Source organism: Zingiber officinale, chromosome 6A (genome assembly GCF_018446385.1).
Source record: "Zingiber officinale cultivar Zhangliang chromosome 6A, Zo_v1.1, whole genome shotgun sequence".
Classification (NCBI taxonomy): Eukaryota; Viridiplantae; Streptophyta; class Magnoliopsida; order Zingiberales; family Zingiberaceae; genus Zingiber; species Zingiber officinale.
In genome coordinates, this window is record NC_055997.1 from 120,906,506 (window position 1) to 120,978,594 (window position 72,089).

General features: G+C 41.1%; 3 long non-coding RNA genes across 5 annotated transcripts; 2 read left to right on the forward strand and 1 right to left on the reverse strand.

Moving 5' to 3' along the window:
• The first annotated feature begins 16,481 nt into the window (after window positions 1–16,481).
• On the forward strand, window positions 16,482–45,327 carry LOC121997799. 3 transcript variants are annotated; one of them, XR_006116373.1, is made up of 7 exons: window positions 16,482–16,755; window positions 17,160–17,254; window positions 19,069–19,221; window positions 19,767–19,919; window positions 20,460–20,612; window positions 25,638–25,732; window positions 45,186–45,327. It is a non-coding gene; the product is annotated as an uncharacterized LOC121997799 (long non-coding RNA). The 3 variants fall into 3 exon arrangements; XR_006116372.1 differs by lacking the exon at window positions 45,186–45,327 and adding an exon at window positions 31,093–31,147; XR_006116371.1 differs by lacking the exon at window positions 45,186–45,327 and adding an exon at window positions 29,973–30,032.
• Window positions 37,856–38,375, forward strand: LOC121997800. Its single transcript, XR_006116374.1, has 3 exons — window positions 37,856–37,957; window positions 38,034–38,109; window positions 38,329–38,375. It is a non-coding gene; the product is annotated as an uncharacterized LOC121997800 (long non-coding RNA).
• Window positions 45,328–50,006: 4,679 nt separating the features above from the next.
• Window positions 50,007–50,825, reverse strand: LOC121994360. Its single transcript, XR_006115694.1, has 3 exons — window positions 50,406–50,825; window positions 50,235–50,321; window positions 50,007–50,145 (listed from the first exon to the last, which is right to left on the reverse strand). It is a non-coding gene; the product is annotated as an uncharacterized LOC121994360 (long non-coding RNA).
• Window positions 50,826–72,089: the final 21,264 nt, after the last annotated feature.

The window sequence follows — 72,089 nt, forward strand, 5'->3', positions numbered from 1 at the left end:
ATTCAGAATCTGAATGAGGCTCTTACTGGCTCCCAGACGGCGTTCAAAGAATATCAAGATGCCGAGCCGAGTCGAGTCGCGGCCTTAAGACAGAGCTACATCCGCTCGCCCGAATTCTCAGAGAAGATATGCGAGCGGATGTACACAGCCTTCGACTTGGCTATGACCGCCACCACCACTTATCTAAAGTTGAAGGGTCTTCTTCCGGAGTCTGCTGCTATTCCGGCCGGCGATCAGGTGGCGCTCCTGAATAACATTCCCAGGGACCTTTACGATTATATTGAGTAGCTTTCTGTATTTCGACCACTCGCCAGGATATCATCCTTTTCTTTTTTTGTGTAATTGGGCCGCTCGGCTTAAAACTCTAACTTTAATGCAATGTTTTCCTTGTATTTGCTGTCTCCTTTCATAACCGAGATGTGTGTTTATCCGCTCGCCCATAATTATTTCGTGTGCTCCCCCATAAGGGATCTTAACAAAGTGATCGCCGTGATCTTCTCGCTCGGCAAAATACACCGCGTTCTTTGCGGGCATAGCTCGTTTACCAAATGCCAAGTAGTTTTGGATACTGGGCCGCTCGAAGCGTGTATAGACGATCGAACGACATCGAAATCGCGTGCCTCGGGACATTAGATGCTTTAATCCACTCGGTGGGTTTATAGATGCCAGTTATCTTCCGCTCAGATGATTTATAGACGCAGCTCGTCTCTCGATATTTAACGTCGGAGCTCGACGGTCTTCCGCTCGGACGTTTATAGACGCCGGCTCGTCTCTTGATATTTAACGTCGGAGCTCGACGGTATTCCGCTCGGACGTTTATAGACGCCGGCTCGTCTCTTGATATTTAACGTCGGAGCTCGACGGTCTTCCGCTCGGATGATTTATAGACGCCGGCTAGTCTCTTGATATTTAACGTCGGAGCTCGACGGTCTTCCGCTCGGACGTTTATAGACGCCGACTCGTCTCTCGATATTTAATGTCGGAGCTCGACGGTCTTCCGCTCGGACGTTTATAGACGCTGGCTCGTCTCTCGATATTTAACGTCGGAGCTCGACGGTCTTCCGCTCGGATGATTTATAGACCCCGGCTTGTCTCTCGATATTTAACGTCGGAGCTCGACGGTCTTCCGCTCGGACGTTTATAGACGCCGGCTCGTCTCTCGATATTTAACGTCGGAGCTCGACGGTCTTCCGCTCGGATGATTTATAGACGCCGGCTCGTCTCGATATTTAACGCCGGAGCTCGACGGTCTTCCGCCGGATGATTTATAGACGCCGCCTCGTCTCGATATTTAACGCCGGAGCTCGACGGTCTTCCGCCGATGATTTATAGACGCGGCTCGCCTCGATATTTAACGCCGGAGCTCGGCGGTCTTCCGCCGGATTTATAGACGCCGGCTCCTCTCTCGATATTTAACGCCGGAGCTCGACGGTCTTCCGCCGGACGTTTATAGACGCCGGCTCGCCTCGATATTTAACGTCGGAGCTCGACGGTCTTCCGCTCGGATGTTTATAGACGCCGGCTCGTCTCTCGATATTTAACGTCGGAGCTCGACGATCTTCCGCTCGGATGTTTATAGACGCCAGCTCGTCTCTCGATATTTAACGTCGGAGCTCGACGGTCTTCCGCTCGGATGATTTATAGATGCCGGCTCGTCTCTCGATATTTAACGTCGGAGCTCGACGGTCTTCCGCTCGGATGTTTATAGACGCCGGCTCGTCTCTCGATATTTAACGTCGGAGCTCGACGGTCTTCCGCTCGGATGTTTATAGACGCCGGCTCGTCTCTCGATATATAACGTCGGAGCTCAACGGCCTTCACGGCTAACTTAGATATTGCCGATCGGCGTAACCCTTGACCATCCTTTAAATTAATTTTGCTTCCTGCATTACAAGGACATGAGCTACTAGCATATACACAAAAATGAGTTACATTCGTGCACCTTTCATCCAGCTCGATAAGGCTGGAGATGATTTGCACTCCACGGTCGATCTAGCTGTCGCCCGTCTTCATCCTCCAAATAATATGTGCCCGAGCGGAGCTTTTCAATAACCTTGAAGGGGCCCGCCCACGGTGCCTCCAGTTTGCCGACGTCGCCGACCGGCTTGACTTTCTTCCAGACAAGATCGCCGACTTGGAATGATCTGGGGATTACACGGCGGTTGTAACTTTGTTTCATCCGTTGTCGGTAAGACATCAGCCGGACAGACGCCTTGGCTCTTTCTTCTTCGACCAGATCCAGCTCCATGTTCCTCCGCTCGGCATTGTCCTCATCGTAATGTTGGATCCTAGCGGATTCGACGCCGACTTCGACCGGAATGACCGCCTCGCCACCGTACACCAAATGGAACGGCGTGACACCCATCCCTTCCTTCGGCGTCGTTCGGATGGCCCATAAGACGCCCGACACTTCATCCGGCCAACTTCCTCCCAAATGGTCGAGCCGGGCGCGCAGAATGCGAAGAATTTCCCGATTGGTTACTTCGGCTTGACCGTTGCTCTGGGGATAAGCCACAGACGTGAAGTGTTGCTCGATGCCGTAGCTTTTGCACCAATCCTCTAGCATCTTCCCTGTGAATTGCCGCCCATTATCGGAAACCAATCGGCGAGGGATGCCGAACCGACAGATGATGTGTTGCCAGATAAATTTTTTGACCATCTGTTCGGTGATCTTGGCTAGCGGCTCGGCCTCCACCCACTTGGAAAAATAATCCATCGCCACTAGCAAAAATTTCCGTTGCCCGGTCGCCATCGGAAATGGACCGACAATATCCATTCCCCATTGATCGAACGGACATGAAACGGTTGATGCCTTCATTTCCTCTGCCGGTCGGTGGGAGAAGTTGTGATACTTCTGGCACGAAAGGCACGTAGATACTGTCCGAGCGGCGTCTGCTTGTAAACTTTGCCAAAAGTACCCGGCCAAGAGGATCTTCTTGGCCAACGATCGTCCGCCCGGATGTCCTCCGCACGATCCTTGATGTACCTCTTGGAGGATGTAAGCCGAGTCTTCCGAGCTCACGCATTTCAACAGCGGGCGTGAGAAAGCCTTTTTGTAAAGCTGATCGCCGATGAGTGTGAACCGACCGGCCCTCCTTCTTAACAACTGGGTTTCGTTCCGGTCGGACGGTGTGGCTCCTGAGCGGAGGAATTCTATGATGGGTGTCCGCCAGTCGCTTGGAAATGTGAGACCTTCCATCCGGTTGACGTGCACCACCAACAGTACTTTTTCAATTGATTGCTGAATGGCGACCGGCGTTATTGAGCTCGCGAGCTTGGCTAACTCATCGGCTGCTTGATTTTCTACTCTGGGTATCTTCTGGACAATAACTTCTTTAAAGTCAGCTTTGAGCTTCTCGAAGGCTTCAGCGTAGAGCTTGAGCCGAGCACTATTGATTTCGAAGGTACCAGAGAGCTGCTGAGCGGCCAACTGCGAATCCGAGTGAAGCGTTACCCGACCGGCTCCCACATGCCGAGCTGCCTGCAAGCCGGCTATGAGGGCCTCATACTCTGCTTCATTGTTGGTAGCTTTATAATCCAGCCGGACGGATAAGTGCATCTTCTCTTCTTGAGGGGAGAGTAACAATATCCCAATCCCGCTCCCGAGCCGAGTGGACGACCCATCCACATATATTCTCCACATAGCTTCTGGCTCCGACCTTTGCACCTCAGTCACAAAATCGGCCAAGGATTGCGCTTTTATCGCCGAGCGGGGCTGGTATTGGATATCAAATTCACTTAACTCCGTCGTCCATTTGATGAGCCGTCCGGATGCCTCTGGATTTAGTAGAACACGTCCAAGCGGGCTGTTGGTTTTGACAATGATAGTATGCGCCAAGAAATATGGACGAAGGCGCCGAGCGGCGAGGACCAGAGCAAAAGCTAGCTTTTCGAGCCCAGTGTAGCGAGATTCAGCATCCTTTAAAATGTGACTAAGGAAATACACAGGCTCTTCTCCGCTCGCCCTCACCAGTGCCGAGCCAATTGCCTGCTCGGTCGAGGATAGATAAATACAGAGCGGCTCGCCAATAGTCGGCTTGGCTAATACCGGGAGCGAATTCAGATATGCCTTTAAATCTTCGAACGTCCGGTCGCATTCTTCGTCCCAGTGAAATTTTGTAGCCTTGCGTAAGATCTTGAAAAACGGAAGGCTCCGGTTGGCAGTTTTGGAGATGAACCGGGACAGAGCGGTTATCCGACCGGTCAAACGCTGCACTTCCCTTGTATTTCTTGGAGGCGGCATATCTTGTAGAGCTTTCACCTTGCTGGGATTTGCTTCGATGCCCCGCTCGGTCACTATGTACCCCAGAAAGCGCCCTCCTTTTGCTCCGAACAGGCACTTTGGGGGATTTAACTTGACTCCATATTTGCGCAGCGTTCGGAAGGTTTCCTCCATGTCCTTGAAGAGATCGGCCGCTCGGACGGACTTAATGAGAATGTCGTCCACATAAACTTCTAGATTCCGTCCGATCTGCTCTCTGAACACTTTATTCATCAAGCGTTGATATGTGGCCCCCACATTCTTCAATTCGAACGGCATTACATTATAGCAATAAGTGCCGTCGGCCGTCACGAAGCTGACCTTTTCTTGATCTTCACGGGCGAGCGGCACTTGGTGATAGCCCTGGTAAGCGTCGAGCATACAGATTAATTCACAGCCGGCCGTAGAGTCCACCAGCTGATCTATCCGAGGCAGAGGATAAAAGTCTTTCGGGCAAGCTTTGTTGAGATCCCGAAAATCTATGCATACTCTCCACTTGTCGCCCGGCTTGGAGACTAATACTACGTTAGCCAACCAGCTCGGGAACTGTACCTCGCGGATATGGCCGGCCTCCAAGAGTTTCTCCACCTCCGCTCGGATGATAGCATTCTGCTCGGCGCTGAAATCTCTTTTTCTCTGCTTCACGGGCCGTGCGTCCGGTCGGACGTGTAGTTCATGCTGCGCTATACTTGGTGAAATTCCGGGCAGCTCATGTGTCGACCAGACGAAGACATCATGATTTCTTCGGAGGCTTTGGATCAATTCTTCTTTCTGCTTCTCTTCCAGATCGGACGCTATAAAGGTTGTGGCCTCCGATCGGGTTGGGTGAATCTGCACTTCCTCTTTTTCTTCATAAATTAAAGAGGGTGGCTTTTCGGTGATGGCGTTTACCTCGATCCGGGGCGCCTTCCGAGCGGAACAGGCCTCTGCTCGGACCATCTCGATGTAGCATCGCCGAGCTGCTAGCTGATCTCCCCGTACTTCTCCCACTTTGTCCTCTACGGGGAACTTGATCCTCTGGTGGAAGGTTGAGACGACCGCTCGGAATTCGCTGAGAGCCGGTCGTCCCAAAATAACGTTGTAGGACGAGGGAGAATCGACCACCACGAAGTTTGTTGTCCTAGTCCTCCTGAGCGGCTCTTCTCCCAGCGAGGTAGCCAGCCAGATCTGTACGACCGGCTGAACTTCGTTACCAGTGAACCCATAGAGCGAAGTTGTCATGGGTAACAGCTCGGCTCGATCAATTTGCAACTAATCGAATGCTTTCTTGAAGATGATGTTGACCGAGCTTCCTGTATCTACAAAAACGCGGTGGATAGTATAATTCGCTATTACCGCTTTGATGAGCAGAGCGTCGTCGTGGGGCACTTCAACTCCTTCCAAGTCCCCGAGCCCGAAACTAATTTCGGATCCTTCCGATCGTTCTTGGCTACAGCCAACCGCATGAATCTAGAGCTGCCGGACGCTCGCCTTTCTAGCTCGGTTGGAGTCTCCTCCGGTCGGCCCGCCAGCAATAACGTTGATCTCGCCTCGGGAAGTATTGCTTCTATTTTCCTCTTCCCGAGCGGTCGGTCGAGACCGTTCTCTGGACGCTCTGCGATTCTCCTGCCTTGGAGAACGATGCCGATCGGGCATCTGTGGCTGTCGCCTATCAACTAGTGTCCGGTCGGCTTCATTAGGTCTCTGTCGCCTGTCGACTGATGGAGACCGCCGTCCGGCATTCCGGGGCACGGGATGAGTCATGAACGGAAGACTTCGGCAATCCCTTGTGTTGTGTGTATCCGTCCGGTGGAAGGAGCAGAACATCGGGGTCCATCTCTTCTTTGGCTTTGGCCGGGCGACAGCTACCTCTTGCACGTGGGACCTCACATGAGGGGAGCGGATTGCTTCAGCCCTCGGTCCTCTTGGTGGTTGAGTGGTGGGGGGCTTCCGTTTGGCAGGTCGAGCCCGATCAGCCGGAGCTTCCTTTCTTCGAGCTGCTTGGGCAAGAAGGCAGAAGAAAAACACCAGAAAATGAAAGGAAGTTTCAAGGATCGAAACTGAGGAAGAAATGCGGAGGAAACACCGGAAAGGAGGAAGGAAAGATATAAAACCTTGTTGCGAGGAAAGGGATCAAGGGAAAGGCGCCGGAGAGCGTCGGAGAGCAGAAACAGGATCGCCAGAGCTCTAAAGCGCAGGGGGCAGTGGTCGAGATCGCGGAGGCAAGTGAGGGGATAGAAGAAAACGAAGAATTTATAGGGTGAAGGCCGGGCGGCCTCCACCGTTGGATCCAGGTCACGGGAATCCAAGCATGCATCGAGCCGTCCATTTCGAATCGCTTCGATCACATCAAAACACCATGCCACCGCCGTCGTACGCCGATGGCATTGCTCCACGTGGCATTCAATCATTCGGAGCATTTAATGAAAGCATGCTCGACCTTAATGTCGAAGATTGGCGCAGAACACGAGGAGATCCGGTGAACGCCATTGTTGATTCGCTCAAGGCTACCTCTATGGTCGGCCGAGCGGGAGATACAAGCACGGAGGAACCGCTCGGCTAGATTTTTAGTCCAGTCAGTCGGACTGTTCGCCTCCTTCGACTAGACTTGAAGGGAAGGCAAGTGATCCGGTAGTAAGAACAGGGGACCCCACCCTGTGGAGTCAACGCCACGTAGAAGTCACAGTGGCAGTTGTCCATCCGAAGAGGGCCGGGTCCGACCGGACGGCAGGGCCGGGTCCGACCGGGCGGCAGGCCGGCCGTCCGGTGGAATCGAACGTCCCGATCGGACGATAGTCGGCTGATGGTTAAAAGGCACCCTGTTGAAATCAGGGTTCCGGCGCTCAGTGGAAAAGGTCGTGGTGCCGAGCGGACCTCACGCTCGGCCAAAGCCATAAGGTAACACTGCTAATAGTCTCCACAAAGTATATGATGGAAAATCTCCCCAAGTAAACCACCGCATATGTCCGGCCGGATGTTGAGGTTGCTGTCCGCCCGGACGCCAGATCTGGAGCAATGGGGAAAAGGACAGGGGACGTCTTTTTCTGACAGTAGGTATGTTTCACGTGTAGGCCATGCTCCAAATACTGTGACAAGGGATTTCGCTGTCCCATCGAGGACATGCCGAGACTGTAGCAGTATGGGTTAGGGAAGCTCACTGACAAGTCCTTACTGGGGTATGGGCCATGGACACGTGTACACCTCGGCAGGTGTACACTCACTTCTTTGCTGCCCTATATAAAGGCCCTCATTCTTCGCCGGAGGTATGCATTCTACGCGTTTTGAAGCCATTATTTATTCCTTGAGCTTCGCCTGACTTGAGCGTCGGAGGGTCGCCGTCGGGAACCCCTTCCCGGCCCGACTTCTGTGCAGGTTCGCCGGAGCTTCGTGCCGCCGTCCGAAGATCCATACCAGCAGCCAGGAAGCGCCACGTGCCCAACGTCCATTGAATCAGCGTTCTAAATTATCCATAGCCAGTAGGATACATGTTAAAGCCGACACTGATTAGAACTTTAAATAGACAAATACATAATCACTTAGGATAAAATTGAGATTAACTTATAATCTCAAGGGTATCACATAGTAGAGAAGCAGAGATTCATTCTCCTGTTACCCTTATTGTCGTCATACGACATGTGTTATGAATCATATGCTACGATGTTTTTCTCTTAATCAATAAAGAATGAATGTTTTTCTCAAAATTTAACATCGCATAGATTTTGATCTAGGCATACCTAATGTTTAATCCTGAATACAATTTATGAATTCCCATCTAGCCTTTAGTAAATTCAATAAATGTTGGATTAATTTACTTCGATCATTATTAATACATAAATGATCTCATTTTGACACAATTATCAAAGCAACCTCAATTTATGAGTAAGCCTCTATCCACAGCTACATAAGTTACCCATAAGTAATTGTCTTACCTCTATTTATACTTAACAAATAGAGATAATTATTCATGTGAGCGGACCAATCTTAGCCTGCCAATATACTCACCGATGTTAGGACCTTCGGACGCGGCTAGAGAGGGGGGGTGTGAATAGCCGCCCCCAAATTCTCGTTTCTTCCTACAATTTTAGTTAGTGCAGCGGAAATAAAAGATAGAAACGAAACAGGAGAATATCAAACCTCAAACGCGACGATATAACGAGGTTCGGAGATGATACTCCTACTCCTCGACGTGTCCGTAAGGTGGACGAATCCTATCAATCCGTCGATGGATGAGACCCCGGAAAACCGGCTAATAAAAACTCCTTCTGGGTGGAGAAACCTCGCCACAATTTCTCTTGCAACAACAAGATCAGAGTATAAGAAATACAGCAAGAAGCCAAGAACAATATGAATGTAAAAACACTAGTTTGTTTGCTTTCTCGTCGACTGTTGATGAAGCAGCAACTTCACGGATGCCAACCACAGCAGCAACTGTTTAGTTGGAGACCCAGCCGAGGGAAGCTCACACGAAGCTTCAGTAATGGAGAGCTCAGCAAAGCTCAGATCGCAGGAGCAAGAAGAAGTCAACCACCCACTTTTTGTAGAGGCCTTCAACCTCGATTTATATCCTGAACCAGCGAAGAAGACAAAGAAGACACAGAAATCTAGTCGTTGTGACTCAACGGCTAGGCATGGACCGATCAGGCTATGGCCTGATTGGTCCAGGAAATCCCTGATCGGTCCCCAGACCGATCCCAACTCTCACAGAGAGTTGGTTGCAGAGCCCTGATCGGCCTGTGGACCGATCATGCCATAGGTGGATCGGTCCACAGACCGATCCCTCCTATTCCTTCTCCCAATCTGTTTGGTTACTGATCGGTCACCAGACCGATCAGATGACCCACAGTGAGAATCAGTGCATCACTGGATCGGTCAGCAGACTGATCCAGATACCCATAGTATCACTGGATCGGTCAGCAGACCGATCCAATTTCCCAGCCTTAAACCCTAAAGCCTTCCTGATCTAGAGAACGAGCTACCGAGCCCTCTCTGACCTAGTCCGGAGAACGAGCTACCGAGCCCTCTCCGACTTCCACGTCCGGTCCAGAGAACGAGCTACCGAGCCCTCTCTGACCTAGTCCGGAGAACGAGCTACCGAGCCCTCTCCGACTTCCACGTCCGGTCCAGAGAACGAGCTACCGAGCCCTCTCTGACCTAGTCCGGAGAACGAGCTATCGAGCCCTCTCCGACTTCCATGTCCAGTCCAGAGAACGAGCTACCGAGCCCTCTCCGACCTAGTCCAGAGAACGAGCTACCGAGCCCTCTCCAACTTCGTCCGGTCCAGAGAACGAGCTACCGAGCCCTCTCTGACCTAGTCCGGAGAACTAACTACCGAGCCCTCTCCGACTTCCATGTCCGGTCCAGAGAACGAGCTACCGAGCCCTCTCTGACCTAGTCCGAAGAACGAGCTACCGAGCCCTCTCCAACTTCATCCGATCCAGAGAATGAGCTACCGAGCCCTCTCTGACCTAGTCCGGAGAACGAGCTACCGAGCCCTCTCCGACTCCATCCAGTCCAGAGAACGAGCTACCGAGCCCTCTCTGACCTACCATGCCAAGCTTCCATACTTGGACTTTTCCCCGTGCCCAGCTCCCTGCTTGGACTTTTCCCGTGCCAAGCTCCCTGCTTGGACTTTTCCGTGCCAAGTCTCCATACTTGGACTTTTCCCGTGCCAAGCTCCCAGCTTGGACCTTTCCGTGCCAAGCTCCCTGCTTGGACCTTTCCGTGCCAAGTCTCCATACTTGGACTTTTCTGTGCCAAATCTCCATACTTGGACTTTTCCCGTGCCAAGCTCCCTATTCATGTCATACATCAAAATATAACTTCTCTATTCTTGTCAAACATCAAAATATACCTCGAGTCAGGTCAACTCGAGTTGGGTCACCCAAGTCAACCTTGACCTAAGGTTGCACCAACAACCGAGACTTTTATCCAAAATGTAACAATGACATATATATACACTGAATAGATTATGATATTTTATAATGTGTTACATTTTACGAAGTCCTAAAGACTTCACATATCCTTGAAATACCTCTTTAATTAATAACTTAGTAAAAAGATCTATAAGCATAGCACGTGTAGGGGTATACTCAAGAATTATCTTTTTCTTGTTAATAATATCCCTTACAAAATTATACTTAATTTTTATATGCTTATTTTTACTATGATATTTGGGATCCTTAGGAAAAACTATAGTAGCTTGATTGTCATAGAACATTGGAATAGGACTCCCATTGTCCTTAGAAATTTTCAAATAATTTAGGAACCTTCTCAATCAGACAGCTTTTTGCACAACCACTATACAAGCCATATACTCATATTCCATTATCGACAACGCACACTACAATAAAAATGCTAAAAGATAACACTATAAAGACAACGATTTTAGGAGAAACCATTGTGATTTTGATAAAAGACAATAATCTTTGATAAAATTGTTATCTTGGAGCCCCAAAATAACACAAAAGACAACAGTTTTACATTTTTCGTTGTCGTTGAGCATATTTTTTTTAATCAAGAACATATTTTACAATGGTTTTCCAAAACTATTGTCTTTAAACTTTTTTTTTATCTTAATAGTAGTTGGGATTATGATGCAATGAATTGTTGTCAATTTAGAATATTTTCACAATGCTTAGAACAACGATACATAAGTCGTTATCATTGTAACAATAATACAACCGTTATAAACTGTTATTAATGAAATTATAGCCGTTATATTTTTTTCTGCCTCAAAACTCATGCAAAAAATTGGGACACGTGTGTAGGATCGTTGGGCCGGCTAGGAGGGGGTTGTTGGATATCCTGTTAACACAAAAGGAAAATAAACCCTCCTCGAACTCTTTAAGCTAATACTTGCATAAATAAACTAAGCAGTAAATTAAAAGCATAAAGAAAAGCGAGGCAAAAGTATTTACTTGGTTACAACCGATGTGGTTGTTAATCCAAGGAAGATTAAGCTAAAATAAAAATCTCCTTCAGGAGGAGAAGCCTCGTACAACAATGTAGCGTAGAAAACAGAAGCTTAGACTAAAAGAGAGCGTGCAAGCACTGGATTTACAATCAGTGAGTTCATTTCAAAGCTTCTGGACCAAGGCTATATTTATAGCCTTGGTCGGGGCGCTTGGAAGGGTTCCGGGCGCCCTGGGGGGATAAAACTTATCCCCCAACGTTCAGATCGAGTCAAAACTCGATCTGGTCGATTTTACTTCTCAGGGCGCCCCAGACTGCTCAGGGCGCCCTGAGCCCCGAAGTCAACATAGTTGACTTTTTCGTCTCCGGTTCAGCTCGTCTCAGTCCGGGTCTTGTTCGCTCCGGCTCCGCTAGCTTGGGTGATCTCGGCCATCCGGAATAGGGCTCGCCCGAACCCAAGTTCCGGCCTTCTCCTCGAGCAGCCTTCCTTCCCGGTTTCTCGTCTCTCGAACGCCGCGCACGTTCTTCTCGTCCACCGGTGTACTCTTCCGCGGTCACCTCGTCCCTCGGACGCACCGAGCCCGTCGGCTCTCTCCCCGTGCCGTCCTTCTCGCTAGCCGCGTCTTCCGCTCGACTTCCTGTGTTCCTAAGCTCCTGCACACTTAGACACAAGGGTTAAATAAACGCAGGACCTAACTTAGCTTGTTTGATCACATCAAAACACCTTGGAGTTCCAACAATCTCCCCCTTTTGATGTGAGCAACCCAAGTTAAGTTAGGGTAACTATATGCAATAAAAACGATTTATATTCCAATAAGTCCAAATATTTTTCAATTGAAAAAATTATATTATCTCCCCCTAGACTTAACATACTTCTCCCCCTTTGATTACATAAAAATTAGGGTTTTTAAAAAAAACAATCTAAGGGTTTGACACTTAGAAAAATTATAGAAATCTATTTCAATGTTTTTCGGAGAAAAAATATTTCCAAGTTAAACAAAATTTCTAAGTCAAAGAATGACTCTTGAAAAATTTCTAAGTTTTCACCAGAATTAAATCTTTCTAAGCCCAAAAATTTATGCAAGAAAATTTTAAAAAATTGATAGCATTAAAAAATTTTCTATGCATCTATTTATTTATTTTATACTGATACTTATATCAGCAAGTTTTAAATTTCCATTTCAATTTTTCATAACTTCTCAAATTACACTTTTTCAATTTTAAAGCCACAAATATTAAACATGCAACAACTTGTATCATGTTAATTTCAATTATTTTTTGAATTTCAACTTCACAAAGATATTCAAATAGCATAGATTCTAACTTGATAAAAATTTTCGACAATATAAAAAATTCTTTCGGCAATGTGCAAAATTCGTTCGAAAGAATATTTTGTAATTTGCAAGAATTTTTTAACAACAAAAATTCTAATTGACAGGAATCTATTAACAATAGATTTCTTAATCCGAAACACCTTTTCGGTGACTCAATTTCTAAATCGCAAAATTCTTTCGAGAGAGTAATTTGTAATTCAAAAAATTCTTCTAATTTGCATAATTCTTTTGTCAAAATATTTTTAAATTTGCAAATTTCTTTTGATAATATTTCTGATTTGCAAGACAAATTTGACAATTGATTTTCTAATTCAAAAAACTTTTTTGGTAATTCAATTTTTAAATCGTAAAAATCTTCAGGCAATTTTTCTATTGAATTAACCGGCTGTTCAGAAGGTAGAGACCATACCTTACTTACCTCGTTGGTCGTTGGTTCTTCCCCTGTTGAGTTGCTTTCTTCCGAAGATTCTCCCCCTTCATCGATCTCGGGATGTACTTCGGCTGTTGTAGTACTTACCTCGATTTCGGACTCTTCTGTCGGTGGCTCGGTATCTATTGAGGTGTCAGATTTTGAAGGTTCTTTGTAAAGTTTTAAGAACTTTTCCCAAAGTTCTTTTGCGCTGTTGTATTCGCCAACTCTATCAAAGTCTTCGTTTGGTATTGCTGTTAAAATGTGAAACTCTGCCCGACCGTTTGCCATTGACTCGTCACGTTGCTTCTTGTTCCATAGGCCTAGATCGAGTTCTTCTCCATTCAATGTCTTTGGTGATTCATAACCTGTTTTCATTATTAGAGAAATACCAATATCAGAGTTAAGAAATACCGTCATTTGTTGCTTCCAAGAAGCAAGCTCCCCCTCGAATGCTGGTGGGTGGTCGCTAGCTCTGGCCATTGTTTTGTTGCTTCAGACGGCGGTTAGTCCTTTTGAGGCGTACTCAGCTCTGATACCACTTGTAGGATCGTTGGGCCGGCTAGGAGGGGGTTGTTGGATATCCTGTTAACACAAAAGGAAAACAAACCCTCCTCGAACTCTTTAAGCTAATACTTGCATAAATAAACTAAGCAGTAAATTAAAAGCATAAAGAAAAGCGAGGCAAAAGTATTTACTTGGTTACAACCGATGTGGTTGTTAATCCAAGGAAGATTAAGCTCAAATAAAAATCTCCTTCAGGCGGAGAAGCCTCGTACAACAATGTAGCGCAGAAAACAGAATCTTAGACTAAAAGAGAGCGTGCAAGCACTGGATTTACAATCAATGAGTTCATTTCAAAGCTTCTGGACTAAGGCTATATTTATAGCCTTGGTCGGGGCGCCTGGAAGGGTTCCGGGCGCCCTGGGGGGATAAAACTTATCCCCCAACGTTCAACTTCTCAGGGCGCCCTGGAGGGTTCCGGGCGCCCTGGGCTGCTCAGGGCGCCCCAGACTGCTCAGGCCGCCCTGAGCCCCGAAGTCAACATAGTTGACTTTTCGTCTCCGGTTCAGCTCGTCTCAGTCCGGGTCTTGTTCGCTCCGGCTCCGCTAGCTTGGGTGATCTCGGCCATCCGGAATATGGCTCACCCGAACCCAAGTTCCGACCTTCTCCTCGAGCAGCCTTCCTTCCCGGTTTCTCGTCCCTCGAACGCCGCGCACGTTCTTCTCGTCCACCGGTGTACTCTTCCGCGGTCACCTCGTCCCTCGGACGCACCGAGCCCGTCGGCTCTCTCTGCGTGCCGTCCTTCTTGCTAGCTGCGTCTTCCGCTCGACTTCCTGTGTTCCTAAGCTCCTGCACACTTAGACACAAGGGTTAAACAAACGCAGGACCTAACTTAGCTTGTTTGATCACATCAAAACACCTTGGGGTTCCAACAACGTGTGCCACTTTCATTAGCAATCACAAAAAAATAAAAAAAATTAAATGAAAAATCTTAACCCTAAGGGTGCGTTTGGTTGGGGTTATCCTTGATAACCTTAAGGGCGTGTTTGGTTCGGAGTTATCCTTGATAACCTTGGTTATCCATCCAAGGTTATCAAGAATAACCTTGTTTGGTTTAAGTAATTGATGATTCCTAAGTCATGATGCATGCCTGACACATCAACAACTTGGACATATAACCCGGAATCACAAAACCTAAGAAAAGTGGGGTTTTCCTTGATTCCGGGGTTAACAAAAATTTTAAGACAAAATTACCTTTCATTATTTACCGTTTGAGACAAAAATAACCCTAAAGATCTATCAAATTTCAATCTACCGTTTGGACAACATCCTCTCCAGTTTTCCTATTGCACCGCCTCCGCGCAGGCTAACAGCGTGTGGACGAGGCGGATCCCAGCCTCCTGCGTGTCGACTACTACCATCGGTAGAGGGGACGCAACCGAGGTCGCTGCATCCGTCGTCGAGGACGACGATGAGGGAGGCGAGCTACAGAACTTGATCCTTTTTGAATCCCTCGGCGACGGCGCGACATCCAATTGGGAATCAGAGCCAAAGGCGAATCACCCTGTTGCACGCTCGGTGGGGGGAGCAGGGACTGACATCGGCTCATAAACTTCCGCCGATGCGCGCCGCATGACAAGGGGAAGCTCGAGGAAGCGATTCCGCCGGTCGAGGGAAGAAGAATCGTCGAAGCGATTTTATCCAAGATTATCAACGAAAATCCTGTTTGGTTTAGGTAATTGATGATTCTTGAGTAATGTTCCATGTTCGACACGTCAGTAAAAGGGGCATGTAATCCAGAATCGGAAAACTGAGGTTTTTCTTGATTCCGGGGTTAACGAATTTTTTTTTACCCAAAATACCCTCGAATAAGAGAAAAATGTGATAAAAAAAATATAAATAAAAAATATTTTTTTAAAAAAAATAAAAAGTATAAAAAAACATAAAAATTTAAAAAAAGGAAAAAACATAAAAAAGTCTAAAATAATAAAAAATGGGAAAAAAACATAAAAAATAGAAAAAACGTAAAAAAATTTAAAAAAATTAAAAAATGTAAAAAAATAATAAAAAATTAATAAAATAAAAATAGAAAAAATTTTAAAAATAAAAATAGAAAAAATAAAGAAAGGTAAAAAATAAAAAATTTTAGAAAAAATAAAAAAATAAAAAAATAAAAAAATAAAGGAAAACTTGAAAAAGCAAAAAAATAAAAAAATGTATAATTTAAATAATAATGATGATAATGATGATGATTATTATAATGATGAAGGTAGATTTAAGGGTGTTTGACTAAACTTATTAAAAGCAGCTTATAAGTTCGTATAGCTTATATGTTGTTTTAGGAGCTTATAAGTTGTTAGGTCTTATTTTAAAAATAAGTTGTTAAAGTGTTTGGGTGGACTTATTACAATCAACTTAAAGATATTGATGTGTTTGGTATTATAAGATCTTTTTATTAATAAAATTACCAAAAAGGATATAATACTATTAATAGAGGATTTTGAGATTTTTATTAATAGAGGGTTTTAGGTGAATTTATGCACCGGGAGAGAGAAAATTAGAAAGAGGCGTTGGCGGATAAGATGACACAACGTTGGAAGAAAAGTCGGCGGAGATAAAAAGATATTAGACTTATAAAAATTTATGGAGGATAAGATGGGGATTTATGAAATTATATAAGGATATTTTAGAGAAATAAATTATTAAAATAAGATCTTTTTTTAAAAAGTCAGGTCTTCCATACTTTTTTAAAAACAGCTTATAAGCTCTAAAACAATTTATTTTGACAGCTTATAAGTTATTTGAAAAAAAATTTACCAAATAAATTTGAAGAGTTTATAAGCTCCAAAACAGCTTATAAGCTGTTTTAGAGAGCTTATAAGCTTAGCCAAACACCCTCTAAGTAATTAAGAATAATATAATAAAATATTAAATTAAATTATTCATTATAATTTTTAAATAAATAAATTTTAATTATATTATTTAAATTATATCAAATATATCATTATATTTTATTCCTCGTCATTTTGATTATGTGATTATTTGATAATAAAAATGCCTCATCTTTAGGTGCAATCCTACTCTGCTCTCGCCTTGCTTGCTCTCTGTAGCTTCGTCTTCGCCATTTTAACCCCCTTCATCCATCGGATCTCGAAGCAAACTTATGTCGCAAGAGATAATCATTGATGAAATCATAATCTTGGTGCCCTTTGATGAACTTCGCAGTTAATTGGTACTCATATTGTTGCTTCTGGTTCAAGAACTGGATTTGAAGCATAGCGGTCAAATCGAAAGCTTGTAGATAGAAGGTTGGGAGGAGTTTCCACTAGTCGAACTGTTATAATCTGCAAGAGAAGGTAAACTCTTCTAGTGAGTTCCAAGATTTTGCAATAAACGTTCCATTAGGTATTTCTTATTTCTTTGACCTGTTCTTCTTTCCGAAGTGAGAAATGGTTTCTATTTGGTGATTTTTTGCTTGTTGGCATGCTTCCTGGTTTCTCAGTTTCGGAGCTCAGTTTGTTTATTTCTCTGTCGGGATTGGAGATGAGATGGTTGAATGAAGATGATTTTGGAGTTTTTTTGTTTACTGCTTTAGATGATTTTGAGTTTTATTCTTTACTGATGGGATTTTAGGGTCGAATGAAGATGATTTTGGGGTTTTTCCTAGTGTGGATCATGCTCGAAGCATTGATGTCAGTAAGGAAACGTCCGATATAGGTTTGATTTTAACTGTAAGTGGCATTTTCTTTGATTTGGGCAGAATATGCGTTTAAGGCCATCAAGGCATCCGGGATTACGTCAATTGGAGTACGTGGAAAGGATTGGGTGTGCGTTGTCACCCAGAAGAAGGTTCATGTGAGTATAACTTCTCCATTCTACTTCAATATCATTCTAAGACGCGCTCTAGCTTTTCATTTTTCTATTTTATTTTATTTTTCTTTGGGGGTGTGGAATGCTTTTCATGTTGATTGTGTAACCTAGTATTTCTGGTGGAAATATTGATGCAAGACAGGCTCTTGGACCAGACTAGTGTCACACATCTCTTTCCCATTACAAAGTACCTTGGACTCTTAGCCACGGGGATGATAAGTTCATTTGCAATCCTCCTAGAATTATGGCCTTAATAGTTTTGACTTGTTGATGCTCTCAATCACCTTGGACTCTTAGCCACGGGGATGACAGGTTCATTTGCAATACTCCTAGAATTATGGCCTTAACAGTTTTGACTTGTTGATGCTCTCAATCACTGTGGATAGTAAGGTAATTGATATTTTTAAAATTATGCAAGCTTAACTTCATGGAACATCTTTGTTTGTTGCCTCATCTCAAATTAATAGCACATATAAATGTATTTATTTAACAACCATATTGCCTATGCAATGTACTTGTTCAAAATTTTTTGGAAAGAGTTTTTTTTTTTGGATAATTTTGTGTAGAATTATCTCGGATGTAATATTGCGAATTAGGACAGATGCATCTTACGATTTGTGATAGAATAGAATACCAAAATGTCATAAGAAATGTTAAACCATATTTTTTTTGCTAAATATTAAAATGCATATAAGGAAGGGGAGCCTTGTCGCAACGGTAAAGTTGTTGTTTTGTGACCAAAAAATCACGGGTTCGAATCCTGAAATAGCTTATTGTAAAAGCAGGATAAGGCTACGTATAATGGATCCTTCCACGGGACCTTGCATGGTGGGAGTTTCGTGTACCGGGCTGTCCTTTTTTTAATTTTTTATTAAAATGCATATATGATATATATATTCAGCATGATTAACTTTAGTCTTTTACCACTTTTTTTTGTAGCTGATACGAGATCTTTGGTCCAACAAGCAAGGAATGAAGCGGCAGAATTTCATTTCAAATGGGGATATGAGATGCCTGTAGATGTATTGTCCAAATGGTACAAAAATGTGGCAAAAGGCGATTCGCTCGCCCTCAGCGTCCCCGCCAACCCGTCCCTAGGCCAACACGGAGGAGGTAAATCACGGGTGACTACTAGCCATTAGTGCAAATGGCCAAGACATGGGGAAGGTTATGCTCGGTCACGTCGAGTTTCGACCCCAAGACCTCATGTGGCAACACCCCATGTCTTAACCATCGCACCGCCCCGAGAGGACCCAAATGGTACAAACATGCTCTTCCTACTTGTAGACTTGTATAGTGTTAATCATTGTACATTACCAGTTTATGCATGTAAACAAATGCATGCGCTAATTTTTCCAATTAAACTTGCTTAAAGACTATATTAGATTTTTCCATTTCATGTTATCTGGTAGACACCCATTTCCAAAGTCGTATCAATTTGAAGGCTGTAACACCCAGTTTTTGAAATATTGCTATTAGGATATTGTGATTGCCAGCTCTTTTCCTTGCATGTTTGTTTTTTCAATATTTTCTATCATAGGTTAATGGTCAGTTTCTATGGAGAACTAAATGCACTAGTTTTATGCAACTTTAAGATTAGGAAAATTGGCTTTCTATTCTTGCCCCATAGTGGAATTTACTATCAAGACATTGATATTGGATCAACCAAAGTATGATATTGGACCTCGCATGATAGGAGCTTCGTGCACCGGGCTGTCTTTTTTTTTTTATTAAAATGCATATATGATATATATATATTCAGCATGATTAACTTTAGTCTTTTACCACTTTTTTTGTAGCTGATACGAGATCCTTGGTCCAACAAGCAAGGAATGAAGCGGTAGAATTTCATTTCAAATGGGGATATGAGATGCCTGTAGATGTATTGTCCAAATGGTACAAATATTGTGGCATAAGGTGAATACGTTCGCCCCCAGTGCCCCCGCCAAATGGTACAAACATGCTCTTCCTACATGTAGACTTGTATAGTGTTAATCATTGTACATCACCAGTTTATGCATGTAAACAAATGCATGCGCTAATTTTTCCAATTAAACTTGCTTAAAGACTATATTAGATTTTTCCATTTCATGTTATCTGGTAGACACCCATTTCCAAAGTCGTATCAATTTGAAGGCTGTAACACCCAGTTTTTGAAATATTGCTATTAGGATATTGTGATTGCCAGCTCTTTTCCTTGCATGTTTGTTTTTTCAATATTTTCTATCATAGGTTAATGGTCAGTTTCTATGGAGAACTAAATGCACTAGTTTTATGCAACTTTAAGATTAGGAAAATTGGCTTTCTATTCTTGCCCCATAGTGGAATTTACTATCAAGACATTGATATTGGATCAACCAAAGTATGATATTGGACCTCGCATGATAGGAGCTTCGTGCACCGGGCTGTCTTTTTATTTTTTTATTTTTATTAAAATGCATATATGATATATATATTCAGCATGATTAACTTTAGTCTTTTACCACTTTTTTTGTAGCTGATACGAGATCCTTGGTCCAACAAGCAAGGAATGAAGCGGTAGAATTTCATTTCAAATGGGGATATGAGATGCCTGTAGATGTATTGTCCAAATGGTACAAATATTGTGGCATAAGGTGAATACGCTCGCCCCCAGCGCCTCTGCCAAATGGTACAAACATGCTCTTCCTACATGTAGACTTGTATAGTGTTAATCATTGTACATCACCAGTTTATGCATGTAAACAAATGCATGCGCTAATTTTTCCAATTAAACTTGCTTAAAGACTATATTAGATTTTTCCATTTCATGTTATCTGGTAGACACCCATTTCCAAAGTCGTATCAATTTGAAGGCTGTAACACCCAGTTTTTGAAATATTGCTATTAGGATATTGTGATTGCCAGCTCTTTTCCTTGCATGTTTGTTTTTCAATATTTTCTATCATAGGTTAATGGTCAGTTTCTATGGAGAACTAAATGCACTAGTTTTATGCAACTTTAAGATTAGGAAAATTGGCTTTCTATTCTTGCCCCATAGTGGAATTTACTATCAAGACATTGATATTGGATCAACCAAAGTGTGATATTGGACCTCGCATGATAGGAGCTTCGTGCATCGGGCTGTCTTTTTTTTTATTTTTATTAAAATGCATATATGATATATATATTCAGCATGATTAACTTTAGTCTTTTACCACTTTTTTTGTAGCTGATACGAGATCCTTGGTCCAACAAGCAAGGAATGAAGTGGTAGAATTTCATTTCAAATGGGGATATGAGATGCCTGTAGATGTATTGTCCAAATGGTACAAATATTGTGGCATAAGATGAATACGCTCGCCCCCAGCGCCCCCACCAAATGGTACAAACATGCTCTTCCTACATGTAGACTTGTATAGTGTTAATCATTGTACATCACCAGTTTATGCGTGTAAACAAATGCATGCGCTAATTTTTCCAATTAAACTTGCTTAAAGACTATATTAGATTTTTCCATTTCGTGTTATCTGGTAGACACCCATTTCCAAACTCGTATCAATTTGAAGGCTGCAACACCCAGTTTTTGAAATATTGCTATTAGGATATTGTGATTGCTAGCTCTTTTCCTTGCATGTTTGTTGTTTCAATATTTTCTATCATAGGTTAATGGTCAGTTTCTATGGAGAACTAAATGCACTAGTTTTATGCAACTATTAAGATTAGGAAAATTCGCTTTCTATTCTTGCCCCATAGTGGAATTTGCTATCAAGACATTGATATTGGATCAACCAAAGTATGTTATGAAGATCTTCTTTTTTTGCTTAAGCAATGGCCGGTCCATTTTAACTTTTACTGAATCAAGTGACCTTCCATTCCGAATTTGATCTTGTGACTTGAGTTATATTGATCATACTCCAACTAATTAAACTTCTAGTGTGTAGCGAGTCAATAGCATCTTCATTAAGCATTTTATAGAAACTACCTTTCCATAGGCACTTTTTTCTTCTCTTTGAGTAGTTTAATATTTTATCTGACATAAATTTCCAAGGAAGTAGATAAATCATAGATATATACACAGCATTCCTATATATGAGACCTCATGGAATAGATTAGATTCTTGTTGATAACTCTAAGATTATGAAATTCCTAGAAGAATGGAAGTCGGTGGAGCCTTCTTGATTTAAATTGTCTTTCTCTGTGTCTCATACTATGATGTGTCATTGAAGTTGCAATGATCTTGGGTTTCAATGAGGAGAAGGGACCCCAGCTCTACAAATACAATCCAGCTGGCCATTTCTTTATGCACAAGGACGCGGAATCTGAAATATATTTGTTTTACTTTCCTTTATGTCTTAGTAATCTATGGTCTTATGCCCTATTGAGTGGATTCTCTCTGAAAAATAATCACAACTATAGTATATGAAACATAATCCGGAAGATAATAAATGACACCATGCTATTGCTGAAGAATCCAATTGAGTTGTATAAGAGTTATTACTAATATAAATTGTCACGCTTCGGGGGAATTCATGTCAGAGGAAATTTCGGCAACATCTTCCTTGTACGGATGACCATCTGAAACTTGACTACAAAACCCTCAGGGCTCCTCACAATTCTCGGCCAACATGGCCGGAACATATACAATAATATAAACAAACAATCCACGCAGTTTATAATAAATCAGCCTCCGGCTGACTACACAACACATCACAACACGCAGTTTATTATACACCGTACTCCACTATTCGAGGAAAACCCAACCCATAATGGAAAACTATCGCAGCGAAAAACAATTGTAGTAGACCAAAACTCGATATAAGATCCACGAGTACAAGATCTACACATCACAAGTATGTAGATTACAAAATAAGGAAACAAAGTCTGAAAGTAGAAAACCATATCTACATGAGGTGGGGGACTAGCGACTGGAACCTCCTGACAGCGTCATCCTGAAATAGAAATAAATCAACGGTCTGAGTTCAACAACTTAGCGGGTATCAAGCTGACATGCATAGTAAAATGTAACTATTAGTAATAATCATGGAGTACAGTCTCCTGATCAATAACAAGAAATGAACAATTGAACAATAGAAGAAGCTGTATTCACCAGGGTCTCCTATCCTGACATAAGGGTCATCAGACCAAACACATCATGTCTCCTATATGCATGTCAATCATATGCAACCACAAAAATGCAGCATCCAAAATGCAGCAATCACAAACAATAGATGCAATCCATGCATATGATGCAAATGACATGGTCACCCCTGACGCCAGTCAACCGCCTCACACACGATGGTGAGGTCGAGTGGGTAGGGTTATGACAACTGTGCACTTTGCCATCACTACTCCTGAGTGACCGAGTGGATAGGATGTTGTCAGAGTACACCTATCATCCTACACCAAATCATAGTGGGGGAGCTCAATGCTCTCATCTCCCTGTGTCGTAGTCAAGAGGAGGGATCCTTGTCCGCTACCACGTTGCAATCACACTACCCATGAGCGGACCAGCGGAGCCCTGACAGAGCAACCTGTTGCAATACACTATGCCTGATATGCCACTAACCCATGAGTGGTTGTGTGTGCAGATCCATGTAATTGGCGACGTGCTCAACAATAATGGAGCCGACAATCGCTCCGCATACAATCATGCAAGATGTGCATGACACTAAGTATGTAAATCCTGAAAAATACCAGCCTCCTCATAATGTGTACCAAAAAGGAAACCAAGTCCAAAACAATGATCTAGGTACACATGCTAGAAAATAAACCTAGGTACACATGCCAAGTAATAAAACTAGGTACACATGCCAAATAATAAACTAGGTACACATGTCAAGTATATCTAGTAGCTAGACCTGTATCCAGTAATGCATTCTATGTCACTACATAAGTACACATGACAAGAATCAAGAGGATATAAACATAAATGCATAACAGATCAAGTATGACATACTACGGGTATCAAGTAGTGACATACCAAGCAGATTTAAACATAACTATTACTACTAGTTATAACCTACTAAGCATATCAGAATGACAATATTAAAAAGATAAGTCAAGGTACCCGCCTAAAAAATTGGAGATCGTATTAGATAGATCTCACGTCGAGATGCCGTCTTGAATCAAAGTCCTATAATAACATGCATTTAATTTTAGCTAATTCCAAATGCAACTAGCTAACTAAATCCTAATCTCATTAGGAACCTCAATTTGGATTGTCCTAAACAATCCAACCAAATTAGCTAACCCAAATTGGATCCATCATACTCATTTATCAATTCCTCCTTAAACAACAACTACTACATTGGTTTTGGATATCCACAAGCATTCACAATCAGATTAAACCAATTCCAATACATTTATTGATCGGATCAATGCTTGACATGAAAAGCTAACCTTAACAACCTCCTTCCAAATCCTCAGCTGAAGCAAGATCGCCACAACAATTTCAAAGCCCTAAAGCAAAAATCACACATCCACATCAAGACATCAACCCAAACCTCAATCCACAAACGTTAAACAAGAACCCTACCTTCCACTGATCTCTAGGTTCTATTCGTATCGCCAATACCTGCAAGTATTCCAGCCTGCACAAGGATTCCCTGATCCAGATCAGTGCAGAGGAAGAGATAGGGAGAGCTAGGGCACGGATCAGGGGTGTGAGGCGAGAAGAAACCGAGAGCATCGGGAGAGGAAGGCTTGACATTGGACGGTGGTCGGCCGAGGAGGTGACGGTGGACAGATCTCGATCGGGTGTGGCTACTGGCGCGATTGGGATCTCCGCGGTGAGGAGGCAACGACAGAGGACACTCGGCGTTTGGGTTTGACGGAGATCGGGAGAGGAGAGGGCTCAGCGTGAGGGAGAGGAAGGGGATGAGTCGGCGCAAATGAGAGGGGGAAGGGTTTTGTACGCGTCGGGTTGGGGGAAGACGATCGGGTTTGGGGAAGATGAAGAGGGCCGGCGTTGGTCGGGGAGGAGACGACGTCAGGGAAGCTTAGGGCACGGGTAAGAAACGAAGAAAAAGAAAAAGAAAAAGAAAAAGAAAAAGAAAAGAAATATTTAAAGAAATTAAACATTTCCTCGTTCAAATAGGATAACTTAAATAGGCTTTCCTTTAGCCCAATAATTTATCGCCTTTAACATACGCCATACGAGTTTCGATTAAATTCCAAAAAATTCATAAAAATTCCTAAAAATTCTGTTAAAGTTATTCCTTAAATAACTTTATTATTTAATTATTATTTTGTGTACCGTATTTTACATAAATATGGCTAGTTCTAGTTTTCTTTCATGATATCTATTACTATTTTATGGTTTCTTTTAATGAGTAGTTAGAAAAGCTAAGCATATAACTGAACCTCAATTACTAGGGAAGATAAAAAAATAAACAAATGCCCTTGCTAAGTAGGTTATCCATTTAAGTCTATACAATGAGTATGTATTACCTGCATTCCAATTTATGTTCTTATTGATGATTGGTAATACATTTTTTAGTCAACTGTTTAATTTTACAGCTAGTTCTATGTTCTTTTTTTCCAGACTCGAGGTACTAACTATTGAGTTGCCATCAACATAATTGTTAATAATAGATGTTATTATTATTATCCCTTTTCAAACTATCCTGATAATGATTCCTTAAATTATAGAGTTGAATAATATGGGAAGTTACAAGTTATGGAGTGTTGAGTGTTGTAACCTTGGGTTAATCACTTTGGGCGGGCTAGTAGTTGGACTTATCAATAATAGGTTAGTTCTTAGAAAAATATTAAATTCTAAGCATAGTAAGGTGTCCGGAAAACATTGCCTTTGTGATGACAGATCATCGTCTGGTCTCGGACAATATCAATTATGAACAAATACAAAGTATGTGTTAGAGTGTAGGTTTTGATGTGGATGGAAAACTTAATTTGGTCATTCCTAATTAGTTTTGGACAAAGAGTTGTGTGCCAATGGAAGAGGTTTATAGGCCTAGATGAGGGAATTATTATCTTTTCTTGAGCTTATGTGCTTTTTAATTGAGCTTGTATTTTGGATCAGTAATTTAGTCTAAAGTTACTTAGTTGATTCTCTCATCTAGGTGGGTCTTGATTCTCCAATATACGACGACTCTATATGTATTATAAGGGGAAGTCTGCTTGCCAAAACATTTACTGGATATGGTATTTCTTGTCCAATGTGAAATAACTCGTATACATTTAACAGAGCTTTTATCTTAAAAGAAAAGTGTATTAAGTTTTTATACCTCTCATATCTTTTAATTCCATCTATTATTGCAACACATTTTGCTTAATTACAAATTGAGCTTCACTAATCAGTTAGTATAACTGGTTTTGGAGTATGCTTTTGCTTGTAAATGCAGTTGTAGCTACTGATTTTTATACTCTTTCACGATTTTGATTCCAGGCAACAAGTGCTGGCCTGAAAGAACAAGAAGCAATCAACTTTTGGAAAAGAAAATGAAGAATAATCCTGTATTCTCATATGAGGAAACAGTACAGGTATGTCTATAAGATGTATTGTTGTCAGTATCTGTTGGAACCTTGACACCACTGGGGGTGAATAGCGTCTCACCCAAATCGTTACTTCTTACACTTGTTAGTACGCAGCGGAAAACAAAATACAAATACTAACAATAAAAAGTAAACCTAACACGTTAATTTAACGTGGTTCTGAGATAAAGCTCCTACTCCACGGCTGTCCGTAAGGTGGACGATCCCGATCCGTCGGTGGATGATTCCCCGGAAAACTTCCGGCTAGCTTACGTAGCTCCTTGTGGGTGGAAAAACCTCGCCATAATCTCGTACAAGCACGCTAGATCACTTGGGCACTTGGAGACTCTAATTAGGGTTAACCACCACTAATTTCGTCAACCTTAACCAAGCTTCCAATGCTTGGTTATATAGGCCACAAGTTAGAAAACCCCGCGTACCAGTCGACTGCCAAAACTAGCAGTCGACTACCCTATGTGGAAATTCGACTGTTACATCCCAACGGCTCGATACCAGTCGACTGATAAAACATGCAGTCGACTGCTCCACACTAACCGAACGAATAGAACCATTCTGTTCGCACCCAGTCGACTGTACCAGTCGACTGTTAAAACATGCAGTCAACTGCTACCGTACTGCTATAGTAACGCTACAGTACTGCTACAGTAAAACCCTAGTGTCACGCCCCCAGAAGAGTCCCTGTCCGAGAAAATTTCGGCAGCATCTCCCCTGTACGGCAGACAATCAAAAATTTTCTACAAGCACTAAATACTCAGCCACAGGCGGCTGGAATAATAACAGTAAATAAAATCAATCACCACGCAGTTTATATATGTATTCAGCCTCTGGCTGTCACAACCACGCAGTTAATAAAATAAACAACATAGAAATACTCTGACTCGAAATCAACCCTACTCAACTACACTCGTAAAGTCCAAATCCGATTTTTCTTACCTCTTCTGCCGTCCAGGCAGGCATGTAGTAGAGTAAATCCAAATCATACTAAAAGTCCATCCAACGAAAAGATTCCATACAATATCCATATGTAAGTCCAAAACAAAACTAAAATAAAGTCTGATAGCGAAAAGCTAAAATGAAACAACTCAAAAAAAACCAGCAGCGGAGTAGCACTACATGCAGTGGGGACTAGCGACTGGAATTCCCTCCTGACAGCATCAACCTGAAAATAACAACAATGGAGGCGGGGTGAGTCCAACACTCAGCAGGTACAGTTGATATGCAAAGTAAAGAAATAACACCTAGCACTAATCATGCGTACAGTCTCCTGATAAAGATAAAGGTAACTCTGAAGAAGGCAGAGAGAATGCATACTAACGAGGACGGTAAAAGGACAAGCAATCAGAAGGGTATAGAAGACACATGCATGTCAATCAAGGTATCCAAGCAATATGCGCATATAAGTGCAACAAATACAAACACAAACAATAAATGCATCATGCACATGATGCCAATGTCATGGTCCGCCAGTCAGTCAACTCACATCAATGGTGAGACCAGGTGGGTAGGGTTGTGACAACCGTGCACTCTGCAACACTACTCCTGATGAGTGATCGAGTGGACGGGATGCTGTCGGAGTACATACGTACTCCTACCCCAAATCATAAATGGGGGAGCGCAATGCTCTCAACTCCCGGTACGCTGTGACGGGGAGGGATCTCTAACGTGCTACACGCTGCGTCACACTACCCATGAGCGGACCAACGGAGCACCGGAAGAGCCAAACTGACGTGCTAACGGCGTGTCCCGCTACCCATGGCGTCTGGCGGAGCACCGAACAGTGATGAAACTGGCAAAGTGCTCGACAATAAAGGAGCAATCAATCACTCAGCATGCAATCATGCGAATGGTGCATGTCACTAAACATGGTAATATACTAAACCAATCTCTGGATATATCATAATGTGCACCAAACCGAATGAATCATATCAAGGTATCTGATCCTATAAGGTATCAAACCTAGGTCCTGACATGGTAAAATATGGTTATATCACTACCCATGAGCATGTGGAATCAGGTACATATCCATACAAGATGTAAACAAACAATCAATCAACAGGTAGCATGTATTGGGCAGTGATTAACCGAAACAAGTAAGAAACACAATTAATGCATCTTGTTAATTTAATTACTAAGCATATCAAAGACAATAAGTCAAAAGTACCCGCCTCCGATAAGAAAAGTCCAAATCTGACTCCGAGATACTCGTCTCGCGTCACAGTCCTGTGTCACCAATACATATACGATTATTTAGCTAAATGCTTATAAATAGCTAAATAAATTCTTTAACCCTAAATTAAATCTAACAATTGACTAGGGTTAATTGTCTTAACCCTCGTTCCATTTTAAACCAAACTAATCTACATCAAGGATCCATTACCCATAAACAATTATAAGATCCAAATCTAGATAACCAAATAAATCTACACAAACCTAATGATCAAATAATTATCAATTAATTATGTGTCAACTTATACTTCATCACACATATATTCAATCACCTAATCCTTACCTTAATCTGAAGCCCCCTATTGATGCTGGAAATTTGTTGCCTAAGTCACAGTGAAGTTGCTGCCGGGAACCCTGTGTTTCTGTGGCAGCAACACAAAGAAACTTCCCAACCATCAGAACAGCAAGCACAGTAACTAGGGCATGATGACAATTCAATAGAGCAAGGTTATTGAGGCTGGCTTACCCTCAAATCAACAGTTCCTTCTTCGACGATTGGTCCCAGCGGCTGTTGAATACTGGCTAGAGTTACACTGGCGATAACAACTAGAAAAACTGAGGAAGAAGACTTGGTTCGGAGCTAGGGCACGGTCAAGTGGAGGAGGTCGACGCTGAGGTCGAAAGACAGCGGCGTCGGCAGGCACAGTGATGGTGGCAGCCGGCGCTAGGGCACAACTCAGCGTCGATAGGCAGAGATCAGGCTCGGAGAAGAGGAGGCAGTAGCGTCGCGGCACAGAGGAGGTCGGCGGCTTGATCAGCACTGCTCGGGCTTTGGCCGGTGGTAAGAAGAAAGGAGATGGGTCGATGGCGTCGCGAGCCCAAAGGGGAGGAGGAGTCGGCGCCAATTCAGAGTCAAGGAAGAAGAAGAAGCTTCGGCAGTGGCGAGAAGAAGCAAGAATAAGAAGTGGCCGAGGGGTTTTGTGCACTCGGGGAGGAGGAACCGCCGGCCGGCGGTTAGGGCACGGTGATCGCGTGTGAGGAAGAAGGGGCGCGGCACGGTTTCGGCGAGAGAGAAAAGGAAAAAGAATTTAAAAAGGAAAAATCAACTTTTCCTCACTTAAATGGGGTAGCCTAAACAGGCTTTTCCGGGCCCTGTTTTTATCCCCGTCAACTCGTCCGTACGAGCTCCGAAAAATTTCCGAAAAATGTCCAAAAATTCCGGAAAATTCTCTTATTCATATTCGCATATTTTCGGTATTTTACACCTAGAGTCTAGGATTTGACCCCCGAGTACATTCGCTCAACACTCATCCTCACCCGACCAACCTAGACCTAGTCTTCTAGCCTCCTCCATCAGCCTTGCGTCCCTCGGATGCCTCCCCATCCTTCACGTCTTGCCTTTTGGAGCTTCCATCGGCTTTGTCATTGTTGTCGGGTCTTCCTTTGCCAAGAGGTCGCGCCTCCGGGACTTCATCCATTGCTAAGTCATACTTGGACCTACGTTGCCAAGACTACATGCTTGGGCTTACACCGCCAAGACTTATGCTTGGACTTTCCTCCTTTGCCAATATCACACTTGGACTTTCCTTGTTGTACCTGTGTAACGACCCAGCCCTTTGGCCTCTTTGGGCGGCCCTTGCGGCGGCCCACTGGCGGCCCCTTATGTCATCGGCCCATTTGGCGACCTTTAATGTCGTCGATCGACGACCCTTGGCCGTGCCGTTACTCACTAGGACTTTCCACCCCTGGCCAGTGGATTTTTACCTCCCCCAGGATTCGAACTCTAGACCTTCAGGCTTAAGTACTAGAGTTTATGAATCCTGATAGCCAAGTGAGCGCAGGATAAAGTGTTTGGTTTATGGATTTAGTTGACACATTTTTGATACATGTTCTAGGTACGACTTGATACATAATTAATTTGGTTATAGGGTGATTTAGGTTTATAAGTTGTATAACTGTGTGATTGGGGTTCATGAAACTAACCCTAACTAGTCAGTGGATTAGAAATTAGTTTAGCTATTTGTTTATAATTAAATTAGCTAAACTGTGCGATTTAACACAGGACTTTGACGCGAGACGAGTATCTCGGAGTCAGATCGGACCTTTCTATTTTCGGAGGCGGGTACTTTGACTTATGTCTTTTGATATGCATGATAAAGTGTCTAACATATAGCAAGAATTGTGTTTTTCTTTTGATTCGGTTGGTTACTACATGATCTGTTACATGTTGTTTGTTTATTTATTATGCACTGCATGTTATTATTGACCTGACCATACATGCTTTCGGTAGTGACCCAACCATGTGATACATCATGTTCAGGACTTAGGGTTTATATGATACCCTATCTGTTTGTGTACCTTCCATCTGATACATTGACTTGTGGTACACCTTTTATTTATGTATGGATCTTGCTATGCTAGTCATGAGATTGCCATGCTTAGTATCATGCATCATGTTTGCATGCTGTGCGATTGTCGGCTCCACTATGGTTGAGCCCATCGCCAGTTACATGTACTGCACACACCACCACCACCCATGGATTAGTGGTATATCAGGCAGGTGTGTGGCGGTTCTGCTGTTTGGCTCCGTTGGTTTGAGGACTCAGCGTGGTAGCCGACAGTCAATTCCGCTCTGTTTGGCTCCGTTGGAATTTAGTGTAGCAGCGTGGTAGCCGGCAGATGGTGGACTCTGTTTGGCTCCGTTGGTCAGGAGACTCAGCGTGGTAGCCGGCAGAGATATCCTCCTCGTCATTGTGTACCGGGAGATGAGAGCATTGAGCTTCCCCATTTATGATTTGGGGACAGAGGACAGGAGTACTCCGACAGCATTCCGTTCACTCAGTCACTGTCAGGAGCAGTGATGTCCGAGTGCACGGTCACCATATGCATTTATTGCATTTTATTGTTTGTGATTGCTGCACTTGTATGTTGCATTTGTATGGATGCATTTGATTGATATACATACAGGATTATGATTTCTTCGGTCTGACGACCTGTTACCTTTGTACCTTGATTACGGTTAGTACAGTTATCTCCTGATTTCGTTCCAGTTGCATTTATTCCTTCTCGTATTCAGGAGACTGTACGCATGATTAGTGTTGTCTGTTATTTGTTTTATTATGCATATCAGTTGTACCTGCTGAGTGTTGGACTCACCCCGCCTCCATTGTTGATATTTTCAGGTTGAAGCTGTCCGGAGCAGTTCCAGTCGCTGGCCCCCCATCTGCACGTAGAGCCAGTTCTCTACTAGTTCGTTATTTGTTTTTATTTGGCCTTTTTCTATATCAGACTTTGTTTTAGTATTGTCTTTGGATTTTTCCTATGGATATTGTATGGAGTGATACTTTTTGATGGATTTTTAATATGATATTGGATTTCATTCTACTACGTGCCTGCCTGGACGGCAGAAGAGGTGAGTTCGTTGGATTTGAGATTTACGAGTGTAGGGGAGTAGGGTGGATTTCGAGTCAGAGTCCTATTGTTATTGATTACTATTTTTAACTGCGTGGTTGTGACAGCCAGAAGCTGAATATCTTTATTAACTGCGTGGTGTTTGTTTTTTTTTTTATTTCTGTTATCATTCCAGCCGCCTGTGGCTGATGTATATGTGAGATGTAGAAAAGTTTCAGATTGTCCGCCGTACAGGCGAGATACTGCCGAAATTTCTTCGGATAGGGACTCCTCCGGGGCGTGACAATTTAGTGGTATCAGAGCAGGTATACGATACTTGCTGTGTGTTCTGGATTTATACCATTTTTGTTTTCGTATTATGGATACTTTGAATAACCTGATATCAGTTTATTGGGTATCAGCGCGCCAAAGTTTGGCGATATTCATTTGATTTCCGTGTGTTGGATTTTCGGGATTTATCTGATACCAATTCATTGGTATCAGAGCAGGGTGTGATACCTGCGTTTGGTATTTTGGACATTTTTATACTAGCCCTAGTTGCGAGACAGATTAGTCTGGGCAGTTATTTTGGGTTGCACGGATTTTCCGTTTCGATTTTGTTATGGACTTCCGTTATTGATTTATATGGATTTCGGTGTTGTTTTCTCGTCGGAATTACGAGGTCAATTTGGGCGGTGACGGAACATCTCGACAATTAGGTATGGTGTCATTTTGGTAATTGTTTAAACTTGTAGTAATATCGTAATATAATTTACGGATATGAGGCGATCTGGCGTATTCTTGCGAGGCGTGGTCTGGATGAGCACGTGCGAGGGCTGGGATCTCTGGATATACGAGATGCCTCACAAGTGAGCACATCGGTCGGGGCAGACTCGGCATCTGCAGTCTGGCGGGCCTTGAGACTCGATGGCTCCCTTAGAGGTGCCTACCTCAGTGCACCCAGTATCCATTGCTCCTGTATTTCCGGTACCACCGAGGATACCATTAGCATATCGACACCAGCTCCAGCTCGATCTATTGCGTACTCGGCACCACCGCCACAGGCCTACAGTGCCGGCGGCGCCTGTGCCCCAGTACCTATCGTGTACCCAGCAGCTCCGGCATTGGGGATACTGGTTGCTTCACATCCGGTACCAGTGTCTCCAGCCGCGACCACCTACATTCACCCTACAGTGCCACCGACAGATATGCTTTACAGCAGCACCAGGAGTACCTCCTCCGGTTTATCTGCGGTACCACCGTGTAACACCGGCAGATGTTTCCGCCGTCCCGGTAGTTCAGCACACCTCACGATATCGCGGCCGAGCTAGGATTCGATTGGCGAGAATCGATGAAGAGTCGATTCACACTCTTCCGAGGAGACCGAGATCGAGTGTGGCCTTGTCTTGGATTGAGACTATGGGCGGACTTTCTTTTATATTGCTTGCTCGAGTGGGAGAAAGCGGTGGCGCTTTTCACTTACGGGCGGTCGATACTTGGTGGCTTACCCGGTTCTATCATCGGTGGCGAGAACATCACTTGGGCGGTTGAGAGGCTTTTGAGAGCCGTTTCTTTCCACGAGCTTATCAGATGGCTCGCCGGCAGGATTTCCTGAGTTTGCGACAGAATAATCGGACAGTGACTGAGTATAATGCAGAGTTTGACAGATTGGCCAGGTTTTGTCCAGAGCTAGTTGCTGAGGACAGTTCACGTATGCAGCAGTTCATTCAGGGGCTGGATGGACATTTGCAACTAAGACTTGTCGGTCTTGGTATCACATCTTATGCGGAGATGTTGGATAGAGCCCTCATTATTGAGTCAGCTCAGCAGAGAGTTTTTCCGGATAGGAAAAGGAAGCAGCCGAGTCAGACATCTGGACAGAGCCAGCAGCCTCAGACTACACCACAGCAGAGCAGGCGTAGTCGATCAGATCAGGGTACATCTGGGGTATCACGTAAACCTCAGAAATCAGGGCAGTCTTCTTCAGGACGTTTCCGGTCTTCCCAGCAGAACCGGAAACAACCCGCCAGCGACATTCGCTGTTTCAGATGTGGGTCCAGAGATCATGTCACTTCAGCCTGTTCTCTGGGACAGTCAGTTTGCTTTCATTGCAAACTGCCTGGGCACCAGAGCCGAGATTGTCCGCAGAAGACTCAGCATATGACTTCCGGAGGGTCTGATCATGGAGGACAGTCCAGTCAGTCCGGTACTTATCGAGGAGGGCATAGAGCCCAACCTTTGCTCGGCCGGTAATGTGCTACATGCAGCAGCGACATTTGGCATGCTTGGGCGGAGTACTCGATGCTTCCATAGCACCCCGAGTTCGTTCGGGACTTTATTATCCGGCGAGGCGTGCTCGATCGACCTCGGCCTATAGGTCGATGCAGACTCGGTCCGGCTAGTATCGATCGCCGTCCTCTCGGTCTTCTGGCGCGATATCCGGCCGCCTCGATGGCGAGCTTACGCCCGGCGGCGGCGTTACCTCCTCCTCCTCCGCCGGAGCGGACGTGTTCATGCGATGACCAGAGAGAATCGAGCCGACGGATCCGTTTTCCGCGGTATGATTTCTATTTATGCCTTATCTGCAGATATACTGATAGATACTGGTAGCTCGCATTCATTTATATCTCGCACTTTTATGCGGGAGGTTGGTAGATTGCCCACTTTCAGACCCCAGTGATTGACCGTCTCCCTACCGTCCGGTGATTCATTGGATGTCACCCAGGAGGTCCGAGGTTGCCCGTTAGATTTTGGCAACCTAATACTTACAGTGGATCTTTTAGTATTAGAAATGGTCGATTTTGATATTATTCTTGGCATGGACTGTTTGTCAGCATATCATGCCACAGTTGATTGCCAGACGAGGGTGGTCACATTCCGGCCTCCGAACCAACCCTCGTGGGATTTCACTGGCATCAGAGACGACGGCTTATCGATCATTTCGGCGATACAGGCTCAGAGGTTGCTGTCACATGGCTGTCAGGGTTTTCTGTTATCTTTGATCAGTACTGAGGACAGCAGCAGTTCGCAGCTCTCCGACGTTCCTGTAGTCCGGGAGTACCCAGATGTATTTCCAGAGGAGCTGCCAGGTTTGCCTCCCAGAAGGCCAGTGGAGTTCGCTATTGAGTTGATTCCGGGAACCGCACCGGCATCGAAAGCTCCTTATCGTATGACACCAAAAGAGTTGAACGAGCTGAAGGTTCAACTCCAGGAGCTTTTAGATAGGGGATTCATTCGCCCTAGTGTTTCCCCATGGAGTTCTCCAGTTCTGTTTGTCAAGAAAAAGGATGGCACCATGAGGTTATGTATTGACTACAGACAGCTGAATGCAGTGACCGTTAGAAATAAATATCCCTTACCACGGATCGAGGATTTGTTTGATCAGCTCAGAGGTACATCAGTGTATTCTAAGATTGACCTGCGATCCGGATATCATCAGCTGAGAGTCAGAGACTCAGATATTCAGAAGACAACTTTCCGTACTCGATACGGTCATTATGAGTTTTTGGTAATGCCATTTGGGCTTACCAATGCTCCAGCGGTGTTTATGGACTTGATGAACCGCATTTTTTTGGAGTATTTGGATCAGTTTGTTATCGTCTTCATTGATGACATATTGGTCTACTCTCATTCTGAGGAGGAGCATGCACAGCATCTTCGCATAGTCTTGGAGATTCTTCGACGACTATATGTGAAGTTCGGCAAGTGTGCGTTCTGGCTATCATCGGTTTTTTAGGACACGTGGTTTCTAGTAGAGTATTTGATTGATCCTCGAAGATCGAGGTCACCGATTGGGGCAGCAAAGTCGATTCGAGAGATCCGCGATTTTAGGATTGGCGGATATTATCGACGTTTTGTCGAGGGTTTCTCACGTATTGCTACTGACACGCCTTACCGGGAAAGGCGTGAAGTTTACGTGGACCGAGGATTGCGAGACCAGCTTTCAGAGGCGGAGATTAGTGTCGGCTCGGTTTTGGTTTTACCTTGGAGAGGATGGTTGTACTCTACAGCGTCTCTTGAGGTTTGGGCGTTGTTACGATGCGGCACGGCGAGTAGTCTCTTATGCTTCTCGTCGGTTGAAGGAGCATGAGAAGAACTACCGATTCATGACTTGGAGTTAGCTGCCATCATTTTGCTCTGAAGCTATGGCGACATCATTTATATGGTATCACATTTGAGATTCTCACGATCATAAGAGTCTCAAATACATTTTCACTCGAAGAGCTTAATCTCGGCGGAGGAGATGGATGGAGTTCTTGAAGGACTACGATTGTACCATTAGCTACCACAGGAAAGCTAATGTGGTTGCCGATACTCTCCGGAAGTCTAGAGGACTTTGGCTTGCCACCGGACTTGATTCAGAGTTTTTTCGAGTTAGACCTTGAGGAGCAGGATCTGAGCAGGGTATTTTGGTTACTATGGTTGCTCGATCGTCGATCGGGCGAAGATCAAAACCTGGTGGTGATCGGCATTTGCGGTTCATTAGCGATCGAGATAGCTTCAGGCGTGACCGAGTTTACGAGACGAGGAGGGTATCATATACTTAGGCGATTATGCGTACCTCAGTCTCATCCGGTCTTACAGGAGCTACTTCAGGAGGCTCACCGTTCTCGATTTGCGATCCATCCAGGCGGGACCCGTATGTATCGAGACTTGAGGCGTTCCTACTGGTGGAACGGCATGAAGAAAGACATCGCGGATTTCGTAGCTAGATGTCTTGTCTGTCAGCAGGTGAAGGCTGAACATCAGAGACCTGCAGGATTACTTCAGCGGATTCCTATTCCTGAGTGGAAGTGGGATCACATCACTATGGACTTTGTGGTAGGGTTGCCGAGGACACGACGAGGTCATGACGCAATTTGGGTAATCGTTGATCGATTAACCAAATCCGCGCACTTTTTATCGATTCGGAGGACTGATCCCCTGGATCGATTGGCGGATCTGTATTGTCGAGAGATCATCAGACTACATGGTGTTCCGTTGAGTATTATTTCGGATAGAGATCCACGGTTCACATCTCGTTTCTGGCAGAGTCTGCAGCAGGCCTTGGACACACAGCTCCGTTTCAGTACAGCTTTCCATCCACAGACAGATGGACAGTCAGAGCGGACTATTCAGACTCTTGAGGACTTGCTGAGATCATGTGTTATGGATTTTGGAGGCAGTTGGGAGGACCATCTGCCGTTAGTAGAGTTTGCTTACAACAACAGCTTTCATTCGGCTATTCAGATGGCACCGTTTGAGGCGTTGTATGGTAGACCTTGTCGGACACCCGTCCTCTGGGATAAGGTTGGAGAGGCCCAGTTGTTGGGACCTCATAGAGTTCAGCAGGATGCAGAGTTGGTTCGTACTATCAGACGGAGGATGTCAGAGGCGCAGGATCGCCAGAAGAGTTACGCTGATCGGAGACGCAGACCACTAGAGTTCTCTGTTGGTGACCATGTATTTCTGCGAGTTTCACCCACGAAAGGGGTGAAAAGATTTGGCATCAGAGGTAAGCTAGCTCCGCGGTATATTGGTCCTTTCGAGATCTTGGAGAGGATCGGAGCAGTAGCTTACCGTCCCTGTCAGGCGTTCACGATGTATTTCACGTATCGATGCTGAGGAGATACGTGCCTGATCCGACACATGTGCTGGTAGATATTCCAGTTCCAGTTCAGCCTGACATTACATATGAGGAGGTTCCGGTACGGATTCTCGACCGGAAAGAGCGTCAGTTGCGGAACAAGACTATCTGGCTGGTTAAAGTCGGATGACAGCATCATTCGGACGAGGAGGCTACTTGGGAGCTCGAGGATACGATCCGAGCTCGATATCCCCATCTTTTCACTTGAGGTATGTGAGTTTATTTACCGTTCAGCATTTATTATTATTATCTGTTATTAGCACTTGCTGATGGTAGATACTGAAATTTGGGGACCAAATTTTTATTAGTGGGGGAGAATGTAAAATACCGGAAAAAAAATAGGCGAATATTAATAAGGGAATTTTCCGGAATTTTTGGAGATTTTTCGGGAATTTTTCGGAGCTCGTACGGACGAGTTAACGGGGATAAAAACGGGGCCCGGAAAAGCCTGTTTAGGTTACCCAGTTTAAATGAGGAAAAGTTGATTTTTTTCCTTTTCCTTTTTAAATTCTTTTTCTCTTTTTCTTATTTCTCATTCTGTTTTCTTTCTCGCCGAAACATCCCCGCGCGCCTCTCCTCTCCCTCACTCCCGAACCCTACGCCAAAAGGAGCCCTAACCGCCGGCTACTCGACGGTTCTCTCCTCTTCTTCCTCATCCCTTGCCCCTCACGACGACAGCATTCTCAGCCCTAGCACCGCCGCCCGATCGCCGGTGCCCTAGCCTCTGCCCCGACTCCAGTGACGCTGATTCTTCTTTCCTCTGTCCAGTCGAAGCCTTGTCTGCCGTAGCCCTTGCTGTGGAGTTTCCAGCGTCGCCGCTGCAACTCACAGAGCCTCCCTTTCTCTTCTCGTGGACACCTGGAGCCGCCGAAAATCGAGCTTCCGAACCCTAGGTTGGGTCCCTGAGCGCTGGCCGGAATTTCTCTTCTGTGTCTCTGTTTGACAGTGCCGAAGACAAGGAGTTGTGCCCTAGTTTTGCTTTTCACAGTGGTTCTGTCTTCATTGTGATCTGCCCTAGCAGAATTGGGAAGGTAAGGGCCATACCTAGCTGTGGAATTAGGTTTGTGGCTAGATCCCAGTTCATGTTTCTCTTTGCTTCTAATCTAGGTCACGGATTGGTGAGGTTTGGTGTATTGTGGGGTGTTTTTGATTTTTGGCAGCAACCCCATCCCGCAGCGGTAAGGTAAGTATTTGGTTTATGGATTTAGTTGACACATTTTTGATACATGTTCTAGGTACGACTTGATACATAATTAATTTGGTTATAGGGTGATTTAGGTTTATAAGTTGTATAACTGTGTGATTGGGGTTCATGAAACTAACCCTAACTAGTCAGTGGATTAGAAATTAGTTTAGCTATTTGTTTATAATTAAATTAGCTAAACTGTGCGATTTAACACAGGACTTTGACGCGAGACGAGTATCTCGGAGTCAGATCGGACCTTTCTATTTTCGGAGGCGGGTACTTTGACTTATGTCTTTTGATATGCATGATAAAGTGTCTAACATATAGCAAGAATTGTGTTTTTCTTTTGATTCGGTTGGTCACTACATGATCTGTTACATGTTATTTGTTTATTTATTATGCACTGCATGTTATTATTGACCTGACCATACATGCTTTCGGTAGTGACCCAACCATGTGATACATCATGTTCAGGACTTAGGGTTTATATGATACCCTATCTGTTTGTGTACCTTCCATCTGATACATTGACTTGTGGTACACCTTTTATTTATGTATGGATCTTGCTATGCTAGTCATGAGATTGCCATGCTTAGTATCATGCATCATGTTTGCATGCTGTGCGATTGTCGGCTCCACTATGGTTGAGCCCATCGCCAGTTACATGTACTGCACACACCACCACCACCCATGGATTAGTGGTATATCAGGCAGGTGTGTGGCGGTTCTGCTGTTTGGCTCCGTTGGTTTGAGGACTCAGCGTGGTAGCCGACAGTCAATTCCGCTCTGTTTGGCTCCGTTGGCATTTAGTGTAGCAGCGTGGTAGCCGGCAGATGGTGGACTCTGTTTGGCTCCGTTGGTCAAGAGACTCAGCGTGGTAGCCGGCAGAGATATCCTCCTCGTCATTGTGTACCGGGAGATGAGAGCATTGAGCTCCCCCATTTATGATTTGGGGACAGAGGACAGGAGTACTCCAACAGCATTCCGTCCACTCAGTCACTGTCAGGAGCAGTGATGTCCGAGTGCAAGGTCACCATATGCATTTATTGCATTTTATTGTTTGTGATTGCTGCACTTGTATGCTGCATTTGTATGGATGCATTTGATTGATATACATACAGGATTATGATTTCTTCGGTCTGACGACCTGTTACCTTTGTACCTTGATTCCGGTTATTACAGTTATCTCCTGATTTCATTTCAGTTGCATTTATTCCTTCTCGTATTCAGGAGACTGTACACATGATTAGTGTTGTCTGTTATTTGTTTTATTATGTATATCAGTTGTACCTGCTGAGTGTTGGACTCACCCCGCCTCCATTGTTGATATTTTCAGGTTGAAGCTGTCCGGAGCAGTTCCAGTCGCTGGCCCCCCATCTGCACGTAGAGCCAGTTCTCTACTAGTTCGTTATTTGTTTTTATTTGGCTTTTTTCTATATCAGACTTTGTTTTAGTATTGTCTTTGGATTTTTCCTATGGATATTGTATGGAGTGATACTTTTTGATGGATTTTTAATATGATATTGGATTTCATTCTACTACGTGCCTGCCTGGACGGCAGAAGAGGTGAGTTCGTTGGATTTGAGCTTTACGAGTGTAGGGGAGTAGGGTGGATTTCGAGTCAGAGTCCTATTGTTATTGATTACTATTTTTAACTGCGTGGTTGTGACAGCCAGAGGCTGAATATCTTTATTAACTGCGTGGTTGTGATACCCATCTGTAACGCCCCAGCCCGGGCTGGCCCCACTCGAACCGAACCAGGAACACCACCAGAATTGCCCATCGGGTTGACGACTAGCTCCACATACCACCGGAGGTCCTTTCAGCGTGCTTTATCCTCACTCGCACGCACCCTGGAAAACTTCCCAGGAGGTCACCCATCCTCAGATTTCTCCAAGCCAAACACGCTTAACTTTGGAGTTCTTAAGTTTGGGCTTCCGAAAAGGAAGGTGCACCTTGGTGATATGGATAGTACCATCTAACCTTTAAGTCATACTTAACCAGAATCTTTAGAACCGGGGTATTACAATCACCCCCACTTAAAGACACAACGTCCTCGTTGTGTAACCACGAATCACACCACAGACAAATCCCAGAATCTCCCTCGCTAGGTGGTGCCCTGGGTGCTCCTGCCACAGGCGCACTCACGGTCGCAACCTGGCTCTGATACCATCTGTAACGTCCCAGCCCGGGCAGGCCCCACCCAAACCGAACCAGGAACGCCATCAGAATTGCCCATCGGGTTGACGACTAGCTCCACAGTACACCGGAGGTCCTTTCAGCGTGCTTTATCCTCACTCGCACGCACCCTGGAAAACTTCCCAGGAGGTCACCCATCCTCAGATTTCTCCAAGCCAAACACGCTTAACTTTGGAGTTCTTAAGTTTGGGCTTCCGAAAAGGAAGGTGCACCTTGGTGATATGGATAGTACCATCTAACCTTTAAGCCATACTTAACCAGAATCTTTAGAACCGGGGTATTACAACCTGTATCCTGCACACTCATAATGCATATCAAATACAACAATAATCCTAACTGAAACATTTGCCCAAACATCAAAACCTAGGGTCACTAGATTGCTCCAACAATCTCCCCATTTTTGATGTTTGATAACCCGTTTAAGTTAGGGAAACAATATAGCAATAATAATGCAAATAAACATGCAATCTACATATGCATAAAACTTAAAACCTAATCCTAGGCTCCTCCTTAACCTAAGCTCCCCCTTGAGCTAGGATTTCCCGCATAGGTAAACTTCTCCCCCTTTGCCTGAACAATTGCTCCCCCTTCACCTAAGCTCCCCCTTGAGCTAGGATTTCTTGCAAAGGTGTGTAGGTTTCCTACGTAAACCTAAACTTCTCCCCCTTTGCCATACATCAAAAAGAGCTCCAACAATATCCTAATTATTGGACTCTTTGACCTCTAATGACCATAAACATCAGGTATTAATCCCCCATAAGATTACATATATGTTTACGACTCTTTTGGTCATTTTCTAATGCTGGAAAACATTCTTAGATTGTATCAGTCGGCTGTCATAAGTACCAGTCGACTGACATCATCAAATCAAGCTTACAGAGACATTATGTGCTCATAAACAGTGCTACCAGTCGACTGGTAAAACCATCAGTCGACTGGCCTCGTCAAAATGAGCTTACAGAGACCTTCTATGCTCAAAACCATTGTTACTAGTCGACTGGTAACTGTACCAGTCGACTGGTACATTATGTTAGCAAATATCAGTCTTTTTAATCTAACTTCAGGAATGCACCAGAAATTCCATAGACCTCCAAAAATTCTCAAATTTTGTGGAGAGGTCTATTTTAACCTTGTCTACTTAGGAAAAATATATATAAAAGTATATTTATCACAGATCCCAAGATTGATACAAAATTCAAAACTAGCTAAATGGTTCAATTAAACCTTGACCTAAAGTCCTAGTTTTGGTTTCCTCTTGATGTATCAGTCTATACTAAACCATAATGCATCCCTAGCATTAGTTTATATGACATTTATACATCAAAAACTAATTTTCATGCAATATGAACCCAATTCATATTTCCATGCATGAAACTCAACTTAATTGTGTCAATTTCTTGGATTTGAGACTCAAGTCCGTTTTCAAATCACTTGGCACATTTAATAATCCATCTACCATGGGTCCCAGAGGCTCTTCCTAACCTTAGGAATCTGAACCTTAGTCACCTCCCTTGGTGACTCATCCACTATGGCTAGGCCACTTCGGCGCACCTCGGGTGACGCTTGGCCTACAAAACTCACCTTCTTAACCTTAGACACCTTGTCTTTGGTTAATTTCTTCTTGTCCTTAACCTTGGACACCTTATCCTTGCCATAATTATATGTCACCCTAGCATATTCCTTTTTATTGGCCTTGGATAACTTTCCCTTGTTCTTGGTCACTCCTCCCTTACCAATATCATGTGTCACCTTAGCACTTGACCTCCTTTTGGTCTTGGAGGGACTCAATTTGATATTTTTGGATCTTTAACCACCCAAATACATGTCAAGTCCTTTAGGTCCAATAATAAACCTCTCTAGAACTTTCTCTATTTCCTCAAGCTTTGTCTTCAAGGCTTGATTTTCCAATTCTAGGGTTCTAAGCCTAGAATCAACATGTCCATCATGGACATTCCTAGACTTACCCTTCCTAGGCATGTCTCTCCTTCTTGGGATTAATGCCTAGGTTTTCAACTACCTTCTTCTCCATAAGCAAGATAGGTTGTTTCCTTTTAGGTCTATCATTTGAAAATGATTTTCTAGAGTTATCACCTACATTAACCCTATTCCTATTATTATACCTAAATCCATGATTATGCTTGGGTAAACAATCTACATTATTTCTAACAAGCATATAAGGATTAGAGCTTGGATTAAACTTCAAAATAGGGATTACCTTCCCTTTTACCTTTGAAGCTCCCCCTTGACTTGTGCTCCACTTCTTTTCCCATTTCTTCAAGTACGCTAATTTCTTAAGCTCTCCTCTCCTTGGGCACTTTGTGTGGTAGTGACCCCCCCTCACCCCATTTAAAGCACCTAATATGCTTCTTCTCCTTCTTCTTCCTAAAACTCACATTAGTTTCTAAATTAACTTTAGTGAGTTTAGGATTTACCTCATTTACCTTCTTGAGCGAAGGACATCTACTCTTGTAGTGCCCCATCTTACCACACTCAAAGCATTTGATGTAGTCCTTTGTGCTCTTATTGGTAGTTGAGGTGGAGGGTTGAGCTTCCAAGATTTCCTCTTCCTTGGATTGCTCTTCTTCCTCTTCACTTGAAGATGTGGATGATTCCACTTCTTCCTCCCTTGAAGATGTAGATGATACCTCCTCATCTTCCTTCTCCTCCTCAGATGTTGAACTCGTGTCAACATCCAATTGATCCTTCTCTTCTTGGACCAATGAGTCCTTCTCCTTGGGCTCCTCCTCTTCTTGGATTTGTGCAGGACTCTCATGAAGCGCAATTACCTTTTTCCAAAGGTCGCTTGCATTCTCGTACTCACCTACATTCAATACTGCATTAGGAGATAATAAATTAATTAAAATTCTAGTTACCTCTTTGTCCGTCTCCGATTGCTCTCTTTGCTCCTCGGTCCAATATCGTGGTCGGAGACGCTTTCCCTTTTTATCCGTTGGAGCTTTAAATGGTTCCTCCAACACAAGCCATTGGTTCCAATTCATTTGGAACCACATCTCCATGCGCTTCCTCCAATAATCGAAGTCCTCGTGCTCGTATGGAGGTGGGATTCGGATGTCCCATCCGAGAGGTTCCTCCGACTCCATCTTCTTCCTCTAGCCGCTCTCTTGGCGATTAGTCCAACAAGGGCTCACCTAGCTCTGATACCACTTGTTGGAACCTTGACACCACTAGAGAGGGGGGGGGGGGTGGTGAATAGCGTCTCACCCAAATCGTTACTTCTTACACTTGTTAGTACGCAGCGGAAAACAAAATACAAATACTAACAATAAAAAGCAAACCTAACACGTTAATTTAACGTGGTTCGGAGATAAAGCTCCTATTCCACGGCTGTCCGTAAGGTAGACGATCCCGATCCGTCAGTGGATGATTCCCCAGAGAACTTCCGGCTAGCTCACGTAGCTCCTTGTGGGTGGAGAAACTTCGCCACAACCTCGTACAAGCACGCTAGATCACTTGGGCACTTGGAGACTCTAATTAGGGTTAACCACCACTAATTTCGTCAACCTTAACCAAGCTTCCAATGCTTGGTTATATAGGCCACAAGTTAGAAAACCCCGCGTACTAGTTGACTGCCAAAACTAGCAGTCGACTGCCCTCTGTGGAAATTCGACCGTTACATCCCAACGGCTCGATACCAGTCGACTGATAAAACATACAGTCGACTGCTCCACACTGACCGAACGAACAGAACCATTTTGTTCACACCCAGTCGACTGTGCGGTCGACTGTACCAGTCGACTGCTACAGTACTGCTATAGTAACACTACAGTACTGCTACAGTAACGCTACAGTAACGCTACAGTACTGCTACAGTAAACCCCTAGAGTCTAGGATTTGACCCCCCGAGTACATTCGCTCAACACTCATCCTCGCCCGACCAACCTAGACCTAGCCTTCTAGCCTTCTCCATGAGCCTTGCGTCCCTCGGATGCCTCCCCATCCTTCACGTCTTGCCTTCTGGAGCTTCCATCGGCCTTGTCATCGTTGTTGGGTCTTCCTTTGCCAAGAGGTCGCGTCTCCGGGATTTCATCCATTGCCAAGTCACACTTGGACTTACGTTGCCAAGACTACATGCTTGGACTTACACCGCCAAGACTTATCCTTGTACTTTCCTCCTTTGCCAATATCACACTTGGACTTTCCTTATTGTACCTGTATCCTGCACACTCATAATGCATATCAAATACAATAATAATCCTAACTTAAACTTTTACCCAAATATCAAAACCTAGGGTCACTAGATTACTCCAATAATATCATATAGCACTTAGTTCAAATAACTCACATTCTCCGTTACGTAGGATTGCATGAACTTTCTCTTGCTTAACAAGTTACTTTCTCACTTGACAAGTTTTAGTACACTGCAATATCCAAATCATGTTTAGTGGCTTAGAACTAGTTAGCAAGTCTATTCTTCCGAAATTGCTGCTTATATATTAAGGATAAAAATAATTTGTTTGTTTTAATAATCCTACCCTGTTCTCATAATTTTTGGCAAGCATAGTACTCTAGTTAATTAGTAACCTTATGTTACACCCATTTCTCATGGGAAGAAATAATCTTTGTAGAAAATAGTAAAAGTATGTTTTCTAGTAATTAATAATTTTTGTCAAGCAAAAGCTCATTTGTTTCTTGTTGTATGAATGTTATGCCTTGGCTAAGATTATTCTACATACTTATTTGATTTCATCTGGAATTTCCACAAGTATAGCAAAGATAAATTTTAGAACAAGTTTACCTTGTGACAGATAATTCTTAATTGGTTTTCAGTCTTGAGTAAGGTTCAGCAAAATTCATATTTTTTACTTCAAGTAGCTGAGGCTAACATGGCATGATAATGATTTCAATGCTTTCAGGGTAACTTTCAATCTCGGAGAAACATCATTGCATGGTCATATCATATTTTCAGAAGATTACATGAGTTATCATGGACTAAGTTACTCTTTAGATTTTTTCTTTATTGCTTACCGTTCAAAATAAGTTTGCAGCTAGCATAGTAACACGACTGCACTTTTTTAATTGCAATATTTGATACATGGTTATACTAATATATCACTTTTTTAATTGCCACTGATTTTTTTCAGATCCATACTCACCTGGTGGTCCATGGCTGAAAACCTTACTCAAGGCTGAAAATCATATTGGTCCATGACTTCCTTTCTATGTTTAGTCAATTTCTTCTCACCTGGTGGTTTTGTAACTATAGGCACTTAGGGTATGTTTCCATTAGTAATCACGTATTGGAGTAGTAATGTATTATGGATCAAATTAGCTAGTTCCTGGGTTGTTCTATTGGTTCATCAAATCTTAGGCCAGTATTGCATTTAACCAAGGTTTAAAATCTGAACCCGTGTCGAGGTTTCGGTCTCAGACCGGAATGATACGGTTTCGATATCGTATCGTATCGTACCGTACCGATAAGGTTTCGATATATATATATATATATATATATATATATATATATATATATATATATATTGTTATATTAATGTTATGTAACCATATATATGTAAAAACTTCTAAAATAAAATTAGACATTTATATCAATAAAAATGTGTTTTATAGGTTTAGGAACTAATAATTTAAAAATAGAGAAGATAAGTATTATAATATTTATTATTTCAAATATCAAATTGATTCTAAGATAAAAAAAATATTATCTATAATAATTATATAAATTAACAAAAATCATAATATATATAATAATTATAGTTTATAAATATTCTAAATAATATTATATATATATATATATACACACACATAAAATCAAATATATTTTAATACATTTATTTATATTTTATTTTTTTAACAATTATTTTTTTTAGAATTATTTATAAAATTTTAAAATTATTATAAATTTTCAAAATTATTTTAAATTTATAAAAAAAATTTAAAGTTTGTTTTTAAAATTATTTTAAATTATATATTTTTACTTTAATTTTTTTATAATTTAAATAAAATAATAAAAATATAAAATTATATATTTTAATTAGATCAATTAATTAACCATTTTATTTAATTAATTATTAATTTATATAATATAAAACTATAATTTATATAATAATTAATTAGAAATTAGAAATTATATATAAAATATAATAGTTTTATTTAAAAGTTTTAATAAACCCTAATGTTTTCCTCTCCCATCGCGATTTTGCTCTCGTCGCCGCCTCACTGCAGCCACTGCCGCCGCCGCCTCACTGCAGCCGCCGCTTCGCACCGATGATTCGAGGTAGGTCTTCATCCCAAATTGATTCGTTTTTTCTTCTTTCTTCCTTCTTCTTCTTCTTCTTCTTCTTCTTTCTTCCTTCTTCTTCTTCCTTTTGTTGCACCCCGTTCTTCTTCCTTCTGTTGCGCCCGTGTCACGCACGCGAAATTGTTGTGCCTACGGTGCCGGTCCCGAGTCGGAACGGTAAAAATCGCCCGTTTTGGACGGCACGGCTCGAGACTTATTTCCATGCATTTAACAACATGCGCATCGCATGCATTTACACTATTGAAGCATAATTGAGTAGGGTTGTAAACGAGCCGAACCGAGCTTGAGCCAGCCTAGGCTTGAGCTCGACTTGATTTATACTAGCACGACTCAAGCTCGAGCTTGCTCGAGTTGAGTTCGAGCTCGAACTCAATTTTTTTAATAAATAAATTAATATATTATATATTATAAAAATATATATTATTACTGACTCGTTTGACTTGATGAGCCACCGAGCCAGTAATAATTAGGCTCGATCTCGGCTTGATTTCTAATCAAGATGGTTCGAGCTCGATTAACTTCGAACTTGAGTCGAGTTTTGAATGAATTGCTTACGAACATCTTGACTCATTTGCACTCCTAGAATTGAGCATTCAGCAGAATAGGAATAGTACTATTACTGCATTATACATCATTGTCCTCTCCAACAAGTTGGACTCTTCAAATTTTATCTAGCATTTAATTAGTTTCAGAGTTGAACAGTTGTGTTCTTTCATCAAATCTTAGGTAGTCTGGCTAACTAGTACTACACTTGACAACATGCATGTGCAAGCTGCCACCAGGCTTATGAATCCCTTTACAAGTAAATAATGAGATCTTCTGTGGAAAGGATTCACTACTATTTCTTCAGCAAGAGTTTCCCATTTAAAATTTGAATCTAGAAATTTCTAACAAAGTTACTTATGTAGAGATGGATAAACTTGATAGATGGATTAGCTTATTCACCTTAGTTCATCTTTTTTCATATTAGTTAACAATTTATGAGAGGTGCTCCAACTAGTGTTCTGAAAATAACATACTTTACAATTATTGCTACTTATATTATCCTCTAATCTTAGCATCGGACAAGTTTTCAAGAGTACTATAGCATAACTTAGAGACAACAGGATTACTAGGATTGAAGTTTTGCAGAACGTTTATGATTTTCTTTTGATTGTCGGTGCATAAGCTAATTCATTAGTTGGGTTGCACAAGCTTGCAATTTATTCTTTTCTAACACGGTGCACGATGTTGATAAAAGTATTCGTAGCGCACATCGTGGATTGTGGTTAAGAGCATTCACAGCGTGCATCGTGCGTTGCGATGAAGAGCATTCACAGCGTACAGTGCATGCTACAATTATGATGTGATAAATACATAATTATCATCGTACAATTATCATTAATATTAATTTAGAATATATAATTCAAATTTAAAATTTAGATATCATCACAATTCATTTATCACATTAAAATAGAAATAAAAAATTTCAAACTACAATTAAAATGTGAATACATAATTTTTATTCATTTAATAAACATTTGAGTGAATTTTACAAATGCAACACTAATGATAAGTCTTTTACATCCAAAGCTAATACAACATTAGATATAATTAAAAAGGAATATACTCTTGTAGTTAACTAAAAAGATTTGCTAGTGCACATGATTTTCTACCCTCCCTATGCTTAAATTCATCATATGCTGAGGAAAATCGGTTAAGAAATTAAATGATTAATTTAGTACAACAATGTGATACGTGATTTTGATCGCAAAAAATCTTTACAAGTGGTAAAAGGTGATTTGCTCGCCCTCAATGTCCTCGTCAATCCGATCCTAAGCTAACACGGAAGAGGTAAATCACGGATGACTACTAACTATTAGTGCAAGTCAAGTGAAGTCAAGCTTTGGGGTAACCAAGGAGAACTTGTTTCTTGTACCTTAGCATCAGCACCTTTGCCATTACTATCTAAATGTACAAGATTGTAACATAGATTACAAAATAAAAGAACTTTTCCATCACTTTCTCATATTTATATACCAATGACTGTTAGATTCTAGATTCAATCCAAAATTCAAACAACTAGAATCTCTTACTCGAGAAATAATACTGTAGTATTGAAATGATAGATGAAATTACTGTCTACTAGTCAAGAAAAATGAATTATGATCGTTCCACCATATCTATATATTTAAATAAAATTCACAGTGAGCATGAAACAAACTAAAAAACAATATTGAAAATTATGAAAGACACTGGGTTAGATCGAAGAGGTCATTCCATCAAGTATTAAAGTCTAAATTCTCATGTCCTTCATAAATTCCCAATAAATACATGTGTCTATTATCAATTCAAACAGAAAACACATAAAAATAAAACATGTTCTGTACACTTTCATCCCCTCGGATGGGTCTAGTGACTAGCGCATGAGATGTTGCCACAATGAAGTCTAGGGTTCAAATCTCAGCAAAGCCGTGGTAAATACCTCCCTTATGTGCTAGTCACTATTTCAAAGGTTAGTAGCGGCCCGTAATTTACCTCCTCCGTATTGACCCTGGGACGGGTTGGCGGGGGACGCTGGGGGCGAACGTATTCACCTTTTTTGCCACAATGTTCTGTACACTTTCAACTGAATATTTTGCAATGTTCAGTTTGAAAATTACTGTAGTATTATCTATAGTTTGAAGAACTTAAATAAAGAAATCATATAAGAAAAGTGAAGAACCATCAAAATGATAAAGATCTTAAAGTAGATGCCTTATGACATTCATCCATGAGACAGAATTTATCACATTCTCCAAACAAAAATTACGATTAGTGTGAGAAAATATAAAACAGAAAGTGTAGGATGATCTAAATGAACATTTCCTAATTTCCTTTGATATTCTGACTGCCTTCACGAATTAACACACTGATTATTTGTAAAAGTTAATTTTCATAAATTCCAAATTGGTTGAACATCCGTCACCATGAGCAAGACACAACACTAGTTGGTCAAATACGCACCAGATGATGGTAATATTGAAGTTGGAATTAACATCAACGTGTCTTGAAGTGTTAACATCACCATGAGCAATCTTGTAAGGTCTTCGCAATGCATATATTAGAAACTAAATTCAATATCCCTCAACATAGTTAGGAAAGATTTTTAACAAGTTCATCTTTGTCAAATATAAAGGCACCTTTTTTCCTTGGACTCACAAGGCACAAGGCAACTTCTATTGTAGTATTGGCAGCAAGCAACCACATCTACTAGACTACTACTCTACCAGTCACGGGTCCTTCCTGTATAACATCAGTGTGCGCCACTACAACAATAAACCCATCAATATGACACCCAATGCCACTGCAACACAGAGAACAAATTGCTAAAAAACCTCAGAAGAACTAAATTGTAGAGTCACAAACTAATCAAGATTATCAATATATACATTTTAACGATGTCATTCTCTTCCAGTATACTCTCATCATTGCTAAGGGGTGAAAAATGGCACACGGTGTTGTTGATAGAAATGTAAGTTGGAAAAGCTACGCCCCTTTCAATCTCTCTCTTCACATTCTTGTACACGTTACCAGTTTGCCTACAGGCATCAACAACTGAATACTTTTCTGTATTGCTATCACGTTAACTGAGTGAAAAACACAACGCTAAACTAGAAAGCATACATACTCTCTGATGAAGGAGTCGCCTTTCTCACATAAATCACAACCTAATTAGCTTTGGGTCTGCACTGAGATACCACCAGTTGAAGGGCCTCTGTACATGATAATAGATTGAATCTCTAATGAGTTACGTCTTCACTAAAAGAAGAAAAGGCAAAGAAAAGTTGGAGAACATTACTATTGACAATCTCCGCCGCGGTCTTGTACTTGATTATAACATCTGGAAAAGTGAGATCCAACTCCATACAGTAAGGGGGAAATTAATCCTTTTCGATGAGGAGCAGCTATCTGTGGGAGAGTGAGCAGTGTAGGGATTCGACTCAGATGGTGCCACTTCAACAGAGATGGAGGCGTGTGGTGGCTTCTTGGTTAGATCAATAGGATGAGTATCGGGATTCAACGGATGCAGGATATGGAGGTCGTTGGAATTCGGAAGACCAACCCGCGACGGCGGGGGAGGTGAAATGGCTTGTTGATGAAATCTCAGGATTCGATAGAGAGGGCTTCTGCGAACATAGGATTCACCAGAGAGGGGTTCGCTGGAGAGGGGTTGGGCGGAGATATTCAGCGGAGAGGGGTTCGACGGAGGTTTTTGGCATTCAGCGAGATGGTTTTGGCGGAAAGGATTCGACCAAAGGTTTGTAAAGGGGTTAGAGATTTAAAATCTTTTAATTTTTTAAACATTATTGAATGTGTATATTTTTTGTATACCATAAATAATATTTATTGAAAGTGTATATTTCTATACATCACCATTTATATAAATATAATAATATTAATAGCATGCTTTGCAAGCTGTTAATATTAAGTTTTAACATCGTACTTTGCATGCTGTAAAAATATTTTTAACAATATATTTTTTTTTACACGTCGTTGTTTGTATAAACATAATACTATCTGCAGTGAACTTGATTGAGCACGCCATAAAAATTATTATTAACGATGCGTATTGATGACACGTTACAGAAAGTCAAATTTATTGTAGTGATTTAGTCTCTTGTAATTCTGAATATATTGTGAAATAAGTTGTTGTAGATTTTATTCTATTTTTTTTTTTGTTCCTAAACTTCATATTGAGACATTATTCTCATTATGCTTGTGTGATAATCATTTAAGGACTTGTTACGAGCATTGCCCATCTCTATAGAATAGTATGATACCAGCATATGCGGCATGATAGTGGATTTGTATGTAGTTAAAATGAGCACTCTAAGGACATGGCATTCACTACTACTTTGCTTCTATAAATAATTGTAACTTTGCTTCCATAAGTTTTGCAAGTAGACAAACAGCCTTTAGCAATGCATAACAACTTGAAATCTATGGTTTTTTCTAATATTCTAATAGCCTGCTTATCGTTAAGGCTCTATCATCACTTATGGTTCTAATTTAGGAATCTAAAATGATGGATAAATTGAAAATCTACTCTAGAGCCAACTCTCTCTGATTTTGATTTAGGAATCAGCTATTGATGAACTTCGATCTACTAACAGCACTGTGACATAGATTGCATAATGAACTTTGATCCATAAACTGCACAATGACATATTGCATAATGGACTTTAAATGTATTTCCACTCCATTTGGTAGCCTGAGTTCGTGATAACCTTTTATCTACTCTAATGTCTGCAAATGAATAAAAGTTTTCTTTGGGGGACTAAGGCTATGTCTAGCTCTACTTAGGTTTTGAAGTCATTTGTATTAGTTTGCATCAGAAAACCTATTAATTCCAAGTCATTAATTGCACTACAATCACCCAACTAATGTGGGTTTATACTTGCTACCGCAGCCCCTTTATGTTCTGCAACATCTTTTAACTAATGCTTTAGCTGAAACTGGCTTTACATCTGGATTTTGCATGACAGCATAAAGAATTGGAGGACATAACTAAGTTACTCAATAGATGCTCGGCTTGTTGACATGTGTACACAAATAACAAAGCTTCATAGAAAATTAACACAAAGATGAAAGTTTCACATAAAGTTTTTAATTAGTGCTCTCTTATGCTTCTAGAAAATCTTATGCTTCTAGAAATATTCTCGTCATTTATTTTATTATTGTAATTAAATTATTAATTTACTATTACTATTTTTTCCACATAGCCTCGCTTTCAACTGGATGGAGTCCAGTGTCATTATTTCATATTACGATATATGGGAGATATAATTGAAGGCACATTATCCATTGACAAGGCTTTACTGCGGCCAATAGTAATATTAGATATATTTTTAAATTTTCTTATTAAAATCTGCTTTTAAAATTATTTGTACATTTAACATTTTTACTTATTTATTTATATGCAGTTCATAAAAATTATGATAGCTGCAAAAGAAATTGACAAAGTACATTCGAAAGGCCGAGGGAATCTTAGATTTTCATGTAAATTGAATTACTCCCCTTTACAATAAGGAAGCAGTGATTTGAGAGGCAAAGATTGATGAATCTCAGCCATATTTGACAGAAGAATTTGAAATGAGCAAGGAAAAATGAGGTGTACATTGACATGAGAGGAATCGAGGAAGGTATCGTAGCTCTCTCCATAGAGAGCAGGAGTTGGTGATTATAGACGACGCAACAGAGGGTGCGGACGACCTTGGCGGTTGTCTGCAAGTAGCGGAGGAAAGGGGTTAGGGAACTCCACAAGCTCCCCACTCTATTGACTGGATTAAATTTTCATCTCATTTCTAAATTCTAAAAAATGAAATTTGTTCCACTAATTCAACTTATTCTCCTATACGAGCAGCTCTGTTTTTTTTTTTTTTTCAAACCACGTCAACAAGAGAAAGAGAAACAAGTTGTTTCTTTCTTTTCTTTTTTATTAATTGAAGGAGAATTGGAAAATTATGAATTTTATTTTATTAGGTGTTAGTTATATAGGTATTTAAATCAAAATGGATGTCTTATACGTAGAAATGTTAAATATTACGAGAAAATGATATTACAAGTGATTCTTTAACTTGAAGTTATAGATAAGTTTCGGGGATTAACCGATTGTTATTTCAAATAGAACCAAGGATTAAGGTTGAAATTTTGATTTTGAATTCATTTTCAACTATTTAAATTTGAAATTTAAGCTTTTAGATGGTGAAAATCTACCTACATTAATCTTTTAAATTTTCAAAAAAAAATTTATATTTTTTAAAATATTTTTGAATTTAAGAGTTCGATAATTTAATTTTGTGTTGTATTGATTTTTTAAATTTATTGAATTCGCCCCCTCTAATTGTAAATCCTGGCTATGCTCCTTTTCATGTTGCTACAAGTGCACTTGTATATATATTTTCTATAATTTTTGATGTTGTTGTATGTGTTAGTGCAATTTCTCATTGATAAAGGTTGACCAAGTTCACTAAACTTGAGTTGACTCACGCTTGAGTCGTGATGTTTAGGTTTCGATCTTTGACAATATGAGAGGAAGAAGTCAAGTAGGTCAAGGATGACCAGATACTTGACTGGAAGTTAGGCAAGGGCATGCCCAACGGGAAAGTTGGCAGAAAATGAAAATCCGAATGGGTCAGTAAACACACTTGGTGTGAAAAGTCATGGTGAGTGAAGTCAGGCAGTTGTAAAAAGTCTTGGTGAGTGAAGTCAAGCAGTTGTAAAAGTCCTGGTAAGTGAAGCCAGACAGCCTAGTGAGTAAAGGTAGGTGATGAAAAGTTCAGGTGAGTGAAGTCAAGTAGCCTAGTGAGTGAAGCTAAGCAGATAAAAATCCTGATGAGTGAGGCTAAGTGAAAGTCCTAGTGAGTGAAGCTAGGTAGATAGAAATCTTGGTGAGTGAAGTCCAGTGAAAAGTCCTAGTGAGTGAAACTAGGTAGTGAAAAAGTCTTGGTGAGTAAAACCAAGTATGTGGAAATCCAAGTGGTTCAAGGTTAACCGAACACCTAGTGTTTCGAAGTCCAAGTGGGGTCATGGAGGACCGGACACTTAGCACATAGGGAAAAGTCCAAGTGGGTCAAAGGATTGATCGGACACTTGGTGACGAAGTCCCAGCAGGTCAAAGTTGACCAGATGCTAGGCAATGAGGAATTCCAATAGGTTATGATTGACTGGATGTTGGAAGTGGAATCCTAGACTTGTGTTTGGCGAAATAGAGCTAGACAATCGATCAGTTGATCGATTGGCCCAAATCCAATTGATGGGTCGATCGATTGGGAGGCTATCACAAAACGCACAGAGGGTTTTCCAATTGATCAACCGATCGATTGGGACACTCCAATCGATCAGCCGATCGATTGGGGAAGATTTTCTTGCAAAGGTGCGAGGCAGCTGAAATCGATTGGTCAATCGATTCCAAAGAAATCTACGAGAGTACAGAGATACTCTGAATCGATCGGTCGATTGATCAAAGTCCCCCAATCGATTGGGATATGACCATTGCACAGGTTGTGAGGTTTGGACGACTGGGATCATGTGGATCTGATGTGGCAATCGATTGGGAGCAAGCCCAAGGCGACAGTGACTTCAAACAAATACAACTCTTCACTCTATCTTCTCTGTCAGTTCTTGGAAGCTTAGGGCTGAGGTGTTGCTTCACTTCCAAGCTTACAAGAGGTATTCACAAGCAACAAGAGATCAAGCAAGAAGGTTTTTCATTTGTATTTGTCTATTTACTTCTTGTTTTGAGTTGTATTTTTTGTGTGAGTTGTAAGAGGTTTCTCCACCTCTGGATTATTTTTGGGAAGGAGTGTTTTTGATAGTAAAGAGTGTACTTGGTGTGGATCCTTGGATTAATCATCTCTTCTTGAGGTAGATACCAAGTAAATCCTAGTGTTAGCATTGGAAAGTTTGTCGCTTCAAGTTTATCCGCTGCAATAACAACATCTACAAAGCGAACAAGCTTGCGAGACGAGTTATTCACACCCGGTCTAGCTTCGGAGTGATCTAATAAGTGGTATCAGAGTGAGAGTGCTCTTCACCGGACTCGTCGTCGGAAGGGCAACGAGCTAGAGGTAGTAGAAGTTGAAGCCCCAATTTCATAAGTCAAAGACTTCATCAACAAACTCAACTTCAAGATGGACTTCCGAGATGGACTCGGATATGACTCAAGGGCACCTCCACCATACACATCTTGAAGCTTCAATCTTTGAAAATTAAGAATCGAAAATTTCTTGATGGTAGAGATAGAGCAATAGTTTGCTCTAATGGAGGGGTTTTTAAGCTCTAATGGCTAGAAAAGGCAAAGTCATCAAGAAGAACAAATGGAGCAAAAAGCAAATTCAAAGAAGTGAGACAAATGACAATGTAACCAAATTATTGGTTAGCTTATTGCGTAACACTATTATGAGCAAAGTTGGAGAATTCCAAGATGTTAAGGAGCTTTGGAGCAAGTTGACAAGAATCCATGAAGTCCCCTCCACTACCCTAAATCAAGAAAGATCCGAAGAAGGAGACTCATTGGACCAAGAAGAAGAGGACTCCGAGGTTGAGAGGTGTTCAACATTAGAAAAAGAAGAAAGTGAAGAAGGTCCATCTTCTAGAGAGCACAAAGACAAAGGTAAAGAAGTGTACTCCTTATTTCATGTGCATGAGGATTCGGACATTGAGAGATGCTTAACATCTGAGGATGAAGAGGAAGAGGCATCCATTTCAAAGATTAAGGGGGAGCGTGGATTAGCATTGTTGGATCAAGAAGAAGAAGCCTCTATATCCGAATCAAAAGAAGAAAATGCCATTTCTACAAGTGAAGGTATAGAGAATTAAATTTGTAAAAATAAAGATAATATCATTTGTTTTGAGTGTAAGGAGAAAGGGCACTATAAGAGCAAGTGCCCAAAATTAACCAAGAAGGAGGGTTAAGTAGCACCCAAAGTTAAGGAGAAGCCTAAGGAGGTCAGCCCCATGGTACAAAAAGGCAAGGAACACATTGTATGTTTCTTATGTAACCAAAAGAGACATTATCGGAGTCAATGTCCTAAGGAGAGGAAACCGACTAAGGTTAAAGGAGGAAGCACGACTCAAGGGGGACTCTTAAGAGCAAACCTAAGGTATCTTTTATTAATGCAATTCCTCTTAATTACAAAAAAAAATCATGCTAGTTCAAATTTATGTCATTTTAATGCTATTTATCATAAAAATAGGAAGCGTGATAGAATTAAGGAAAAATATGTATCATATCATGTTAGGACTACCTTACCTAAGGATAGGAAGGTAGAGAATAATTTAGGTAAGAATTCTAAGAATCTTAGATATAGATCTAGAAATACAAATGCTCAAGGATTTAATGAAAAATTCAAATCAAAGGATATAAGGATTGAAAATCAAGTCTTGAGGTCAAGTCTTGAAAAATTAGAAGAGACCCTTAGAAGAATGGGAAAATATCTTTAAGATGAGTAAATCCTAGTTTTAGGAAAACAAAAGTCATCCAATGGTTATAGAGGTTTGGGATACAAACTAAAAGACAAGAAGGATGTGACTTCGTACCATAGGGTTCCATTTAGCCATGGAATTAACCCTAGATCTAGGGGTCAAGCCAAGGTTACAGGGGAGGTTATCCCTAAAACTAACCTTGCAAAGACCAATGTGACTAAGGTTTTAAAGAAGTCTAAGGAAGTCACTAAAAAGGTCATAAGGGAAGCTATCCTTAGAGTTGACTTAGAAGAGATGAGCGTGACCAAAGCTTCTAAGAAGCCTAGGAAGGCCATTAGGAAGGTAATTAGGGAAGTTATTCCTAATGAGTACCTCGAATACCCAAGGAGCACCAATCAGTTTTAGATTCCTAGGAGTATATTCTCTACACTCTATATAGGTTTAGAGAGTGTCAATTCTAATTGGAAGGGTAGGTAATCCGACCTTAGTGAAGTTGACACTTGGAGGTATTTTCAAAATTTTGTTAACCTTTGAAAATGAAGGTTTAAATTGTTACTCTTTTGGAAGAGTAAAATGTGTCAAAATTTGAAAATTTGGACTTAACTTAAATTGACATAAATTGGATAATTCAAAGAAATACCAAATTGAGAGTTTAACATTTTCTTGGGAGAAAAATGAGCAACTTAGGTTATTTTTATTTTAGCAAATAGTTTAAGGATAGAAACACTTAGATATATAATTTAGGCATTTCATTTATGTTAACTTGCTATAATTGCTTGCCCATCATACGTTATGACATCATATTTACATTTATACTTGTTATGATAAATAAAAAATACCATGTCATGTCATATATACATCATGTAGCTAAATACACTACAAGAAATTTGAGATTTAACAACACCCAATAGACAACGATTTTTCGAAAAACCATTGTCTTTGTTCCATTTAACAACAATTTTAATAAAACCCTTGTTGGTCATTTTTTGAAAAAAATGAAAGATTTTTTAAAAATCGTTGTCTTATGTATGTTAAAGACAACAGTTCTTTAAAACCGATGTCTATAGCTTACTTTTTGGGCCTACGATAATGATTTTAATCAATCGTTGTTTATTAACATTGCTTACGTGATAATAGGCAACAATTTTATTAAACTGTTGTCTATGTGCGTGTTTTAAGATCTAAAGACATCCTCTGCGAAAAACCTACCTCTAAAAATCATCTCCGCCAAAACTCATATAAACGAAAAACCTAGCCTCCAACACTCCATGAGAAACTTGTAGGGGATCGGGTGCCGGCTTGAAGGGGGGTTGGATAGACGACACCTCCAAATAATCGCTTCTTTCTGCAATGTTAGTGCGCAAGCGGAAATACAAACAAACAAGTAGAAAGACTAAAACTAAGAAAAGAAATGCAAACCGCTAACACGTTCGTTTACGTGGTTCGGAGATAACTTGCTCCTACTCCATGGTGTGTCCGTAAGGTGGACGATCCTTCAATCCGTCGGTGGATTAGTCCCCGGCAAACTCTGGCTAGCTCAACCTCCTTGTGGGTGGAGGAACCTCACCACAACTCCAACCAAGACCTCTTGGCATACAAAGATCTCTGGAGCACAAAAGATTACTAATTAGACTTTAACTAAGTTCAATTTCGTCACCTTGGTCGGCCATCCCAAACTCTTTCTTATAGAGTTTGGAAGAAATCAGCAAGCTGATTTGCCCATTACCAGTCGATTGGTCCTTGCACCAGTCGACTGGTGCTAACCCAACGACATGCTAACGGCTATATACCAGTCGACTGGTCCTTGGATCAGTCGACTGGTCCTTGGATCAGTCGACTGATCCCAGCCATTTCGGGCACAGAACCTCTCCGTGCTCACCACCAGTCGACTGGTCCCAGTGCCAGTCGACTGGTACAATCCTAAACCTACGGTTCCTATCCCGAGTACATTTCTCTCAGCACTCGGACCCTCACGACTCATTTGACTCTTTTTTGCAGCTTTGACATCTTGCCTTCAAGCCTACTTCCTTTGGCTCTCGTCTCTCGGATGCATCCAAGCCCGCGACTCGTCCCCAATGCCATCCTTCGCGTATGCCTCGAAGTCGCTTCCCTCGGCCCTTGTCATTGCTGCCTTGTCCACGGTCCCTCAGATGCTCCGTCCTTCACCGGACTCGAAGCCATCAAGCTGAGTCACATGTGTATCCTGCAGTCCTGCACAACTCAAGTACACATATCAAATACAAGGGTGAACCTAACTTAAACCTTTTGCCCAAACACCAAAACACATGGTCTCACGGACCAACGGGATTGCTCCAACAATCTCCCCCTTTTTGGTGTTTGGTAATACGTTAAGTTAGGGAAAACAAATAGCAAATAAACATGCTAAAAACAAATAATGGACTTACGTTGCCAAGGTTACACACTTGAACTTACACCGCCGAATGGACTTACGTTGCTAAGGCTACACATTTGGACTTACACCGCCGAAACAAAATGTAATATGCATTGGAACCTATCCCAAGGCTCCCCCTACACCTAAGCTCCCCAATGAGCTAGGATTTTACCATAAGGATATTTAAGAACCTATCAAAAGGCTCCCCCTACGCAAAAGAACTTAAAGTTTTCCCAACTAAACCTTACTTCTCCCCCTTTGCCTAACATCCAAAAAATTCTTCAACAATATCCCAATTGTAGAAAAATTAACCATCCAAACTGACCCTAAACTCATGTATTTATCCCCCATGGATCCCATACATATAAATGAGTTGACACGGTCAAAATCAGCGCTGAAAAACACTTTCAGGCTAGTATCAGTCGACTACCCCAAGTACCAGTCGACTGCTCCCTTCGACACAACCTTACCGAAGCATTCTGTGGTCAAGAAAACACTGTTACCAATCGACTGATACCTTATTTCTGAAAAAATCAACCTTTTCTGACCAACTTCAGAAATGCACCAGAAATTCCACAGACCTCCAAAAATTCCCAATTATTGTGGAGAGGTCTGTTTTACTAGTGTCTACTTGGGAAAAATACATTACAAAATGTATCTATCACCAATCCCAAGATTGACACAAAATCCAAAACTAGTTAAATGGTTCAATTGAACCCTGACCTAAAGTCCTAGTTTTGGCTTCCTCTTGATGTATTTGCCCATACCAACCCACAATGCATCCCTAGCATTGGTTTATATGACATCTATACATTCAAAACCAATTATCATGTAATATGACCTCAATGTCATATTTTCTTGCATGAAACACAACCCAATTGTGCCAATTTCCTAAGGTTGAGACTCAAATCCGTCTCCAAACCTTTTGACACATTTCATGACTCATCTAGAATCCCAAGTAATACCCACTTGAGATCCATTTACCATGGATCCCAAATTGACTCTTTGAGCTTCCCCTAGAGCTCTTAATCTTGGTCACCTCCCTAGGTGACTCATCTACAATGGCTAGGCCATATTAGTGCATCTCCGGTGACACATGACCTACAAACCTAACCTTTTTAACCTTGGACACCTTATCCTTGGTTAACTTCTCCTTACTTTTAAATGACTTTCCCTTGTCATTTCTTGACTTCTCCTTGCTATAGTTATATGCAACCCTAGCATAAGACTTTACCTTAGCCTTGGAAACACTAGATCGGTATCCCAAACCCGATCTATCATTGTTGGGTCTTTGACTACCCAACACCATACCTAAACCCTTAGATCTAACATTGAATCTTTCTAGTGTTTTCTCCAACTTATCAACCTTTGCCTTCAAAGCTTGATTTTCCCTTTCTAGGTTCCTAAACCTAGAATCAACATGCCCACCATGGACATTCCTAGACCTACCCATTTTTCTAGGCATATATCTCCCCTTCTTGGGATTAATACCTTGGGTCTCGTTAGGTCTAACGTTTCTAAATTTATCATGAGTTCGTCTCTTAGGGTTTTGATCGACATTTACCCTATTCTTATCATGATATTTAAATCCAAAATTTTGTATGGGCATACGATGATAATCAAAATCATTTCTCCAAGCATGCATGGGAACATAAGAATTTGAATTACATTTCAAGTTAGGATATACCTCCCTTACCCTTGAAGCTCCCCTTTGACTTGAGCCCCTCTTCTTCTTCTCCCATTTCTTTAAATGTTCAAGCTTCTTGATTTCCCTCTTCTTGGGGCATTTGGTGTGTTAGTGTCCCTTCTCTCCACACGTGAAGCATATGATGCACATTCTTTTTCCTTGGGTTTCTTCAATCCTACAACCCTTGTTAGTTTTTAAATTAACTTGAATGAGTTTCGGATTTACCTTCTTCTTACCCATCGGACACCTACTCTTGTAGTGCCCCTTCTTATTGCACCCGAAGCATATTATGTGGTCCTTTGACTTCACTTCGGTGGAGGTGCTTGCTAGGTTGACCACTTCCAAGACTTCTTCTTCATCCTCTTCACTTGTCTTGGATTCTTCTTCAATTCTTGAGGATGTTTCCTCATCCACACTTGTGGATGAAATTTCTTCATCCTTCTCCTCTTTGTATGTTGAGCATGGCTCAACTTTCCTTTGCTCCACCTCCTCTTCTTGAGCTATAAACTCATCTCCTTGAGCTCTTCTTCCTCTTGTGTAGGCATAGATTCTTCCCATTGAACCTTCTTTATCTTGCTCCACAAATCATGGGTGTTCTTGTATTTTCCTACACGGCTCATCATGTCATTAGGCAAAATATCAATCAAAATAGATATTATCTTATCATTTGCCTTTGATCGTGAGATTTGCTCCTCCATCCAATGACGCGGTCGGAGTTTCTTCCCTTTTTTGTCTTTCGGGGCTTCAAACGGCTCTTTGACCACCATCATGGTGTCCCAATCCGTGTTGAAGAAGACCTTCATCTTCATCATCCAATATGTGATGCCCCATAAGTCTTCGCCTTCAAACTTTGACGGTTCAATCAAGCCGGTCATCTTTGCTTTCTTGGCGGTTAGTCCGATGGAGAGCCCACTTGTAGGGGATCGGTGGTCGGCTTGAAGGGGGGTTGGATAGACGGCACCCCCAAATAATCGTTTCTTTCTACAATGTTAGTGCGCAAGCAGAAATACAAACAAATAAGTAGAAAGACTAAAACTAAGATAGAAAATACAAACCGCTAACACGTTCGTTTACGTGGTTCGGAGATAACTTGCTCCTACTCCAAGGCGTGTCTGTAAGGTGGACGATCCTCAATCCGTCGGTGGATTAGTCCCCAGCAAACTCCGGCTAACTCAACCTCCTTGTGGGTGGAGAAACCTCACCACAACTCCAACCAAGACCTCTTGGCACACAAAGATCTCTTGAGCACAAAAGACTACTAATTAGACTTTAACCAAGTCCAATTTCGTCACCTTGGCCGGCCATCCCAAGCTCTTTCTTATAGAGCTTGGAAGAAATCAGCAAGCTGATTTGCCCGTTACCAGTTGATTGGTTCTTACACCAGTCGATTGGTGCCAGCCCAACGACATGCTAACGGCTATATACCAGTCGACTGGTCCTTTGACCAGCCAACTTATCCCAGCCATTTCGGGCACATAACCTCTCTGTGCTCACCACCAGTCGACTGGTCCCAGTGCCAGTCGACTGGTACAACCCTAAACCTAGGGTTCCCATCCCGGGTATATTTCTCTCAGCACTCGGACCCTCACGACTCACTTGACTCTTCTTTGCAGCTTTGACCTCTTGCCTTCAAGCCTACTTCCTTTGGCTCTCTCGTCCCTCGGATGCATCCAAGCCTGTGGCTCGTCCCCAATGCCATCCTTCGCGTATGCCTCGAAGTCGCTTCTCTCGGCCCTTGTCCTTGCTGCCTTGTCCACGGTCCCTCGGATGCTCTATCCTTCACCGGACTCGAAGCCATCAAGCTGAGTCACATGTGTATCCTGCAGTCCTGCACAACTCAAGTACACATATCAAATACAAGGGTGGACCTAACTTAAACCTTTTGCCCAAACACGAAAACATATGGTCGCACGGACCAACGGGATTGCTCCAACAAAACCCATCTCCCCCAAAACCCCCCTCCACGCGATCACCACTCCAAACTTCAGCTTGATGAGAGAGAGCACCTCAAATCCTTGATCGAAACCACTCACCTTCTCTGCCTCCTAGCATGCCGCCGCCGTCGAGCTCGCTGTCTCCCAGCACGCGAATCAGAGCCCTACTGGAGGAAAGAAGCTCACCGGAGAGAAACTTAGAGGGACCTCGTCGTGTCTCGTCGATCTTGTTTGAGTGAATGAGGTATTGTCAGTCCAATCATGCTATTTTGTTACCCTTCCTTTTCTTTTTCTTATGCTTTTTGTTGAATTGGGTCTGCTTTTTGGATCTATTTCGATATTGAAACTGGATTGTGCACTTCAATTCTTGGTAATCCTCACTGAATGGTTCATCCTTTGTGTTTCTTCCTTTTCTTAGAAGAATGTAATCATGGATTTAAGAGAGCCTAAGGTTTCAGGAAGTAAAGATGTTGGTACAGGAAAGGGCACTACATAGTAGCATGTTTTGATTGAATCCCGTAGGCCATTTGAAACTATTTGTTTCTTGTATCTTTCTCCTGGTCCTGCATAATAAAAATGGTTGAAATGTTCTTTGTGGTGAGTGTGAACGGAAAAGATAGGATAATGGAATAATATATTTTTTTTCCAAACATATGATGTTAAAGTTTCATATGTTTTTCTGTTTGATTTTTATCTTTTGTGAGAGCAAACTATGCCCTTGTGCTACTATTTTTATGTTTATTTTGTCAATGATAGATTTATTATGAATGTGATGTTTGCATAAATTGGAGCCTAGTGGTTAATTAGCAATTTTTTACTGTAGTGACAATGACTTATAATTTAAAACATTGACGGGATCCATGTTCACATTCATCATAGTAGGTAGATCTCATTTCAATTCCTGACTTTGCTCTGTTACCTTAACTTTTCAAGAATGAGGTAGTTATAGTCGTTAAGGATACATTTACCTAAAAGGATGGCTAAACTTATACCTCTTACAGGTTACAATTTCTTGGATGGGCTGAAGATTCATGTCGTATTTGGTAGTATTTGAAAATAGTCTTCATCAAAATTAAGTGGAGGACAACATGCTCTTCTTGCACTTTCTCTAATTTTGTCATTGCTTCTTTTCGAACCTGCAACTATCTATATACTTGATGAGGTACTAATAATTTCTTTCAGTTATTATATTCATGAACTTATATTCTATATAGAGTATTTTTTACGTGTGATTTTTTTATTTATTGATAAAATCTAGTTTAAATGTTTTAATTAATCTCAGTTATTATATCCACAAATTTAATTACTTTCTACCTGATATATGATTCATTTGGCTTATAATTTAAAACATTGACTTCAAAGATAAACAAATGAGCAGGTGGATTACCCTTTTACTTAAATAGTTGTTCTTGAGTTGTGTATCACTTCATTGCTTCTAAGTGTAGAGGTATTAATGATGTGACATTATGTTTAAAACCATAATGACTCGTTTAATTTATTTCTTTTTAACTAATGCTCATGTATGCAGATTATTCTGATTCTCACCTCGGCGAATTTTTCTTATTGTTAATTTTTTGGTTAAGAGAAGGGGATGTTCATACACGTAATTGTTCTAGTTCCAAATTTAAACGAGTATGACTAATAAACCTAATAATAGTAAAAACAACAAATAAAAACAGTTTGTAGTTGTGTCCTGTGATTTATGCTTAGCTAAGCAAAGTTATTTTCAGATATTTTACCTTTTATGGTATTTGGTGCACCTTGTATGTTAATCCCACAGTAGTAGCTTGTTATAATAGTCATTTAACTTACTCCAAGTGAAAGGGTTTTCTTGCAACCCCATAGTAGTGACTTGTATAAACAAAATGGTCTCACTTATATCTCCTATAACGTTCTTATTAATTGTTTGCTCATTCAATTTTCTTTTTTAGAAAAGAGAAAAATTGGCAGGCTTGGCTTCTTATTTGTTGCTTCGATTTAACTAATACTTACTTTTTCTTGCTACATGAATCCAATTGGCAGCATCCACATTAAAGCATATTTTTTTACCCTATGCTTAGAGCACTTCTTGTTTACATTTAAACTTTCGTAGATGTGCTTGTTTATTCCCTTTTTTTTATAATGCTATTGTTGTTATTGAATTGTTATTGAATTTTATTAAAATCATATGATTTTTGTTTTCACAGGCAGAAAATGATATCTTAGAAGATGCACATGAGTGGATATTTGATCCAACAATGCGAGATATTTTGAAATTCGTATACGTGATTCTCTATCTGTTGTGATACTATTTAATTTTATAAACTGGACTTAGAAGTTTGTGAAATATGACTACATACTTTTTGGTTTAACTATTGGTAGATTACAAGTCTATTGATGACATGTCTATTGTAATTCTGGCATGTAAGTTCTTGATCAATATCACTTTGATGATGTTTGGATTGATTTTATATAAGGTTTGATTGATATATAGTTTGGAGTGTGTTAGTCCAATTTTTTTGATTATTTAAATAATTTATCTTTTAAACATAAAACAATGGTTTTATAAATATATTATTTAAATAAGATAACAATTTTAAAATGATGCAAAACACAACCAAAGATCATGATTTTAAACTGTTGTCTACTTCATCCAAAGACATCAGTTTAAATACATTGTGAAACTGTTGTCTAAAACATTCAAAGACAATGGCTTAAAACCATTGTTAAACTATTATTGATCGCGCTAAAAGATTATGGTAAAAAATCATTGTCGTTGATCAAAAGACAATAATTTTGAACCATTGTCTTTGAGAATCACTTTTAACAACACGTCTTTTAACAACGATTTTTTTTTGTGTGTACGACAATGGTGAAATACCATTGCTAATTAGAGTTTTTCTTATGGTGATAGTTTCTTTTTTGAAAATTATTCATTTTGATGTATGTCATAAATCATCATGCATTACTTTAATTCCTTATAATTAAAGACAATGACATTGGTCATCAAATGATATTCTAGGTGGATGATCACATTTTAAATGCTTAGATATATATGCATGAACCCTTAATTTAGGACAAAACTAAAAATCTACATCTCACAAAGAATATAACTTGACTTGTATGTGTTTTAGTACACATTAGATACAAGTGAGATGTTAGGAGGATGAACATAACTCAAGATGTTGATTTAGTGCATCTTTTGAGTTTTTATTTCATCAAAACACATAGATTATGTGTTATCTAATCATTGGAAAAGCTTGTGTACAAGTCATGTGTATTTAGTCCAAGGAACATGCTTAGAAATTAATTTTGAAAATAATTTTAAAATACTTTTATAAAATCTTGTTGAAGGCTATCTTTTGATAGGAATCACCATTGCATAGTTAAACACAAACTAGAGCAAAATATTGGAGTTTTCAATGGTTTCAAGTTTTGTGACAATCATTAAAAATATGATGTATTTTCATAGAAAATTATTTTTCTTTGATAGAATATGACATAAATAATGTATACATGAATTTTCAAGTTTTTTGGAATTGTGTAGACTTATTTAGGAATTTTTAAATTTTGGTTGAAATTTGATTTCAGAAAATCAGAGACTTAATCGATCAATCGATCGATTGGGGATATTCAATCGATCAACCAATCGACTGAACTGGGTTTCCAACAAAAAGAAGTTCGCAGAATTGATCAGTTGATCAATTGACCCCATCTGGATCGATCAGTTAATCGATTCAAGTGCATTTCCCGCGAATAGAAGCTTGCAGATGATCGATTGATTAGCTTTGATCAATTGAGTCCCAACTTCAATCGATTGGCAAAGTTGATTTTTGGCTTAAAATGGTCTGATTTTAGCCCATTAAGCCCCATTTAGTCATGTTAATCATTCTTAACCCTATAAAACTTATTTATGAACATTTAAAGGTCGTTGTCTTGATAAAAACAAGAATGAAATGGTTAAGGAGACTAATTTGAAGTTTAGGATGAGGTTTGCATTCAATATTGATTCTTGAACTTCAAAACTTCAAATTTGTAGATTTCCTAAAGTTTTAGGAACTCCAAGTTATTGTTGGTGCAATGACTTGAAGCATGTTTTGAGGGGAAGTTTTTCCTTAAAGACACAGTTTAAATTTATTTCCAAACAATGATGAGTATATGCTCTAGGATGAGCATTTGGGCATGAAGAAGGATATGAATAACTTTTTAGGGGGAGAATTCTTGATGTGTGCCAAAAGGAGAAAATATAGAATTTAAGTTAGACCTTCATCACTCAAAAGGGAAGTTTGCCCTCTTGGAAAGGGAGAGAATGTAGGAAATCATCATTCATACTTTGGCATGAAGAAGAAGTTAAGACTATGGAATTAGCCTAAATTAAACGTATTATCAAACATTAAAAGGATTGAGATTGTTGGTGTAATTTTGTCTTGGTCAAAGTTGACCAGGTTGACTAAGCTTGAGTTACCTCAAGCTTGAGTCATGGTATTTAGATTTTGATATTTAACAATATGAGAGGAAGAAGTCAAGTAGGTTAAGACTGACCGAATACATGACTGGAAAGTCATAACTGAAGGTTAGGCAAGGACAAGTCCAATAGGAAGATTGGTAGAAGATAAAAATCTAAGTGTGCCAGTATTGACCGGACACTTGGTGTAAAAGTTCTAATGAGTAAAGTCATGTAGTTGTGAAAAGTTCTGGTGAGTGAAGCCAGACAGTTGTGAAAGTTCTGGTAAGTGAAACTAGACAGTTGTGAAAGTCCTAGAAAGTGAAGCCAGGTAGCCTAGTGAGTGAAGCTAGGTGATGAAAAGTCCTGGAGAGTGAAGCTAGGTAGTCTAGTGAGTGAAGCTAGGCAGATGGAAATCCTAGTGAGTGAAGCCAAGTGAAAACCCTAGTGAGTGAATCTAGGCAGATGGAAATCCTGGTGAGTGAAAGCATGTGAAAGCTTTAGTGAGTGAAGCTAGACAGATGAAAATCCTGGTGAATGAAGCCAAGTGAAAAGTCCAAGTGAGTGAAGCTAGGTAGTGAGGAAGTCTTGGTGAGTAAAGCTACTAAGCTAGGCATGCAGAAATCCAGGTGGGTCAAGGTTGACCGAACACCTGGTGTTTGGAAGTCTAAGTGGGTCATGGAGGACCGGACATGACACGTAGGGAAAAGTCCAAGTGAGTTAAAGGATTGACTGGACACTTGGTGATGAAGTCCCTGCAGGTCAAAGTTGACCAGATGCTAGGTAATGAGGAGTTCCAACAGGTCACGATTGACTAGATATTGGAAGTAAAATCCTAGACTTGCGTTTGGTGAGGGCTGGACAATCAATTAGTTGATCGATTGGTCCAAGCCCAATCAATTGGTCGATCAATTGGGAGGCTATCACAAAATGCACAAAGGGTTTCCCAATCGAACAACCGATCGATTAGGACACTCCAATCAATCAACCGATCGATTGGGGAAGATTTTCTCGCAAAGGTGCGAGGTAGCTGGAATTGATTGGTCAATCAATTTCAAGAAAATATACGAGAGCACAAAGACACTCTGAATAGATTGGTCAATCGATCAAAGCCTCCCCAATTGATTGGGATATGACCGTTGTGCAGGTTGCAAGATTTGGACAGCTGGGATCGCTCGGATCTCACTTGGCAATCGATTGGGAGCAAACCTAATCGATTAGGAGCCCTAAAAAGTGCAAATATAAAGGTGATAGCGAGTTCAAACAAATACAATTCTTCACTCCATCTTCTCCACCATTTCTTAAAAGCTTAGGGTTAAGGTGTTGCTGCAGTTCCAAGCTTGCAAGAGACATTCACAAGCAACAAGAGATCAAGTAAGAAGGTTTTTCATTTGTATTTGTATATTTACTTCTTGTTTTGAGTTGTATTGCTTGTGTGAGTTGTAAGAGGTTTCTCCACCTCCGGATTATTTCCGAGAAGGAGTATTTTTGATAGTGAAGAGTGTGCTCGGTGCAGATCCTTGGATTAGTCACCTCTTCTTTGTTGTGATATGCACGATGCGGTGTGTGCTAAAACACGTTTTGTAAACATGCACAGCGGAAAATAAAACAATAATAATTCTTAAATTATTACATCACACGCACCATACACATATAAGGATACAACATGCCAAACATGATCGCATAATTAATTTTTTATGAAAAGTAAATTTATGCTAGGTGTACCTTACGGATGACCTGTAACGAGAAGGACCTTAATTGTAGTGACATTGTTGAACCTCGCCTCTATTTGTATCCACGCCGAGCTCCTCAAGATAACTCCTTGAGTACAAGACTCTCATTTGGAAGTTACTAGCCATGAGCGAAGAAGAGGGATCAAGAGGAAGAGGAAGAGAAGCATATAAGGGAGAGTTTTCTCCCTTGTGGTGGTCACGGCAGCAAGTGGAAAGGCTTCCCCTTGTTGGCGGCGGCAAAGAGAGAGGGGAGAGGGAGAGGAGAAGAGAAATTGGGTTAAGATTGTCAAAAAACCTTACAAGCCAATTAATGATCTCATGTGTATAAGTTTCTCTCAACCATATCAATATATAACCCTCATTAATGAGTTGGATTAGAAAGTCTAAATCCAACCCATTATGCCTTAATAAAAAATTAGCTCATTAAACCCTTGGTTTGGTTCACAACTAAACTAAGTTGGTTCACGACTAATTCATGACTAAACTAAATATGGTCCAACTCTTCCATAAGAGATGTGGCCAATCCGTGCTTCCATTGCGATAAATATTTTCATATTTGTCTTATGTATGGTCCAACCAAATATTTATCTCTTGATCTAAGAATCCTATTCTTTAACTTGTTTTATGTTTTTTAGAGACTCGTTAGTGCATATGACCCAATAGGTTCCCGGTTTATCTTGGCCGTCCATAATTAGCTACTTAATTATAGAACGATAATGAGTGACACCTAATAGTACATCATGATCCCCAATTAGTCGAAAAATCATAGTTGATCTTAGAATTAATTCTAAACCCGTCAGCAGCTATAGTGAGTCGTGCATTGTTCCTTTCACTCGTCTTATACCCACTTGATTCAGGATATGGTCTATGTGCCTTGTCCTCACTAGGCTGACTACATCACACCTAGCCCAAGTAATACTTCCTCGTTCTCCGAATTCAAATTACTCGTACATGTGCACAAGAGTCTCACACTCTTAACATGTGATGCTTTGGCTAAAGACTTTGAATAATAATCCTAACGAGTGACTATAGGGTATACGTCTCCTCGCAAGGACCGGTGAATCCTCTGTGGGTTATCCAAACACCTTCAAGCACTTCAACTTATTCCCAATCATCCCGGGTCCACACCTCAATGAGATGCTTACTCAAGATGTCAAAGTATAAGTCTCCATGCCCAAGATGACTTGTATACCTCAAGTCGAAGGAAACTTGCACTCGTGTTGTAGTAAGAACTTCACAGACATATTTATATATATGTAGAGAACCATATGAAGTCTTACAGCGAATCACTCCAATGAACTAGCTACCATAACCAGCATCCATGTTTAACTCTCGACATCCCAATGTCTCCAGCCAGTAAGAAAACAGTTGCTTGGCTGAACCAAGGAGTATAACCTATGCTAGTCTTATAAAGTTGATGGTGTCCGAATACATCAATTCGACGACTAGTAAAATTTTAATATATTCATAATTGCACATGTAGAGATAATCACTAGTTGCGATCCAATCATAAATTCTCTCATGTTTTGAATTATATTACAGATATTCAGCAAATGAGTTTAAGACAATCAAACATATAACATACACTCAAATAATGAATCTATACTTATCAAATAAATAGACAAAAAAAAAAAATAAGGCGATTGTCTTAGGACATCCCTCAAATTCTAACATTCTTGAGGTAGATACTAAGTAAATCCTAGTGTTAGCATTGGGGAGTTTGTCGCTTCAAGTTTATTCGCTGCAACAACAACATCTACGAAGTGAACAAGTGAGCGAGACGAGCTATACACCCCCCCTCTAGCTTAAAGTAATCCAACAGTATGATATATATTAAAAACACAACACTAATAAATTATTGTATAAACAATGATTTATTATTCTCTAGTGTGTGTTGAGAAACGACAATGGTTAAAATGATAATGGTTTTGTTATTTTAAGTGAAAAGATAATCTAAGACCCAAAAAAATTATTGTAAATTTATGTGTTGAGAAAGATATGGTGCTTAAAGACAACGGTTAAAAATAATTATCTTTACACTCGAAACATAACAATGAAAAAGCGTTGTTATTTTAAGGAAATAACTGTTTTCTTTTCACTTGAAACATAATGGCGAAAAGCCGTTATGTTTCAAATGAAAAGATAATGGTTTATAATCATTGTCTTTGAGTGTCCTATCTTTCTCAACGCATCAATTTACAACAATTTTTTTAGCCTTATACAATAATTTTTAACCGTTGTCTTTTAGTATTTTTTTTATAGTGGCTACACAAGCCTGTTTCTTGCTATTCCATGAGATGACGTCATGATTCAGTAAGAAGGTATATGCAAATATGTATCCTTTCATCAAAGTCTCTCCCCAATCTACATTTGTGTAGTCCTTTATGCTCATATTTGATCATTGAAAATAGAGACAATAATTTATTATCCCTTTGAGATATCTGAATATCTCTTTCACCACTTTCCAGTGTCTCGATTCTGGATTTGACTAAAACAACTAATTAAGTCAAGAACATAGCTTATATCAAGATGAGTACACAATATAATGTACATTAAACTATCAGTGGTATTGGTATATGATTTTTTTTTCATTTCAGCTATTTCTTCAGAAGTCTTAAGATATATACTTTTGCTTATAATAATACCTCTCACTGTATGTATTTGTTCAATGTTGCAATCTGACATGTCAAAGTATTATAGCATCTTAGTGATATAAGCTACTTGAGATAAATTCAAAAGCCTTTTTGATTGATCTCTAATAATATTTACTCCTGAGATGTACTCAACTCCTCCCATATCTATTATGTCAAATTATGATGAAAGTCATGATTTGACTTCTATCACAAACTTTATATCATTTTTAGTTATTTGCATATCATCAACATATAATGATAAGATGATAAACTTTCTTTTTTTCTTTCTTAGGTAAACACAATGTTCCTCATTGATTATTTTTGATGTGGTGGTAAAGAGAGCCCACCAGGTATGAGTCAATGGCAGAAACAACAGCCGACGTGGAGGCCAAAGTTAATGTGGTCAAAGGCTAGAAACTACTGGGTCAGCAAAGTTGACCGAGCGGGGTGGCAACGAGCCGAGCGGGCTTGAAGGGTTAGATTGACCAGAAGGCTCATCTAAGCAGATCGCTCATCTCGACGGGACAACTATACAAAGAGGACATCAGATGCTCACAACTATAACGACCCTATAAGGGCTAGTTCAATCGGATCGCATGTCCGGTCGTGCCAGGAACAACCTACTGAGTCGAGTGAAAGGAACAGTTGAGATCGACTGGCGGGAAATCCCGGCCGAGCGGCTCCCCCGCTAGAGCCGCTCGGCCGAACAGTGGGATCCCTTGCTTACCTCATCGTATCCTTCTGCGAGTTGGTG